Here is a 71,330-nt window from a genome sequence, read left to right on the forward strand (position 1 = left end):
TTAGAATTCTGGGGTTGGGAGTCATGATCAAGAGATTAAACTACTAGACTTAACAAGCAAGAAATCTTAAAGTGCAAGAAACTAAATCAAACAACTAAGGCAAGGTATGAGCAATTTCAAATTAACAAGATAACATCCAATATAATTCTACTCTAGAACTAAGCAAGTAACTATAACTAAAATTAAGCAATTGAAATTTGTAGGATTCAAATATGGAGAATAAAAGTAACTCTTGGCTAGGCATAGGAATTGGGGTCACCATTCTTGTCTAATAACCATATCTTGACAATTATGAGGAACCAAACTCACTAAGTCTACCTCCAAGAGCTTTAAGTACGTAATATTTACTCCTAAGCTTGAGGTACGTCAAGTGGCTTGATCAATCTCAACTCATAAGTCCCAATCCAACTACCAATGGACTTAGTAGTGCATTAGTGTCAATGGGTATCAACTTGACCACTAAGGGTTCTCAAATCACCAAATCAATTAGACCCAATGACTCAAGTTTACTCAATTTCCTTAGCCTAGGCCAAAAGTAGAGAAAAGTACTTTATAATCAAAGGAAACATTTCATCAAACACATGGCATGCATTAATAACAAACATATTCAAATTGCAAATAAATTGGAAATTGAAAATACCCACTAACAATTATCAATGGAAAACTACTCAATTAACATTATTAATCATGTAAAACTTCAATGCATCATTAACAATTCAAGATCCACAAAGTTCACAAGATGAATAGAAAATGGGAAATAACAAGAAAACATAAATCTAACACAAGATCTCAACAAAAGTATACTAGGGAATTTAAATTAATTAAACAAAACTAGAAATCAACAAAACCCAATTCAGAATTCAACAAGGGAAGATCAAATCAAACTAGATCTAGAGAGGAACAAGGGTTTCTCTCTCTAGACTTACAAAAACAAAAAACTAGCCAAAATTATGTCTAAGTGTGTAATGAATGATCCCCGCCTTTCCCCCTAGAGTTCATGGGTCTTTTCCATATAGAATCAGCTTGAAATTGGGCCTGTTGAGCCTCAGAAATTGCCAGTCACGATTTCTTTAATGAGGTCACGTGCTGCTCGTCATGCGTACGCGTCAAGCATGCGTATGCGTCGGTGGAGGATTCACTAATCCACGTGGATGCGTCACTCTTCGCGCGCCATGCCTAGCTCCTTGCACCCACGCGTTCGTGTCGCAGCCGATTTTCCAAAGCTCAATTCTTCATGTTCCTTCAACTTGTGCATGCTTCCTTTCTCTCTTCTAGGTCATTCTTGCTCTAGAAACTCTGAAATCACTCAAAAAACATATCACAGCATCGAATGGTAATGGAAGAGGATCAAAATATGGCATTTTTAAGGTAAAAGAAGCATGTTTTCCATCATGAGGCAATATTAGGAAGAGAACACAAAACCATGCAATTTCTGTGAATAAGTGTGGAAAATATTGACAAAACTCCCGAAATTCTACACAATATAAACCACAAAATTGGGGTTTATCAAACCTTCCCACACTTAAACCAAGAATGTCCTCATGCTAAAAATAAAAAGACCAAAGACCATGGGAGGAAAGGGTTCATGAAGTGCAAATTACCTAAATGAATGCATGCAACTAATGTAAAGCTATCTATCTACTTGGTCAAGGGTAAATATATCCTCCAAGAATACATATGAGCATATAGGGCTAAGGCGACATGTAGTCCATGAATCTACCAATTTGAACATCAAAATGAAGTGCATATAACTTGCGAGATGAACGCTTGTAAAAGCCGGGAATAAGAAGTTGAGCATTGAACCCTCACCAGAAGTGTATCCGCTCTATTCGCTCAAGTGTATAGGGTTCGTCACTCAATCCTGCCTTAGTCATGCTTTCCAAAATTTGTCTTTCATCTAACAATCAACAATTACCCAATGCATGCATACAAGTATCATGAGGTCTTGTTCATAGGTTGTAATGGGACTAGGGTAAAGGTAGGGATGTATATGGTCAAGTGAGCTTGAAATTTGAATCCTTGATTAACCTAAGATCTCACCAAACACATAAAACAACCTATATAATTCTAATACAGTGCCTAGCTACCCATGGTTCCCACCTTTTTACATACTCATGCATTCTCTTTAATTCACATTCCATTATACATTGTTATTGTTGCTTTATTTTGGGGCATTGTTGTCCCCTTTTTATTACTTTCTTTTTCCATATTTTTGTTTCTTTTATTTTTCTATTTCTTTTTCTTTACATTCCTTTTCCTTCATTCTCATATTTTTCTTTGCTTGTTCCCTTTTTGGGGTTTTATGTACAAAAGTGCCAATGCATATGGTTTAATCATTCAATACATGAGTATGTTCCCAATTCCCAAAATTTTCAACTACAAATACAAAGACATACCTTTACATCTACCCAAGTTCCCAAGTACACCCTCCCATTTGAATGATACACACCCTCACTCGCCTAAGCTAATCAAGGATCCAAATCCAGGGACGTTCATTGTTTCTCACTTAGGGGTGTTGATGTGTTCCATTTAAGAACAAAAAGGGTTTATCATGGGCTCAAAACTGGGTAGCAATGGTAGATAAAAGGGTTAAGGCTGTTTGGGAAAAGTGACTATTGAAATGATGGCCTCAATCATGTAAATGCATCCATACACAAAATAATGGATATATAGAATCAGACAAAGCAAGGATTGCAATCATAGAAAGAGAATAATATACACAAGAATGAGAATAAGTGGTTAGAAGATATAACCACACAATAAGGCTCAAAACTTACACGCTTGCGTTCTCAGCTCAAAAACCATGTTCCAAAATATATTCTTCAAGCAAGTTTATCGCAAAAATTTTTTTTCAAAATTCGTAGGGTGCCCTGAAAACACAGTTTCTTGGAAAAGAGGTCATCACCCTAACCAAGCAGTCCTAACAAGAAAAACTAACTAAACATGCAAGGTGTCCTAATTAACAAAACAAAAGAGAATTAAAGTCCATAGATGTTGAAAAGAGGAGATTATTACCCACGGAGATCGGTCAAACGACCTCCCCACACTTAAGAATTAGCACGGTCCTCCGTGCTACTAGCAAGGTGCAAGGGGTGGTCGGGTTTGGAACTTTCACTATCCCGTTCGCGAGTGCTCTCTTCACTTAAGTACGAGATGATGTGGAGATCTCCGGTTCTTCCATATATGGGGTCACAAAACTCAAAAGCTTCTTTATATAAGCAAACCGGCGTTGGTTCCACCGTTCATATCTATCTATCTTCTTATGGAGGTCCTCAAGTCGTTGGTGGGAAGATCCTTGTGATGTAGAAGAAGTGGTAGGGACATCCAAAGAAATAGCTATATAAAGGTTTCCGGTTTCTGTCGGAGGCTTGAGATATTTTCCAGTTGGGACGACGTCGCCCTCTACTGGAATCATCACTTTTCGATCCTTAGTCTCCCGGAGAATACTAGCAATAGCAACTAACTCCGTCACCAAGGTGGGAAAAGGTAGGTTACCCTTGGCATGAACACGACCCATGGCTTGGTGGATGAGGCGAGCAATGTTGACCGGCCGTTTTGCAAGTATGCACCAAACTAGCAAGGCTAGGTCCGTGGTGATCAATGTCTCGTGAGTGCTGGGAAACACGTAATGAGACAATAATTGGGTCCATGCTCGAGCCTCTACAGTCAGATAGCGTGCAAGAATGCCCTTAGGTCGGGGCCGGAGGCTCCCTCGGGTCCAAAATGTATCTGGTTCGGCAATAACCCGGTGGACAGCATCCTAGTCAAAAACAATTTTGAAGTCATCACACTGGCGGAGAGCCTCTTGGTAACCATCAACCTTATCTGGTATGGGTGGGACTCTAAGTACTTTTTGAATAGCTTTCTCGGAAACTGGAACTTGCTTCCAGCGCACAAAAATAGTCTGAAGAGAAGGGGAGTGGTAATTAGTGTAGAACTCCACCACCCACGAGAGATTGGCTTCTTGTGATCTCCTTATGAGAAATCCCCATCCTCGTCGCTCAATGCGAGGTATGACGAACTGAACTATATGACCTGGAGGGGTAAGAAGAGGTTCAGAATGATAATTTCGTGCAATCATGATGGGGAACATGAGCTCGCAATAGCGGTTGGAAAAACTAGTGGAATCTCTCGCAGGGTTGTCCTTCTCTTGGTCATCAATATTAATGATGCTTTGTGCCTTATTGGGGAGAAGCTTTGCCTTGGGTGCGTGGTGCGCTTTGGCAGTAGATCTTTGAGGTGCCCTTTTGGGAGGCGGCTTCTTCGGTGCCTTTTCCTTGTACTTTTTAATGGCCATCTGAAAAAGGTGAGGAAAAAGAGAAGACATTAAACTCAGAGAAACCACACTTGAATTATAACATGCTAGTGAGAAAAGTGCCACAAAAGAAAAGGTATATTGAAAACATGACAGCTGCAACATGCGAGCAAGACAACCACTGAAACACAGAGCAATGCACTAGCATGGGATGCAAGAGTGAGAAAGGCATGAAAGTAAGGCATGAGAAAAATAAACTCAAGAATCATTAATAACCTCAAGTGACATATGCAAGAAGGGTAAAAAGTGCAAGAAAATCAATTACCTAATCTAACTCCAAGACAATAAGGCATGCAAAAGGAATAAAGTGGAGTTAGAGAGGGTTGGAATACAATTCTTGCAATATGACCTAAGGAAGCAAGTCATGGGTATGCACATATGAATGGTAAAGATGAAGTGCAATGAGCTCAATGTACAATAAGAAGGCAAGTGTATTGATAGAAGAGCATCAATTTGGGAGCATATTGTCAAAATTGACTAAAAATGTGATAGGTGCAATTCAACAAATACTTGGTGTGCAACATTCAAACCATAAGCATATTGAATAAATGCAAAAGTGCAATACCCAAAATGATATACCCAACATCAAAATAACATTACATAATCACAAAGGATTTAAAAGATAACAAACTAACCCATCAAAGCAAGAGGTAACTCAAATTCCAACACCCAGAGCAAATGGCAAAGAAAAAGAAGAAAGACAGCAAATAAACAAGAGCAAATTAACAAAGTGTAACTACGAGAAATAAGAGAAAGTAAAAATATGAAATTAAGAAGAAAAGAAATAAGGCAAAGACAAAGAGAAGGAGGAAGAATATGACCTTGAGAAGAGAAAGAGAAGGTAAGGTGCAAGTAAGAAAAGGGAAAGAGAGAAGGGAGAGAAGAGGAGAGAGAAAGTGGGACCGCCGGAAGTGGTGGTCGCCGGTGGGTGAAGTCGCCGGTGCTGGTGGGCGAGAGAAGTGATGAAGTAGGAAAGAAGAAGAAGAGAGGAGGAAGAAAGTGGAAGAGGGGAGTTGAGAACAAAAATTGAAACAGGGCGCGCTTGTGCATTACTTGCGTTTGGGAATCGACGCGCGCGCGCACACCACGCATACGCGTGGAGTGACAAAAAGGAAGAGGGGTGCGCGAGCGCCACTGGTGCACGAAATTACAATCACACTTTTGCAACTCCGCACAACTAACCAGCAAGTGCACTGGGTCGTCCAAGTAATACCTTACGTGAGTAAGGGTCGATCCCACGGAGATTGTCGGCTTGAAGCAAGCTATGGTTATCTTGTAACTCTTAGTCAGGATATCAATAATTCTCAGATTTGATTGTAAAAAGTAAAAGAGCATGAAATAAATACTTGTTTTGCAGTAATGGAGAACAGGTTGAGGTTTTGGAGATGCTCTATCTTCTGAATCTCTGCTTTCCTACTATCTTCTTCTTCATGCACGCAAGGCTCCTTCCATGGCAAGCTGTATGTTGGTGGATCATCGTTGTCAATGGCTACCATCCGTCCTCTCAGTGAAAATGGTCCAAATGCGCTATCACCGCACGGCTAGTCATCTGTCGGTTCTCACTCATGCTGCAATATGATCCATTGATGCTTTTGTGTCTGTCACTATGCCCATCACTTGCGAGTTTGAAGCTCGTCACAATCATCCCTTCCCAGATCCTACTCGGAATACCACAGACAAGGTTTAGACTTTTCGGATCTCAAGAATGGCTGCCTATAATTCTAGCTTATACCACGAAGACTCTGATCTGAATCAAGAGGCTAAGAGATATGCACACAGTCTAAGGTAGAACGGAAGTGGTTGTCAGGCACGCATTCATAGGTGAGAATGATGATGAGTGTCACGGATTATCACATTCATCAAGTTGAAGAACAAGTGTATATCTTAGAGAAGAGACAAGCGTGATTGAATGGAAAACAGTAGTAATTGCATTAATTTATCAAGACACAGCAGAGCTCCTCACCCCCAACCATGGGGTTTAGAGACTCATGCTGTCAGAAATACAATATGAAACATGTAAAGTGTCATGAGGTACAAGATGAATCACTAAAAGTAGTTTTTATAATAAACTAGTGACATAGGGTTACAGAAAATGAGTAAGCTAGAATAGTTAGTGTAAAAATCCACTTCCGGGGCCCACTTGGTGTGTACTTGGGCTGAGCATTGAATCTTTCACATGTAGAGACCTTTCTTGGAGTTAAACGCCAGCTTTTGTGCCAGTTTGGGCGTTTAACTCCAGCTTTCATGCCAGTTCTGGCGTTTTGACGCCAGAAATTCTATGCTGACTTGGAACGCCGGTTTGAGCCATCAAATCTCAGACAAAGTATGAACTATTATATATTGCTGGAAAGCCCAGGATGTCTACTTTCGAACGCAATTGAGAGCGCGCCAATTGGGCTTCTGTAGCTCCATAGAATCCACTTCGAGTGCAGGGAGGTCAGAATCCAACAGCATCTGCAGTCCTTTTTCAGCCTCTGAATCAGATTTTTGCTCAGGTCCCTCAATTTCAGCCAGAAAATACCTAAAATCACAGAAAAACATACAAACTCATAGTGAAGTCCAGAAATGTAATTTTTGAATAAAACTAATGAAAACATAATAAAAACTAACTAAAATATACTAAAAACATACTAAAAACAATGCCAAAAGCGTATAAATTATCTGCTCATCACAACACCAAACTTAAATTGTTGCTTGTCCCCAAGCAAATGAAAATCAAATAGGATAAAAATAAGAGAATATACAATGAATTCCAAAAACATCTATGAAGATCAGTCTTAATTAGATGAGCGGCGCTATTAGCTTTTTGCTCCTGAACTGTTTTGGCATCTCACTTTTTCCTTTGAAGTTCAGAATGATTGGCATCTATAGGAACTCAGAATTCAGATAGTGTTATTGATTCTCCTAGTACATTATGTTGATTCTTGAACACAGTTATTTTATGAGTCTTGGCCGTGACCCTAAGCATTTTGTTTTCCTGTATTACCACCGGATACATAGATGCCACAGACACATAACTGGGTGAACCTTTTCAGATTGTGACTCAGCTTTGCTAGAGTCCCCAATTAGAGGTGTCCAGAGCTCTTAAGCACACTCTTTTTGCTTTGGACCACGACTTTAACTGCTCAATCTCAAGTTTTCACTTGACACCTTCACGCCACAAGCAAATGGTTAGGGACAGCTTGGTTTAGCCGCTTAGGCCAGAATTTTATTCATTCAGGCCCTCCTATCCACTGATGCTCAAAGTCTTGGATTCTTTTTATTTTACCCTTGCCTTTTGGTTTGAAGGGCTATTGGCTTTTTCTGCTTGCTTTTTCTTTTTTTTTCTTTTTTTTTCGCATATATATATATATATTGCAAGCTTTTCACTACTTTTTCTTGCTTCAAGAATCAATTATATGATTTTTTAGATTATCAATAACATTTCTCCTTTTCCATTATTCTTTCAAGAGCCAACAATTTTAACATTCATGGACAACAAATTCAAAAATATGTATTATTCAAGCAATCATTCAGAAAAACAAAAAGTATTGCCACCAGATCAAAATAATTAATCTGTTTTAAAATTTGAAATTCATGTACTTTTTCTTCTTTCGCAATTAAAAACACTTTTTATTTAAGAAAGGTGATGGATTCATAAGACATTCATAGCTTTAAGACATAAACTTTAAATTTTATTAATCATGGAATAAAAATAAGACTAAAAAATAAATATAAGAGTAGACAGAAAAATAAATGACTCTTAAAATAGATTGCTAATAATAAAGGTTATCACAGAGTTAGGACTCAACAACCTTGATTTTGAGAAGTGGATGCTCCTTCAAGGGAGAGCTTCTGGTGCTTCAGCTCCTGTAGCTCGCGCCCCTACTTCTCCTGTTCCTTAAGCAGCTTGCAGAGCATGCAGTTTTGATTCTGCTGTTCTTTCTTAAGTTGATCCATAGCTTCTTGCAACTTGGTGACAGATGCTTCTAGGCGGGTCCAGTAGTCAATTACAGGGATTTCTGGGAGGAACTCCTGCGCCCTCCTTTTGAGGATTTGTCTTGCACTTGTTGTCCTTCCATTGACTTCTTGGTGATTGGGTGTTCGATTGGGATGAATTCATCTACTCCCATCCTCACCCCAGCATCTTTACATAGCAGAGAAATTAAGCTTGGGTATGCCAGTTTGGCTTCAGTGGAGTTCTTGTTTGCAATTGTGTAAATCTCACAAGAAATCAGATGATGAATTTCCACTTTATTTCCCAGCATAATACAATGAATCATCACCGCTCTTTTGACAATGACCTCAGAGCGGTTGCTAGTGGGCAGTATGGAACGCCCAATGAAGTCCAACCAGCCTCTTGCGACTGGTTTGAGATCTCCTCTCTGGGTTGGTTTGGGACACCTTTTGAATTGGTTATCCACTTAGTTCCAGGGAGGCATGTGTCCTCTAAAACTTGGTCCAACCCCTTATCTTCTCTCACCATTCTCCTATTAAAGGATTCTGGATCATCTTGTAGTTGAGGCAATTTGAAGACCTCTCTTATTTTGTCCAGATGGAAGTAAATAATTCTTTCTCTAACCATGGTTCGATAGGTCTGGAAGGCGGTTCCAGTTATTCTCTGCTTATCTGTCAACCACAGATTTGAATAGAATTCCTGAACCATGTTTCTTCCAACCCTTGTTTCAGGATTAGCTAGAATTTCCCATCCTCTTTTCCGAATTTGCTCTTGGATCTCCAGATATTCGTCTTCTTTCAAATCGAATTTAACTTCCGGGATTACTGATCTTAGACCCATTATTTTATGGTAATGGTCTACATGTTCTTTGGTGAAGAACCTCTCTTGATTCTAAAGACTCTTTAGAGTATTCTCTTTCTTGCCTCTTGAATTGGTTTGTTTTCCCTTAGGAGCCATGATTTTGATGAGTTTTAGCTCAGTGATCACGGAAAATTACACCAAACTTAGAGGTTTGCTTGCCCTCAAGCAAAAGAAAGGGAAGGGGAGAGAGATGATGAGAGGCAAATTCGAATGGTGGAGGGGAGGGGATGGCCGAATGTGTATTTATAAGTGGAGGGGGATTTCGAAAATTTTGAAAAAGATATGACATAAAGATATGATTGGTAGAAGAAAATAGAATCATGATATTAAAAAGATGAGATTTTTAAATGAAAAAGATATAAAGAGGTTAAATCTGAAAATTTGTTTATGCATCTAAGAAGTAAAAGATGATATGATGAGTTTGAAAAGATTTGGAAAGAAATTGAAAAGATACTTGAGTTTTTGAAGAAAATTTGGGAAGGATTTGAACGTAATTTGAAAAGAGATTTAGAAAATTGTTGAATTTTTAAAAATTGAGGGTGAATGATGAAAGTTTGAAACATGTTTATACAGAAAATTATCAGTCAAAACATGAAAATTTGAAAAATTTTGAAGTGAAAAACAAAATCCTCTCCCGCTGTCTTTCTGGCATTAAACGCCCAGAATGGTATCCATTCTGGCGTTTAATGCCCATAAGTTGGCCATTGTGGGCGTTTAACGCCCAGCCAGGTACCCTGGCTGGCGTTAAACACCAGAAATTCTTTGTTACTGGGCGTTTTTCTGAACGCCCAGGATGCTGCAATTCTGGCGTTAAACACCCAGAATGGTACCCATTCTGGCGTTTAACGCCCAAAATGGTACCTTTACCGGCGTTAAATGCCCATAATGGTACCCATTCTGGCGTTTAACGCCTAAAATGCTCCTTACTGGCGTTTTCTTGCCAGTGAGCTCCTTTTCTCTGCTTTTTGCACTGAATCCTTCTGTAATTCTGTGAATTCCTTCAATTTTGATGATTAATCTTGAAGAGAATTTATATTAAACTTCTCTAAGTATTAAGTAAAACAAATAACTTGCTAATGGTTGGGTTGCCTCCTAGCAAGCGCTTCTTTATTGTCTTTAGCTGGACCTTGACTGAGCTTTTATTCTAGTCTCAGGTTTGAGCATTCTTGCTCAAAATTGCTTTCAAGATAATGTTTGATTCTCTGTCCATTAACAATGAACTTTTTATCAGAGTCAAAATCCTGAAGCTCAACATATCCATATGGTGATACACTTGTAATCACATATGGTCCCCTCCACCGAGATTTCAATTTCCCGAGGAATAGTCTGAGCCTAGAGTCAAATAGCAGAACCTTCTGTCCTGGTTCAAAGACTCTAGATGATAGTTTCTTATCATGCCACTTTTTTGCTTTCTCCTTATAGATTTTCGCATTTTCAAAAGCATTGAGTCTGAATTCCTCTAGCTCATTCAGCTGAAGCAATCTTTTCTCTCCAGCTAACTTGGCGTCCAGGTTTAGGAATCTGGTTGCCCAATAGGCCTTATGTTCCAGCTCCACGGGCAGATGATAGGCCTTGCCATACACAAGCTGGTATGGAGAGTTTCCTACAGGAGTCTTGAATGCTGTTCTGTATGCCCACAGAGCATCATCCAAGCTTTTTGCTCAATCCTTTCTATGGGCAATTACAGTCCATTCCAGGATTCTTTTTAGTTCTCTATTAGAGACTTCAGCCTGCCCATTTATCTGTGGATGATATGGAGTTGCTACTTTGTGGCTAATTCTATATCGGACCATAGCAGAGTAAAGCTGTTTATTGCAGAAATCAGTGCCCCCGTCACTAATTCGTACTCTGGGGACGCCAAATCTACTGAAAATATGTTTCTGGAGGAATTTCAGTACGGTCTTAGTATCATTAGTGGGTGTGCCAATTGTTTCTACCCATTTAGATACATAGTCTACTGCCACCAGAATGTAAGTATTTGAGTATGATGGTAGGAAGGGACCCATGAAGTCAATACCCCATACATCAAACAACTCAATCTCTAAGATCCCTTATTGAGGCATGGCATAACCATGTGGCAAGTTGCCAGCTCTTTGGTAACTGTCACAATTACGCACAAACTCTCGGGCATCCCTATAGAGAGTAGGCCAGTAGAAGCCACATTGGAGGACCTAAGTAGCTGTTCGCTCACCTCTGAAATGTCCTCCATACTGTGATCCGTGGTAGTGCCATAGGATCTTCTGTGCCTCTTCTCTGGGTATGCATCTACGGATCATTCCGTCTGCACATCTCTTAAAGAGATATGGTTCATCCCACAAGTAGTACTTTGCATCGGAAATTAGTTTTTTCGTCTGCACCCTGCTGTACTCTTTGGGTATGAACCTCATAGATTTATAATTCGCAATGTCTGCAAACCATGGTGCTTCCTAAATGGCGAAGAGTTGCTCATCCGAAAAGGTTTCAGAGATCTCAGTAGGAGGGAGGGACGCCCCTGCTACTGGTTCTATCTAGGACAGGTGATCAGCTACCTGGTTCTCTGTCCCTTTTCTGTCTCTTATTTCTATATCAAACTCTTGCAGAAGCAACACCTATCTTATGAGCCTGGGTTTTGAATCCTGCTTTGTGAGTAGGTATTAAAGAGCAGCATGGTCAGTATACACAATCACTTTTGAACCTACTAAATAGGATCTAAACTTGTCAATGGCATAAATCACTACAAGTAACTCTTTTTATGTGGTTGTGTAATTCTTTTGTGCATCATTTAAAACATGGCTAGCATAGTAAATGATGTGCAGAAGCTTGTTATGCCTCTGTCCCAACATTGCACCAATGGCATGATCATTGGCATCACATATTAGTTCGAATGGTAATGTCCAGTCTAGTGCAGAGATGACTGGTGCTATGACCAGCTTAGCTTTCAGGGTTTCAAACGCTTGTAGACACTCTGTGTCAAACACAAATAGCATGTCAGCAGCTAGCAGATTGCTCAGAGGTTTTGCAATTTTTGAAAAATCCTTTATAAACCTCCTGTAGAATCCTACATGTTCCAGAAAGCTTCTGATTGCCTTTACATTGGCAGGTGGTGATAATTTTTCAATTACCTCTACCTTATCTTGATCCACCTCTATTTCCTTGTTTGAAATTTTATGCCCAAGGACAATTCTTTCAGTCACCATAAAGTGACATTTTTCCCAGTTTAAAACCAGGTTAGTCTCTTGGCACCTTTTCAAAACAAGTGCTAGATGATCAAGACAGGAGCTGAATGAGTCTCCAAATACTGAGAAGTCATCCATGAAGATTTCCAGAAATTTTTCCACCATATCAGAGAAAATAGAGAGCATGCATCTCTGAAAGGTTGCATGTGCATTGCACAGACCAAAAGGCATTCTTCTGTAGGCAAATACTCCAGGATGACATGTGAATGCTATTTTCTCTTGATCCTGAGAATCTACTGCAATTTGGTTGTAGCCTGAATAGCCATCCAAAAAGCAGTAATAGTCATGACCTGCTAGTCTCTCTAGCATTTGGTCTATGAATGGTAAAGGAAAATGATCCTTTCTGGTGGCTGTATTGAGCCTTTTGTAGTCAATACACATACGCCACCCTGTAACTGTTCTTGTAGGAACCAGTTTATTCTTTTCATTGTGAACAACTGTCATGCCTCCCTTCTTGGGGACAACGTGGACAGGGCTCACCCAGGGGCTATCAGAAATAGGATAAATAATCCCAGCCTCTAGTAACTTAGTGACCTCTTTCTGCACAACCTCCTTCATGGCTGGATTTAGCCGCCTCTGTGGTTGAACCACTGGCTTAGCATCATCCTCCAATAGGATCTTGTGTATGCATCTTGCTAGACTAATGCCCTTAAGATCACTTATGGACCACCCAAGAGCTGTCTTGTGTGTCCTCAGCACCTGAATTAGTGCTTTCTCTTCCTGTGGATTTAAAGCAAAGCTTATGATCACCGGAAAAGTGTCACCTTCTCCCAGAAATGCATATTTCAGGGATGGTGGTAGTGGTTTGAGCTCTGGTTTAGGAGGCTTATCCTCTTCCTGAGGAACTCAGAGGTTCTTTTATTTCATCCGGTTCCTCCAGATCAGGCTGAACATCTTTAAAGATGTCCTCTAGCTCTGATTCGAGACTCTCAGTCATATTGATCTCTTCTACCAAGGAGTCAATAATATCAATGCTCATGCAGTCATTTGATGTGTCTGGATGCTGCATATCTTTGACAACATTTAACTTGAACTCATCCTCATTTACTCTCAGGGTCACTTCCCCTTTTTGGACATCAATGAGAGTTCGTCCAATTGCTAGGAAAGGTCTTCCTAGAATGAGAGTTGCACTCTTGTGCTCCTCCATTTCCAACACTACAAAGTCAGTGGAAAAGGCAAATGGCCCAACCTTGACAATCATGTCCTCAATTATGCCTGATGGATATTTAATGGAGCCATCAGCAAGTTGAAGACATATCCGGGTTGGTTTGACTTCTTCAGTCAAGCCAAGCTTTCTGATAGTGGATGCAGGTATTAGGTTGATACTTGCTCCAAGGTCACATAGAGCTATCTTGGTGCAAGCACCCTCTAATGTGCATGGTATCATAAAGCTTCCTGGATCTTGAAGCTTCTCTGGTAAGCTTTTCAGAATGACTGTACTGCATTCTTCAGTGAGAAACACCTTTTCAGTTTCTCTCCAATCCTTCTTATGACTTAAGATATCTTTCATGAAATTAGTATAAGAGGGTATATCTTATGCCTTATCCTGCTCTGCTTGGCGGAGTTTCTGAGGATAAGGCATCTTGGCTTTATATTCTTCAACCTTAGTTGCTGCAGGTTTATTTCCTACAGATGTGGTTGGAGAAGCTATCTTAGAGGGGTTACTATCAGCACTTGCAGGTGTCTGATCCCTCATTGGCGTTTGAACGCCAGGATTGGTTGCTGGATGGGCGTTTAACGCCAGCTTCCCACCCATTTCTAGCATTTGAACGCTAGAACTGGGCAAGGAATAGGCGTTCAACACCAACTTTTCTCCCTTTTCTGGCGTTTGAACGCCAGAAGTGGGCATCGACTGGGCGTTTGACGCCAATCTTTCACCCTTTTCTGGCGTTTGAATGCCAGAATTATTCTTCTCTGGGCTCTTGCTGTCCTCAGAGGGATTTTGGGCAGTGGTTTGGTCATCCTCTGTCAGTTGTTTCTTTCTTGGCTTTCTGCTACTTTGAGCTGATTTATTCAATGTCTTCCCGCTCCTTAATTGGACAGCTTGGCATTCTTCTGTTATCTGTTTAGATAGCTGCTGTCTTGTCTGATTCAATTGTGCTTCCATATTTTTGTTAGCATTTTTAGTATCTTGGAGCATCTCTTTAAATTCTGCTAATTGTTTTGTCACAAGGAGTAATTGCTGATTAAGTTCAACAATCTGTTCTTGAGGATTAGGATCAGTAGTTACTGCCCTAGCCTCTTCTTTTATAGAGGACTCACTGCTTGAGTACAGATGCTAATTTCTAGCAACCGTATCTATGAGTTCTTGAGCTTCTTCAATCATCTTTCTCATGTGTATAGATCCACCAGCTGAGTGGTCTAGAAAAATTTGAGCTCTTTCTGTAAGTCCATAGTAGAAGATGTCTAACTGTACCCACTCTGAAAACATTTTAGAGGGACATTTTGCTTAGCATCCCTCTGTACCTCTCTCATGCATTATAAAGGGATTCATGATCCTCTTTTTTAAAGCCTTGGATGTCCAGCCTCAGCTGTGTCATCCTTTTTGGAGGGTAAAATTGATTTTGAAATTTGTCTGATAACTGTCTCCATGTTTTTATGCTTGTTGTGGGTTGGTTATTTAACCACCTCTTAGCTTGATCTTTTACAGCAAATGGAAACAGTAATAATCTGTAGACATCCTGATCCACTTCTTTATCACGTACTATGTCAGCAATTTGTAAGAACTGTGCCAGAAACTCAGTAGGTTCTTCCTGTGGAAGACCAGAATACTGGCAATTTTGCTGCACCATGATAATGAGCTGAGAATTTAGCTCAAAACTGCTTGCTTTGATGGGAGGTATACAGATGCTACTCCCATATGCAGCTGTAATGGGATTAGCATATGACCCCAGAGTCCTTCTGGACTGTTCATTTCCACTTATGTCCATGATGGAGAAAAGGGAATTGATATGAATTACAAATAAATTATATTTTTAAATTTTATTTTATTATTATTATTATTATTTTTTAAAAAAAGTAACCAAAAAAATAAAACAAAATAAATGGAAGATAAAAATAGAACTTTCGAAAATTAGAAAAAAAATAAAGGCAAATTGAAAACTAAATTAATTAATTGATTAAAAAGATTTTGGAAATTAGCAATCAAAAAGATATGATTGAAAATTATTTTAAAAAGATATGATTGAGAAGATATGATTGCAATTTATTAAAAAAAAGATATGATTGAAAAGATATGATTGAAGAAATTAAAAAGATTTGATTTTTTGAAAAAGATTTGAAAAGATCAATTTTTGAAATTAGAATTTTGACTTGACTAAAAAAAATATATGATTTTGAAAATCTTTGATAATTTAATGCAAAATTTTGAGATTTATGAGTAAAATAAGGAAAAGATATATTTTTTTATTTTTGAATTTTAATGATGAAAGAGAAAAACAACAAAATGACACTAAACTTAGAAATTTTAGATCAAAACAAAGAGAACAAACAAGAAAAATTTGAATGTCAAGATGAACACCAAGAACACTTTGAAGATCAAGATGAACACCAAGAACAAATTTTTGAAAAATTTTTAGGTAAATAAAAGCACAAGGGACACTGATGAGCGGATAATTTATACGCTTTTTGGCATTATTTTTAGTATGTTTTTAGTATATTTTAATTAGTTTTTATTATATTTTTATTAGTTTTTAAATAAAAATTACTCTTCTGGACTTTACTATGAGTTTGTGTGTTTTTCTGTGATTTCAGGTATTTTCTAGCTGAAATTGAGGGACCTGAGCAAAAATCTGATTCAGAGGCTGAAAAAGGACTGCAGATGCTGTTGGATTCTGATATCCCTGCACTCAAAGTAGATTTTCTGGAGCTACAGAAGCCCAATTGGCGCGCTCTCAATTGCGTTGGGAAGTAGACATCCTGGGCTTTCCAGCAATATATAATAGTTTATACTTTGCCCGAGATTTGATGGCCCAAACAGGTGTTCCAAGTCAGCTCAAGAATTCTGGCGTTTAACTCCAAAACTGGCACAAAAGCTGGAGTTAAACGCCCAAAGTGGCACAAAAGCTGGCGTTTAACTCCAAGAAAAGTCTCTACACATGGAAGATTCAATTCTCAGCCCAAGCACACACCAAGTGGGCCCGGAAGAAGATTTCTGCATTAATTACTGATTTCTGTAAACCCTAGGCTACTAGTTTTCTATAAATAGGACCTTTTGCCATTGTATTTACACACTATAAATCTTGGGACGTTTAGTCCTTAGACCTTTGAGGCTAGCCATTCGGCCATGCTTAGACTATTTGTTCTTATGTATTTTCAATGGTGGAGTTTCTACACACCATAGATTAAGGTGTGGAGCTCTGCTGTTCTTCATGAATTAATACAAAGTACTATTGTTTTTCTATTCAACTCAAGTCTATTTCTTCTCCAACATATTCATTCGTTCTTCAACTTGATGAATGTGATGATCCGTGACACTCATCATCATTCTCACCTATGAACATGTGCCTGACAACCACCTCTGTTCTACTAGCAATGGCTTGAATGCGTATCTCTTGGGTTTCTAATCTAAGATTGGAACCTTCGTGGTATAGGCTAGAATTAATGGCAGCCATTCCTGAGATCTGGAAAGTCTAAACCTTGTCTCTGGTATTCCGAGTAGGATCTGGGAAGGGATGACTGTGACGAGCTTCAAACTCGCGATTGTGGGGCGTGTAACAGACGCAAAAGGATCAATGGATCCTATTCCGACATGATCGAGAACCGACAGCTGATTAGCCGATGTTGTGACAGAGCATCAGGACCATTTTCACTGAGAGGACGGGATGTAGCCATTGACAACGGTGATGCCCAACATAAAGCTTTCCATGGAAAGGAGTATGAATGATTGGAAGAAGGCATTAGGAAAGCAGAGGTTCAAGGGGAACAAAGCATCTTCATACGCTTATCTGAAATCCACCAATGAATTACATAAGTATCTCTATCTTTATTTTATATTTATTTTATGTTTATTTTCATCATCTTAAACTCCATAACCATTTGACTCCGCTTGACTGAGATTTACAAGATGACCATAGCTTGCTTCAAGCCGACAATCTCCGTGGGATCGACCCTTACTCACGTAAGGTTTATTACTTGGACGACCCACTGCACTTGCTGGTTAGTTGTGCAAAATTATGACAAAGTGTGATTCACGTTTAAGAGCTCCAAGTCTTTGGTGCCATTGTTGATGATAACAATTTTGTGCACCAAGTTTTTGGCGCCGTTGCCGGGGATTGTTCGAGTTTGGACAACTGACGGTTCATCTTGTTGCTTAGATTAGGTACTTTTCCTTTTTATTTTTCAAAAAAAAAAATTTCAAAAATACAAAAAGATTTTCTATTTTGTTCTTCAGAGTTTTTAAGAATGAATTCTATAGTTTCATGATGATTTGTTGAAATCTGGCTGGCTGAGAAGCCATGTCTAATCTTTTGGACCGAGGTTTCAACTTATCATCACAAGAGCTTGTTGATTTCTATCAATTTTGCTGTTGAAAGCAATGATCTGCTAAAGCTTGGCTGGCCATTGGCCATGTCTAGTGTTTTGGACCGGAGCTTTCATTGAAAGCTTGGCTGGCTAGTAAGCCATGTCTAATTCCTGGACCGGAGTCTTAGACTAGCATTGCATGATTCCTGGAATTCTTATTAAAAGTTTTGATTCTCTTTATTTTCTTTTCTATATAAGTTTCGAAAATCACAAAAAAATTTATAAAACCATAAAAATCAAAAATATTTTATGTTTCTTGTTTGAGTCTAGTATCAATTTTTAAGTTTGGTGTCAATTGCATATTTTTATTCTTCTTGCATTTTTGGAATTTATACATATTGTTCTTCATTGATCTTCAAGTTGTTCTTGATGATTTCATTGCTCTGATCTTCAAATTCTCTTGTTTTTTTATGTTTTGTTGTTTCCTACATGCATTTTTACATTGTTATAGTCCTTAATATACAAACTTTTAAGTTTGGTGTGTTACATGCATTGTTTATTTGATCTTAGTTGCATTTTTATTGATTCCCATCATCAAAAATTCAAAAATATTTTGTAAAACTATGTCTTTTCAAGTCAATAATACAGAAAATTGAAGATTCAGAACATTCAATAGAGGAATCAAACAGAAAAAGCTGGGCGTTCAAAACGCCCAGTGAAGAAGGAAAACTGGCGTTTAAACGCCAGCCAGGGTACCTGGCTGGGCGTTTAACGCCCAAAAAGGTAGAGATTTGGGCGTTAAACGCCAGAATGGGCACCATTCTGGCGTTTAATGCTAGGATGACACTAGAGGGAAGATTTTGTTTTTAATTCACATTTTTTTCAAGTTTTCATAATTTGTCAAAATCAAATCTTTTTCAAATCATATCTTTTCAATCATATCTCTTTCAAAATCAATTTCTTTCCATTTTATATTTATTTTTACTATTTTCAAAAATCCTTGCTATAATTAAAGATTTACTTCAAAATTTTCAAGTTGTTACTTGCCTATTAAGAAAGGATCAAACTTTAAATTTTAGAATCATATCTTTTAATTTCTTGTTAGTCAAGTAATCAACTTTAATTTTAAAAACTTTCTTTTTCTAAATTGATTTTCAATCATATCTTTTCAATCATATCTTCTCAATCACATCTTTTTCAAAATTAATTTTCAATCATATCTTTTTAAATTCTGATTTCAAAATCTTTTTCAAAAATCACTTGATTTCTTTCTCAATCTTAGTTTTCGAAAACCAATTTCCAAATTTTCAAAATCTCTTACTTTAATTTCAAAAATTTCTTCCCCTCTTCTCACATCTTTCTATTTAAGGGACTAAGACTCCTCATCAAGGTGCAATTCAAACTCTGTCCCTCTTGATAAGTTCGAATTCCCTCTTCTCCACCTCCTCCTTCTATTCTTATTTTCCTCTGACACCTCAAGGAATCTCTATACTGTGACATAGAGGATTCCCTACTTTCTTGTTCTCTTCTCTTTCATATGAGCAGGAACAAAGATAAAGGCATACTTGTTCAAGATGATCCTGAACCTGAAAGGACCTCGAAGAGAAAGCTAAGAGAAGCTAAAGAACAATTCTCTTTAGAGGGCCTAACAGAACTTTTCAAAGAAAAAGAAACCATGGCAGCCGAAAACAACAACAATGCCAACAATACAAGGAAGGTGCTTGGTGACTTTACTGCACCTACTCCTGATTTCTATGGGAGAAGCATCTCTATCCCTGCCATTGGAGCAAACAACTTTGAGCTTAAGCCTCAATTAGTTTCTCTAATGCAATAGAATTGCAAGTTTCATGGACTTCCATTGGAAGATCCTCATCAGTTCTTAGCTGAGTTCTTGCAAATCTGTGACACTGTCAAGACCAATGGGGTTGACCCTGAAGTCTACAGACTTATGCTCTTTCCTTTTGCTGTAAGAGACAGAGCTAGAACATGGTTGGATTCACAACCTAAGGAAAGCCTGAACTCTTGGGAAAAGCTAGTCAATGCCTTCTTGGCAAAGTTCTTTCCACCTCAAAAATTGAGTAAGCTTAGAGTGGAAGTCCAAACCTTTAGACAGAAGGATGGTGAGTCCCTCTATGAAGCTTGGGAGAGATACAAGCAATTGATAAGAAGGTGCCCTTCTGACATGCTTTCAGAATGGAGCATCATAAGAATCTTCTATGATGGTCTGTCTGAACTATCCAAGATGTCATTGGATAGCTCTGCTGGAGGATCTCATCATCTGAAGAAGACGCCTGCAGAAGCTCAAGAACTCATTGAAATGGTTGCAAATAACCAATTCATGTACACCTCTGAAAGGAATCCTGTGAATAACGGGACAACTCAGAAGAAAGGAGTTCTTGAGATTGATACTCTAAATGCCATATTGGCTCAGAATAAAATATTGACCCAACAAGTCAATATGATTTCTCAGAGTCTGTCTGAAATGCAAGCAGCAACAGGCAGTACTAAGGAAGCTTCCTCTGAAGAAGAAGCTTATGATCCTGAGAACCCAGCAATGGAAGAGGTGAATTACATGGGAGAACCCTATGGAAACACCTATAATCCTTCATGGAGAAATCATCCAAATCTCTCATGGAAGATCAACAGAGACCTCAACAAGGTTTCAACAACAACAATGGTGGAAGAAATAGGTTTAGCAATAGCAAGCCTTTTCCATCATCTTCTCAGCAATAGACAGAGAATTCTAGGCAAAACCCCTCTGACTTAACAACCATTGTCTCTGATCTAATCAAAACCACTCAAAGTTTCATGACTGAAACAAGGTCCTCCATTAGAAATTTGGAGGCACAATTGGGTCAGCTGAGTAAGAAAATTACTGAACTCCCTCCTAGCACTTTCCCTAGCAATACAGAAGAGAATCCAAAAAGAGAGTGCAAGGCAATAATAACATCTCACATGGCCGAACATGGAGAGGAGGAAGAGGCAGTGATTCCCACTGAGGAAGACCTCAATGGACGCCCACTGACCTCCATGGAGTTCCCTAATGAGGAACCATAGGAATCTAAGGCTCACACTGAGACCATAGAGATTCCATTGAATTTACTTTTGCCATTCATGAGCTCTGATGAGTATTCTTCCTCTGAAGAGGATGAATATGTCACTGAAGAGCAAGTTGCAATGTACCTTGAGCAATCATGAAGCTAAATGCCAAGTTGTTTGGTAATGAGACTTGGGAGAATGAACCTCCATTGCTCATCAAAGAACTAGATGACTTGACTAGGCAGAGATTACCTCAATAGAGACAGGATCCTGGAAAGTTCTCAATCCCTTGTACCATAGGCACCATGACCTTTGAGAAGGCTCTGTGTGACCTAGGGTCAAGCATAAACCTTATGCCTCTCTCTGTAATGGAGAAGCTAGGGATCTTTGAGGTACAAGCTGCAAGAATCTCACTAGAGATGGCAGACAATTAAAAGAAATAGGCTTATGGGCTTGTAGAGGATGTCTTGGTAAAGGTTGAAGACCATTACATCCCTGCTGATTTGATAGTCCTAGAGACTGGGAAGTGTATGGATGAATCCATCATCCTTGGCAGACCCTTCCTAGCCACAGCAAAATCTGTGATTAATGTTGACAGAGGAGAATTAATCATTCAAGTGAATGGAGACTCCCTTGTGTTTAAAGCTCAAGGATATCCCTCTGTCACCATGGAGAGGAAGCACGAAGAGATTCTCTCAATATAGAGTCAAACAGAGCCCCCACAGTCAAACTCTAAGTTTGGTGTTGGGAGGCCACAACCAAACTCTAAGTTTGGTGTTGAACCCCCACATTCAAACTCTAAGTTTGGTGTTGGGAGGTTCCAACATTGCTCTGAACATCTGTGAGGCTCCATGAGATCCCACTGTCAAGCTATTGACATTAAAGAAGCGCTTGTCGGAAGGCAACCCAATCGTTACTATTCTATGATAATCTTCTATTTTCTATTGTTATTTTATGTATTCTATAGGTTGATGATCATGTGAAGTCACAAAAACAATTGAAAATGCAAAAACAAAGTGAAAAACAGAATGAAAAATAGAACACCCTGGAGGAGATAGTTACTGGCGTTTAAACGCCAGTAAAGGTAGCAGGATGGGCGTTAAACGCCCAGTCTAACACCATTCTGGGCGTTTAACGCCAGAAAAGGGAACCAGACTAGCGTTTAACGCCAGGAATGGGCAAGAAGCTGGCGTTAAACACCAGAAATGGGCAGCAGCCTGGCGTTTAATGCCAGGATTGGCAGAAAGGGGCGTTTTGCACGCCACATGGTGCAGGGATGAGAAATCCTTGACACCTCAGCCCCACAGGATCCCCACCTATCCCACCACTCTCTCTCTTCTTCACTCATTCACCAATCACCTCAATACCTCTTCCCCAAATACCCCTCACCTATCAAATCCCACCATTCTCTTCACCACTCATATCCATCCTTCATAAAACCCCACCTACCTCACCATTCAAATTCAAATCACTTTCCCTCCAAAACCCACCCTCTATAGCCGAACCATACACACCCCTCTCACCCCTATATAAAACCATCTTCACTCCTTCATTTTCACACAACCTAAACACCACTTCTCCCTCTTGGCTGAAACACAAAGCCCACTCCATCTCCTCTATTTCTTCTTCTTCTACTCTCTTCTTTTTTCTTTTGCTCAAGGACGAGCAACCTTCAAAGTTTGGTGCGGTAAAAGCTAAAGCTTTTTGTTTTTTCATAACCATTTATGGCACCAAAGGCCGGAGAAACCTCTAGAAAGAGGAAAGGGAAGGCAAAAGCTTCCACCTCCGAGTCATGAGAGATGGAGAGATTCCTCTCAAGGGTGCATCAAGACCACTTCTATGAAGTTGTGGCCAAGAAGAAGGTGATCCCCGAGGTCCCTTTTAAGCTCAAAAAGGGCGAATATCCGGAGATCCGACATGAGATTCGAAGAAGAGGTTGGGAAGTTCTCACCAACCCTATTCAACAAGTCGGAATCTTAATGGTTCAAGAGTTCTATGCCAATGCATGGATCACCAAGAACCATGATCAAAGTGTGAACCCGGATCCTAAGAATTGGCTTACAATGGTCCGAAGGAAATACTTGGATTTTAGTCCGGAAAATGTAAGGTTGGCATTCAACTTGCCTATGAAGCAAGGAGATGCACACCCCTACACTAGAAGGGTCAACTTTGATCAAAGGTTGGACCAAGTCCTCATGGACATATGTGAAGAGGGCGCTCAATGGAAGAGAGATTCAAGAGGGAAGCCGGTTCAACTAAGAAGGCATGACCTCAAGCCCGTGGCTAGGGGATGGTTGGAGTTCATCCAACGCTGAATCATTCCCACTAGCAACCGGTCCGAAGCTACTATAGACCGGGCTATCATGATACATAGCATCATGATTGGAGAGGAAATGGAAGTTCATGAGGTTATATCTCAAGAACTCTACAAGGTGGCGGACAAGTCCTCTTCTTTGGCAAGGTTAGCCTTCCCTCATCTCATTTGTCACCTTTGTAATTCGGTTGGAGTTGACATAGAGGGAGACATTCTCATTGATGAGGACACACCCATCACTAAGAAAGGGATGGAAAAAACAAGAGAACCTCATCAAGAGCTTGAGGAAATTCCTCATCATGAAATCCCTGAGATACCTCAAGAGATGCATCTTCTTCCACAAAACTATTGGGAGCAAATCAACACCTCCCTAGGAGAATTGAGTTCCAACATGGGACAACTAAGGGTGGAGCACCAAGAGCATTCCATCATCCTCCATGAAATTAGAGAAGATCAAAAAACCATGATAGAGGAGCAACAAAGGCAAGGAAGAGACATTGAGGAGCTCAAGCACTCCATAAGATCTTCAAGAGGAAGAACAAGCCGACATCACTAAGGTGGACCCGTTCTTTAATCTCCTTGTTCTTTATTTTCTGTTTTTCAAATTTTTATGCTTTATGTTATTTATGTTTGTGTCTTTATTACATGATCACTAGTGTATAAGTGTCTATGCCTTAAAGATATGAAAATGAATCCATCACCTTTCTTAAATGGAAAATGTTTTTAATTGAAAAAGAAAAAGAAGTGCATGAATTTCGAATTTTAAAACAGTTTAATTATTTTGATGTGGTGGCAATACTATTGTTTTTCTGAATGAATGCTTGAACAGTGCATATTTTTGAATTTGATTGTTTATGAATGTTAAAATTGTTGGCTCTTGAAAGAATGAAAGGAAAAGGAGAAATGTTATCTGATGATCTGAAAAATCATAAAATTGATTCTTGAAACAAGAAAAAGCAGTGAAAAGCTTGCAGAAAAAAAAAAGAGGCGAAGAAAAAAAGAGAGAAAAGAAAAAGAAAGAAAAAGAAAAGCAAGTAGAAAAAGCCAATACCCCTTTAAACCAAAAGGCAAAGGTGATAAAAAGGATCCAAGGCTTTGAGCATCAGTGGATAAGAGGGCCCACAGGAATAAAATCCTGGCCTAAGCGGCTAAACCAAGCTGTCCCTAACCATGTTCTTGTAGCGTGAAGGTGTCAAGTGAAAACTTGAGACTGAGCGGTTAAAGTCGAGGTCCAAAGCAAAAAGAAGAGTGTGCTTAAGAACCCTGGACACCTCTAATTGGGACTCTAGCAAAGCTGAGTCACAATCTGAAAAGGTTCACCCAGTTATGTGTCTGTGGCATTTATGTATCCGGTGGTAATATTGGAAAACAAAGTGCTTAGGGCCACGGCCAAGACTCATAAAGTAGTTGTGTTCAAGAATCAACATACTTAACTAGGAGAGTCAGTAACACTCTTTGGATTCTGAGTTCTTATAGATGTCAATCATTCTGAACTTCAAGGGATAAAGTGAGATGCCAAAACTGTTCAGAAGCAAAAAGCTAAAAGCCCCGCTCATCTAATTAATACTGATCTTCATAGATGTTTTTGGAGTTCATTGTATATTCTCTTCTTTTTTATCCTATTTGATTTTTAGTTGCTTGGGGACAAGCAACAATATAAGTTTGGTGTTGTGATGAGCGGATAATTTATACGCTTTTTGGCATTGTTTTTAGTATGTTTTTAGTATATTTTAATTAGTTTTTATTATATTTTTATTAGTTTTTAAATAAAAATCACTCTTCTGGACTTTACTATGAGTTTGTGTGTTTTTTTGTGATTTCAGGTATTTTCTGGCTGAAATTGAGGGACCTGAGCAAAAATCTGATTCAGAGGCTGAAAAAGGACTGCAGATGCTGTTGGATTCTGACCTTCCTGTACTCAAAGTGGATTTTCTGGAGCTACAAAAGCTTAATTGGCGCGCTCTGAATTGCGTTGGAAAGTAGACATCCTGGGCTTTCCATCAATATATAATAGTCCATACTTTTCCCGAGATTTGATGGCCCAAACAGATGTTCCAATTCAGCTCAAGAATTCTAGTGTTTAACTCCAAAACTGGCACAAAAGCTGGAGTTAAACACCCAAACTGGCACAAAAGCTGGTGTTTAACTCCAAGAAAAGTCTCTACACATGGAAGCTTCAATGCTCAGCCCAAGCACACACCAAGTGGGCCCGGAAGAAGATTTCTGCATTAATTACTGATTTTTGTAAACCCTAGGCTACTAGTTTTTAATAAATAGGACCTTTTGCCATTATATTTACACACTATCAATCTTGGGACGTTTAGTCCTTAGACCTTTGAGGCTGGCCATTTGGCCATGCTTACACTCTTTGTTCTTATGTATTTTCAACGGTGGAGTTTCTACACACCATAGATTAAGGTGTGGAGCTCTGCTGTTCTTCATGAATTAATACAAAGTACTATTGTTTTTATATTCAACTCAAGTCTATTTCTTCTCCAAGATATTCATTCGTTCTTCAACTTGATGAATGTGATGATCCGTGACACTCATCATCATTCTCACCTATGAACATGTGCCTGACAACCACCTCTGTTCTACTAGCAATGGCTTGAATGCGTATCTCTTGGGTTTCTAATCTAAGATTGGAACCTTCGTGGTATAGGCTAGAATTAATGGCAGCCATTCCTGAGATCCGGAAAGTCTAAATCTTGTCTGTGGTATTCCGACTAGGATCTGGAAAGGGATGACTGTGACGAGCTTCAAACTCGCGATTGTAGGGCGTGTGACAGACGCAAAAGGATCAATGGATCCTATTCCGACATGATCGAGAACCGACAGCTGATTAGCCGATGTTGTGACAGAGCATCAGGACCATTTTCACTAAGAGGACGGGATGTTGCCATTGGCAATGGTGATGCCCAACATAAAGCTTGCCATGGAAAGGAGTATGAATGATTGGAAGAAGGAATTAGGAAAGCAGAGGTTCAAGGGGAACAAAGCATCTTCATACGCTTATCTAAAATCCACCAATGAATTGCATAAGTATCTCTATCTTTATTTTATGTTTATTTTATGTTTATTTTCATCATCTTAAACTCCATAACCATTTGAATCCGCCTGACTGAGATTTACAAGATGACCAAAGCTTGCTTCAAGCTGACAATCTCCGTGGGATCGACCCTTACTCACGTAAGGTTTATTACTTGGACGACCCAGTGCACTTGCTGGTTAGTTGTGCAGAATTGTGACAAAGTGTGATTCACGTTTAAGAGCTCCAAGTCTTTGGCACCATTGTTGATTATCACAATTTTGTGCACCAAGTTTTTGGTGCCGTTGCCGGGGATTGTTCGAGTTTGGACAACGACGGTTCATCTTGTTGCTTGGATTAGGTACTTTTCCTTTTTATTTTTCGAAAAAAAATTTTCAAAAATACAAAAAGATTTTCTATTTTGTTCATCAGAGTTTTTAAGAATGAATTCTAGAGTTTCATGATGATTTGTTGAAATCTGGCTGGCTGAGAAGCCATGTCTAATCTTTTGGACCGAGGTTTCAACTTATCATCACAAGAGCTTGTTGATTTCTATCAATTTTGCTGTTGAAAGCAATGATCTGCTAAAGCTTGGCTGGCCATTGGCCATGTCTAGTGTTTTGGACCGGAGCTTTCATTGAAAGCTTGGCTGACTAGTAAGCCATGTCTAATTCCTAGACCGGAGTCTTAGACTAGCATTGCATGATTCCTGGAATTCTTATTAAAAGTTTTGATTCTCTTTATTTTCTTTTCTATATAAGTTTCAAAAATCACAAAAAAATTTATAAAACCATAAAAATCAAAAATATTTTATGTTTCTTGTTTGAGTCTAGTATCAATTTTTAAGTTTGGTGTCAATTGCATGTTTTTATTCTTCTTGCATTTTTCGAATTTATACATATTCTTCTTCATTGATCTTCAAGTTGTTCTTGATGATTTCATTGCTTTGATCTTCAAATTCTCTTGTTTTTTTATGTTTTGATGTTTCCTACATGCATTTTTACATTGTTATAGTCCTTAGTATACAAACTTTTAAGTTTGGTGTCTTACATGCATTGTTTATTTGATCTTAGTTGCATTTTTATTGATTTCCATCATCAAAAACTCAAAAATATTTTTTAAAACTATGTCTTTTCAAGTCAATAATATAGAGAATTGAAGATTCAGAACATTCAGCAGAAGAATCAAACAGAAAAAGCTGGGCGTTCAAAATACCCAGTGAAGAAGGAAAACTGGCGTTTAAACGCTAGCCAGGGTACCTGGCTGGGCGTTTAACACCCAAAAAGGTAGAGATTTGGGCGTTAAACGCTAGAATGGGCACCATTCTGGGCGTTTAACGCCAAGATGACACTAGAGGGAAGATTTTGTTTTTAATTCACATTTTTTTTAAGTTTTCATAATTTTTCAAAATCAAATCTTTTTCAAATCATATCTTTTCAATCATATCTCTTTCAAAATCAATTTCTTTCCATTTTATATTTATTTTTACTATTTTCAAAAATCCTTGCTATAATTAAAGATTTACTTCAAAATTTTCAAGTTGTTACTTGCCTATTAAGAAAGGATCAAACTTTAAATTTTAGAATCATATCTTTTAATTTCTTGTTAGTCAAGTAATCAACTTTAATTTTAAAAAATTTCTTTTTCTAAATTGATTTTCAATCATATCTTTTCAATCATATCTTCTCAATCACATCTTTTTCAAAATTAATTTTCAATCATATCTTTTTAAATTCTGATTTCAAAATCTTTTTCAAAAATCACTTGATTTCTTTCTCAATCTTAGTTTTCGAAACCAATTACCAAATTTTCAAAATCTCTTACTTTAATTTCAAAAATTTCTTCCCCTCTTCTCACATCCTTCTATTTAAGGGACTAAGACTCCTCATCAAGGTGCAATTCAAACTCTGTCCCTCTTGATAAGTTCGAATTCCCTCTTCTCCACCTCCTCCTTCTATTCTTATTTTCCTCTGACACCTCAAAGAATCTCTATACTGTGACATAGAGGATTCCCTACTTTTTTGTTCTCTTCTCTTTCATATGAGCAGGAACAAAGATAAAGGCATACTTGTTCAAGCTGATCCTGAACCTGAAAGGACCTCGAAGAGAAAGCTAAGAGAAGCTAAAGAACAATTCTCTTTAGAGGGCCTAACAGAACTCTTCAAAGAAGAAGAAACCATGGCAGCCAAAAACAACAACAATGCCAACAATACAAGGAAGGTGCTTGGTGACTTTACTGCACCTACTCCTGATTTCTATGGGAGAAGCATCTCTATCCCTGCCATTGGAGCAAACAACTTTGAGCTTAAGCCTCAATTAGTTTCTCTAATGCAATAAAATTGCAAGTTTCATGGACTTCCATTGGAAGATCCTCATCAATTCTTAGCTGAGTTCTTGCAAATCTGTGACATTGTCAAGACCAATGGGGTTGACCCTGAAGTCTACAGACTTATGCTCTTTCCTTTTGCTGTAAGAGACAGAGCTAGAACATGGTTGGATTCACAACCTAAGGAAAGCCTGAACTCTTGGGAAAAGCTAGTCAATGCCTTCTTGGCAAAGTTCTTTCCACCTCAAAAATTGAGTAAGCTTAGAGTGGAAGTCCAAACCTTTAGACAGAAGGATGGTGAGTCCCTCTATGAAGCTTGGGAGAGATACAAGCAATTGATAAGAAGGTGCCCTTCTGACATGCTTTCAGAATGGAGCATCATAAGAATCTTCTATGATGGTCTGTCTGAACTATCCAAGATGTCATTGGATAGCTCTGCTGGAGGATCTCATCATCTGAAGAAGACGCCTGCAGAAGCTCAAGAACTCATTGAAATGGTTGCAAATAACCAATTCATGTACACCTCTGAAAGGAATCCTGTGAATAATGGGACAACTCAGAAGAAAGGAGTTCTTGAGATTGATACTCTGAATGCCATATTGGCTCAGAATAAAATATTGACCCAACAAGTCAATATGATTTCTCAGAGTCTGTCTGAAATGCAAGCAGCAACAGGCAGTACTAAGGAAGCTTCCTCTGAAGAAGAAGCTTATGATCCTGAGAACCCAGCAATGGAAAAGGTGAATTACATGGGAGAACCCTATGGAAACACCTATAATCCTTCATGGAGAAATCATCCAAATCTCTCATGGAAGGATCAATAGAGACCTCAACAAGGTTTCAACAACAATAATGGTGGAAGAAATATGTTTAGCAATAGCAAGCCTTTTCCATCATCTGCTCAGCAACAGACAGAGAATTCTAGGCAAAACCCCTCTGACTTAACAACCATTGTCTCTGATCTAATCAAAACCACTCAAAGTTTCATGACTGAAACAAGGTCCTCCATTAGAAATTTGGAGGCACAATTGGGTCAGCTGAGTAAGAAAATTACTGAACTCCCTCCTAGGATTCTCCCTAGCAATACAGAAGAGAATCCAAAAAGAGAGTGCAAGGCAATAACCACATCTCACATGGCCGAACATGGAGAGGAGGAAGAGGCAGTGATTCCCACTGAGGAAGACCTCAATGGACGCCCACTGACCTCCATGGATTTCCCTAATGAGGAACCATGGGAATCTGAGGCTCACACTGAGACCATAGAGATTCCATTGAATTTACTTTTGCCATTCATGAGCTCTGATGAGTATTCTTCCTCTGAAGAGGATGAATATGTCACTGAAGAGCAAGTTGCTATGTACCTTGGAGCAATCATGAAGCTAAATGCCAAGTTGTTTGGTAATGAGACTTGGGAGAATGAACCTCCATTGCTCATCAAAGAACTGGATGACTTGACTAGGTAGAGATTACCTCAATAGAGATAGGATCCTGGAAAGTTCTCAATCCCTTGTACCATAGGCACCATGACCTTTGAGAAGGCTCTGTGTGACCTAGGGTTAAGCATAAACCTTATGCCTCTCTCTAATGGAGAAGCTGGGGATCATTGAGGTACAAGCTGCAAGAATCTCACTAGAGATGGCAGACAATTCAAAGAAATAGGCTTATGGGCTTGTAGAGGATGTCTTGGTAAAGGTTGAAGACCATTACACCCATGCTGATTTTATAGTCCTAGAGACTGGGAAGTGTATGGATGAATCCATCATCCTTGGCAGACCCTTCCTAGCCACAGCAAAAGCTGTGATTAATGTTGACAGAGGAGAATTGATCATTCAAGTGAATGGAGACTCCATTGTGTTTAAAGCTCAAGGATATCCCTCTGTCACCATGGAGAGGAAGCACGAAGAGCTTCTCTCAATACAGAGTCAAACAGAGCCCCCACAGTCAAACTCTAAGTTTGGTGTTGGGAGGCCACAACCAAACTCTAAGTTTGGTGTTGAACCCCCACATTCAAACTCTAAGTTTGGTGTTGGGAGGTTCCAACATTGCTCTGAACATCTGTGAGGCTCCATGAGAGCCCACTGTCAAGCTTTTGACATTAAAGAAGCGCTTGTTGGGAGGCAACCCAATCGTTACTATTCTATGATAATCTTCTATTTTCTATTGTTATTTTATGTATTCTATAGGTTGATGATCATGTGAAGTCACAAAAACAATTGAAAAAGCAAAAACAAAGTGAAAAACAGAATGAAAAATAGAACACCCTGGAGGAGATAGTTATTGGCGTTTAAAAGCCAGTAAGGGTAGCAGGATGGGCATTAAACGCCCAGTCTGGCACCATTCTGGGTGTTTAACGCCAGAAAAGGGCACCAGACTAGTGTTTAACGCCAGGAATGGGCAAGAAGCTGGCGTTAAACACCAGAAATGGGTAGCAGCCTGGCGTTTAATGCCAGGATTGGCAGAAAGGGGCGTTTTGCACGCCACATGGTGCAGGGATGAGAAATCCTTGACACCTCAGCCCCAAAGGATCCCCACCTACCCCACCACTCTCTCTCTTCTTCACTCATTCACCAATCACCTCAATACCTCTTCCCCAAATACCCCTCACCTATCAAATCCCACCATTCTCTTCACCACTCACATCCATCCTTCATAAAACCCCACCTACCTCACCATTCAAATTCAAATCACTTTCCCTCCAAAACCCACCCTCTATAGCCGAACCATACACACCCCTCTCACCCCTATATAAAACCATCTTCACTCCTTCATTTTCACACAACCTAAACACCACTTCTCCCCCTTGGCCGAAACACAAAGCCCACTCCATCTCCTCTATTTCTTCTTCTTCTACTCTCTTCTTTTTTCTTTTGCTCAAGGACGAGCAACCTTCAAAGTTTGGTGCGGTAAAAGCTAAAGCTTTTTGTTTTTCCATAACCATTTATGGCACCAAAGGCCGGAGAAACCTTTAGAAAGAGGAAAGCGAAGGCAAAAGCTTCCACCTCCGAGTCATGGGAGATGGAGAGATTCCTCTCAAGGGTGCATCAAGACCACTTCTATGAAGTTGTGGCCAAGAAGAAGGTGATCCCCGAGGTCCTTTTTAAGCTCAAAAACGGCGAATATCCGGAGATCCGACATGAGATTCGAAGAAGAGGTTGGGAAGTTCTCACCAACCCTATTCAACAAGTCGGAATCTTAATGGTTCAAGAGTTCTATGCCAATGCATGGATCACCAAGAACCATGATCAAAGTGTGAACCCGGATCCTAAGAATTGGCTTACAATAGTCCGAAGGAAATACTTGGATTTTAGTCCGGAAAATGTAAGGTTGGCATTCAACTTGCCTATGAAGCAAGGAGATGCACACCCCTACACTAGAAGGGTCAACTTTGATCAAAGGTTGGACCAAGTCCTCAGGGACATATGTGAAGAAGGCGCTCAATGGAAGAGAGATTCAAGAGGGAAGCCGGTTCAACTAAGAAGGCATGACCTCAAGCCCGTGGCTAGGGGATGGTTGGAGTTCATCCAACACTCAATCATTCCCACTAGCAACCGGTCCGAAGCTACTATAGATCGGGCTATCATGATACATAGAATCATGATTGGAGAGGAAGTGGAAGTTCATGAGGTTATATCTCAAGAACTCTACAAGGTGGCAGACAAGTCCTCTCCTTTGGCAAGGTTAGCCTTCCCTCATCTCATTTGTCACCTTTGTAATTCGGTTGGAATTGACATGGAGGGAGACATTCTCATTGATGAGGACAAACCCATCACTAAGAAAAGGATGGAAAAAACAAGAGAACCTCATCAAGAGCTTGAGGAAATTCCTCATCATGAAATCCCTGAGATACCTCAAGGGATGCATCTTCTTCCACAAAACTATTAGGAGTAAATCAACACCTCCCTAGGAGAATTGAGTTCCAATATAGGACAACTAAGGGTGGAGCACCAAGAGCATTCCATCATCCTCCATGAAATTAGAGAAGATCAAAGAACCATGAGAGAGGAGCAACAAAGGCAAGGAAGAGACATTGAGGAGCTCAAGCACTCCATAAGATCTTCAAGAGGAAGAACAAGCCGCCATCACTAAGGTGGACCCGTTCTTTAATCTCCTTGTTCTTTATTTTCTGTTTTTCAAATTTTTATGCTTTATGTTATTTTTATTTATGTCTTTATTACATGATCACTAGTGTCTAAGTGTCTATGCCTTAAAGATATGAAAATGAATCCATCACCTTTCTTAAATGGAAAATGTTTTTAATTGAAAAAGAAAAAGAAGTGCATGAATTTCGAATTTTAAAACAGTTTAATTATTTTGATGTGGGGGCAATACTATTGTTTTTCTGAATGAATGCTTGAACAGTGCATATTTTTGAATTTGATTGTTTATGAATGTTAAAATTGTTGGCTCTTGAAAGAATGAAAGGAAAAGGAGAAATGTTATCTGATGATCTGAAAAATCATAAAATTGATTCTTGAAGCAAGAAAAAGCAGTGAAAAGCTTGCAGAAAAAAAAAGGAGGCGAAAAAAAAAAGAGAGAAAAGAAAAAGAAAGAAAAAGAAAAGCAAGCAGAAAAAGCCAATACCCCTTTAAACCAAAAGGCAAGGGTGATAAAAAGGATCCAAGGCTTTGAGCATCAGTGGATAGGAGGGCCCACAGGAATAAAATCCTGGCCTAAGCAGCTAAACCAAGCTGTCCCTAACCATGTGCTTGTGGCGTGAAGGTGTCAAGTGAAAACTTGAGACTGAGCGGTTAAAGTCGAGGTCCAAAGCAAAAAGAAGAATGTGCTTAAGAACCCTGGACACCTCTAATTGGGACTCTAGCAAAGCTGAGTCCCAATCTGAAAAGGTTCACCCAGTTATGTGTCTGTGGCATTTATGTATCCGGTGGTAATACTGGAAAACAAAGTGCTTAGGGCCACGGCCAAGACTCATAAAGTAGCTGTGTTCAAGAATCAACATACTTAACTAGGAGAGTCAGTAATACTATTTGGATTATGAGTTCCTATAGATGTCAATCATTCTGAACTTCAAGGGATAAAGTGAGATGCCAAAACTATTCAGAAGCAAAAAGCTAAAAGCCCCGCTCATCTAATTAATACTGATCTTTATAGATATTTTTGGAATTCATTGTATATTCTCTTCTTTTTTATCCTATTTGATTTTTAGTTGCTTGGGGACAAGAAACAATATAAGTTTGGTGTTGTGATGAGCGGATAATTTATACGCTTTTTGGCATTGTTTTTAGTATGTTTTTAGTATATTTTAATTAGTTTTTATTATATTTTTATTAGTTTTTAAATAAAAATCACTCTTCTGGACTTTACTATGAGTTTGTGTATTTTTCTGTGATTTCAGGTATTTTCTAGCTGAAATTGAGGGACATGAGCAAAAATCTGATTCAGAGGCTGAAAAAGCACTGCAGATGCTGTTGGATTCTGACCTCCCTGCAATCAAGGTGGATTTTCTGGAGCTACAGAAGTCCAATTGGCGTGCTCTCAGTTGCGTTGGAAAGTAAACATCTTGGGCTTTCCAGAAATATATAATAGTCCATACTTTGCCCGAGATTTGATGGCCCAAACAGGCATTCGAAGTCAGCTCAAGAATTCTGGCGTTTAACTCTAAAACTGGCACAAAAGCTGGAGTTAAACGCCCAAACTGGCACAAAAGCTGGCGTTTAACTCCAAGAAAAGCCTCTATACATGGAAGCTTCAATGCTCAGCTGAAGCACACACCAAGTTGGCCCGGAAGAAGATTTCTGCATTAATTACTGATTTTTGTAAACCCTAGGCTACTAGTTTTCTATAAATAGGACCTTTTGCCATTGTATTTACACACTATCAATTTTGGGACGTTTAGTCCTTAGACCTTTGAGGCTGGCCATTCGGCCATGCTTACACTATTTGTTCTTATGTATTTTCAACGGTGGAGTTTCTACACACCATAGATTAAGGTGTGGAGCTCTGCTGTTCTTCATGAATTAATACAAAGTACTATTATTTTTCTATTCAACTCAAGTCTATTTCTTCTCCAAGATATTCATTCGTTCTTCAACTTGATGAATGTGATGATCCGTGACACTCATCATCATTCTCACCTATGAACATGGGCCTGACAACCACCTCTGTTCTACTAGCAATGGCTTGAATGCGTATCTCTTGGGTTTCTAATCTAAGATTGGAACCTTCGTGGTATAGGCTAGAATTAATGGCAGCCATTCCTGAGATCCGGAAAGTCTAAACCTTGTCTGTGGTATTCTGAGTAAGATCTGGGAAGGGATGACTGTGACGAGCTTCAAACTCGCGATTGTGGGGCGTGTGACAGACGCAAAAGGATCAATGGATCCTATTCCGACATGATCGAGAACCGACAGCTGATTAGCCGATGTTGTGAAAGAGCATCAGGACCATTTTCAATGAGAGGACGGGATGTAGCCATTGACAATGGTGATGCCCAACATAAAGCTTGCCATGGAAAGGAGTATGAATGATTGGAAGAAGGCATTAGGAAAGCAGAGGTTCAAGGGGAACAAAGCATCTTCATACGCTTATCTGAAATCCACCAATGAATTACATAAGTATCTCTATCTTTATTTTATGTTTATTTTATGTTTATTTTCATCATCTTAAACTCCATAACCATTTGAATCCACCTGAATGAGATTTACAAGATGACCATAGCTTGCTTCAAGCCGACAATCTCCGTGGGATCGACCCTTACTCACGTAAGGTTTATTACTTGGACGACCCAGTGCACTTGCTGGTTAGTTGTGCGGAATTGTGACAAAGTGTGATTCACGTTTAAGAGCTCCAAGTCTTTGGCGCCATTGTTGATGATCACAATTTCATGCACCAGACACCAAACTTAAAATTTTTAGAAAATCAAACACAAATTTTTGAAAATTTAAAGGAAAACACAAAGAAGACACCAAACTTAGAATTTTTAAAGATCAAGAAAGAACTAAGAACATGCAAATTCGAAAAATTGAAAGAAAATAAAAGCATGCAATTGACACCAAACTTAAAATATGAAACTAAACTCAAACAAAAGACTCAAATTTAGTGACTCTAAACCAACAAATATAAATTATTCCTAATCTAAGCAACAAGATAAACCGTCAGTTGTCCAAACTCGAATAATCCCCTGCAACGGCGCCAAAAACTTGGTGCACGAAATTACAATCACACTTTTGCAACTCTGCACAACTAACCAGCAAGTGCACTAGGTCGTCCAAGTAATACCTTACGTGAGTAAGGGTCGATCCCACGGAGATTGTCGGCTTGAAGCAAGCTATGGTTATCTTGTAACTCTTAGTCAGGATATATCAATAATTCTCAGATTTGATTGTAAAAAGTAAAAGAGCATGAAATAAATACTTGTTTTGGAGTAATGGAGAACAGGTTGAGGTTTTGGAGATGCTCTATCTTCTGAATCTCTGCTTTCCTACTGTCTTCTTCTTCATGCAGGCAAGGCTCCTTCCATGGCAAGCTGTATGTTAGTGGATCACCGTTGTCAATGGCTACCATCCGTCCTCTCAGTGAAAATGGTCCAAATGCGCTGTCACCGCACAGCTAGTCATCTGTCGGTTCTCACTCATGCTGGAATAGGATCCATTGATCCTTTTCCGTCTGTCACTACGCCCAGCACTTGCGAGTTTGAAGCTCGTCACAGTCATCCCTTTGCAGATCCTACTCGGAATACCACAGACAAGGTTTAGACTTTCTGGATCTCAAGAATGGCTGCCTATAATTCTAGCTTATACCACGAAGACTCTTATCTAAATCAGGAGGCTAAGAGATATGTACTCAGTCTAAGGTAGAATGGAAATGGTTGTCAGGCACACGTTCATAGGTAAGAATGATGATGAGTGTCACGGATCATCACATTCATCAAGTTGAAGAACAAGTGTATATCTTAGAGAAGAGACAAGCGTGATTGAATGGAAAACAGTAGTAATTGCATTAATTCATCAAGACACAGCAGAGCTCCTCACCCCCAACCATGGGGTTTAGAGACTCATGCCGTTAGAAATACAATATGAAACATGTAAAGTGTCATGAGGTACAAGATGAATCACTAAAAGTAGTTTTTATAATAAACTAGTGACCTAGGGTTACAGAAAATGAGTAAGCTAGAATAGTTAGAGTAAAAATCCACTTCCGGGGCCCACTTGGTGTGTTCTTAGGCTGAGCATTGAAGCTTTCACATGTAGAGACCTTTCTTAGAGTTAAACGCTAGCTTTTGTGCCAGTTTGTGCGTTTAACTCCAGCTTTCATGCCAGTTCTGGCGTTTTGACGCCATAAATTCTATGCTGACTTGGAACGCCAGTTTGGGCCATCAAATCTTGGGCAAAGTATGGACTATTATATATTGCTGGAAATCCCAGGATGTCTACTTTCCAATGCAATTGAGAGCGTGCCAATTGGGCTTATGTAGCTCCAGAGAATGCACTTCGAGTGCAGGGAGGTCAGAATACAACAGCATCTGCAGTCATTTTTCAGCATCTGAATCAGATTTTGGCTCAGGTCCCTCAATTTCAGCCAGAAAATACCTGAAATCACAGAAAAACACACAAACTCATAGTAAAATCCAGAAATGTAATTTTTGAATAAAAACTAATGAAAAAATAATAAAAACTAACTAAAATATACTAAAAACATACTAAAAATAATGCCAAAAAGCGTATAAATTATCCGCTCATCAGTCACCCACGCGTATGCGTGGGTAGGTAAATAGGTAAGGGACGCGTACGCGTCACAGTGCACGCATGTGTGGAGACAACTGCGCGTTTCGCACAGTGCTTGCGCAATGCTCGCGCAACTCTCGGGTGTCATGTACTTGGGGAACGCATGTAAGGCGACCGACGCGTACGCGTCATGTGCACGCATGCGTGGGTGGGCAAGAGGGCAAAACGACGCGTGAGCGTGCTACATGCGCTCGCATGAGTAGGAGTTGCGCGTTGCGTGCAGTGTTCGCGCAACTCACGGGAAAAATGTACCAAGAGTGACATGTAGAGTGACCGACACGTACGAGTCATGTACACGCACGCGTGGGTAGGCACTTGTGCGTTTCACGCATTGCTAGTGCAATGCTCGCGTAACTCTCGGGAAAAATGTAACCAGAGTTGCAAAAATGCAAGCGACGCGCACGCTCTCAACGCTTACGCGTGGACCCTTTTTTTTTCAACATAGAGAAAGGTATTTTAAGACATTCCTGGTAGGTATTCCAGCTAGATAGTCAAGAAAACAATCGAAAATTCATGCACTACTCAAAATTAAAGCATTTTCTCTGACCTTATCAATTTATCCATACCAAGATTAATGAAATCTACATGAATATCATAACAATTCAACAAAATCAACAAAAGCTAACATTTCTAAGCAACTCAACAACACCAAGAAATCACAAAATTCACAAGAATCTAAAGCTAGAAGCAAGAAAATATACACAAAGAACATCTTACCATGGTGGGGTGTCTCCCACCAAGCACTTTTCTTTAACGTCCTTAAGTTGGACAGTCATTCGCTTAAGCTTCCTCTCCTTTTGGAGCATCCTCCAGTAGGAGCACCTCCACTTCCATTGATGACTTGTAGCCATGGTACTTCTTCACTCTATGTCCATTCACCTTGAAAGTTATATCACTTTGAGGGTCAAATAATTCCACCACTCCTTAGGGCTTTACCTCCTTCACCTTGAAGGGTCCTTCCCATCTTGAACGGAGCTTCCCAGGCATGGATCTGAGCCTCGAGTTATAGAGGAGAACCTCGTCACCTTCTTGAAAATCCTTCTTTTGAATATGGTGATCATGAAATGCCTTAGTCTTTTCCTTGTAGATTCGAGCATTCTTATATGCCTCCATCCTAAGACACTCAAGCGCCTCTAGTTGTAATTTTCTGGCTACACCCGCCTTGCTGAAATCTGTGTTACACTGCTTAACCGTCCAATAGGCCTTATGCTCAATCTCCACCGGAAGGTGGCATGCCTTACCATAGACAATCTGAAAGGGACTCATCCCCAACGGGGTCTTATAAGCCATCCTATATGCCCATAGTCCATCTCCCAACCGAAAGCTCCAATCCTTCCTTTGTGGACTCACCACTTTCTCCAAAATTCGCTTAATCTCCCGGTTGGACACCTCCGCTTGTCCGTTGGTTTGGGGGGTGATAAGCAGTTGCAACCTTGTGCAATACCCCATAGTGCTTGAGTAGTGCCTCTACTTTTCTGTTGCAAAAGTGGGAACCTTGGTTGCTCATGATTGCTCGTGGCGACCCATAGCAGCACACAATATTGTTTCTAATGAAAGAAATCACGGCATTAGCGTCATCAAGGCGGGTAGGTATCGCTTCCACCCACTTTGATACGTATTCAACTACCAACAGAATATATAGATACCCACTTGAGTTGGGAAATGGTCCCATAAAGTCTATGCCCATACATCAAAGATTTCACAGAACAACATTGGTTGTTGAGGCATTTCATCCTTTTGGGATGCATTTCCCGACTTCTAACATTGGTGGCATGACACACAGAATCGGTTAGCATCCTTGAATAAGGTTGGCCACCAGAATCCACAATCCAAAACCTTTTTAGTCATCCGTTGTGGGTCAAAGTGGCCACCACACTCGGATGAATGGCAACTTTCAAGAATGGGTTGGATTTCGGATTCCGGGACACATCTTTGAATTACTTGGTCTACTCTCCTCTTCCACAAGTGAGGGTCATCCCAAATGTAATATTTGGAATCACTCCTCAACTTGTCTCTTTGATGTTTAGAAAAGTTGGGAGGGAAGATCTTAGCAACCAACTAGTTTGCCATAGGTGCAAACCAAGGAAAGCTATCCGAAACAGCATGCAAACTATCCAAAGAGAATGAATCATCAATCAGAAATGGGTCATATTTAAGATTTTTAAGGCGGCTTAAATGATCCGCAACCAAATTTTGGGATCCACTTCAATCCCTAATCTCAATGTCGAACTCTAGCAAGAGCAAGATCCAACGTATGAGCCTAGGTTTCGACTCATTCTTTGTCAACAAATACTTTAAAGCTGCATAATCCATATATACCACTATTTTAGAACCTAGCAAATAAGATCTGAATTTATTTAATGCATGAACAATAGCTAGGAGCTCTTTCTCTGTAGTGGTATAGTTGGATTGTGCCGCATCCAATATTTTTGAGGAATAAGCAATGATATAAGGGAGTTTACCATCGCGCTGTGCAAGCGCGGCACCCACGGCGTGATTTGACGCGTCGCACATTATCTCGAATGGCTGCGTCCAGTTAGGGCCCCTCACAATTGGTGCTGTGGTAAGAGCTCTCCTTAACTCCTCAAATGCATCCGCACAAGCACTATCAAACTCAAAGACCACGTCTTTTTGGAGTAGGCGCGATGATGGCAATGCAATCTTGCTAAAATTTTTGATAAAGCGCCTATAAAATCCTGCATGCCCCAAAAAGGAATGGACCTCCCTCATAGATGAGGGGTGAGATAAACTGGTAATAATATCGACCTTGGCCGGGTCTACAGAAATGCCCTTGTCAGAGACTACGTGTCCTAACACTATACCTTGTCTCACCATGAAGTGACGTTTTTCAAAATTTAGGACAAGGTTAGTGTCAACACACCTAGCTAAGACTTTGGTCAAGTTCTCTAAGCAACTATCAAATGAAGTTCCATATACACTGAAGTCATCCATAAAGACTTTCAGACAGCTCTCCATAAGATCGGAAAAGACACTAGTCATACACCGCTGAAAAGTAGCGGGTGCATTACATAGCCCAAATGGCATTCTTTTGTAAGCAAAGGTGCCAAAGAGACAAGTAAATATGGTCTTTTCTGATCCTCAGGAGCAATGTGAATCTGGAAGTAACCAGTAAAACCATCAAGAAAGCAATACTGGGATTTACCCACAAGCAGGTCCAACATCTAGTCAATGAAGGGCAAAGGGTAGTAGTCCTTCCTTGTAGCGGCATTCAACCTTCTATAATCGATGCACACCCGCCAAGCATTTTGCACTCTTTTGGTGACCACTTCACCATCATCCTTCTTAACTGCAGTGATGCCCGATTTCTTTGCAACAACTTGGACCGGGCTCACCCACTCACTGTCAGAAATCGGATATATGATACCTGCATCAAGTAGCCTTGTGACCTCCTTCTTCACCACATCAAGGATGGTGGGGTTGAGCCTTCTTTGAGGTTGTCTAACCGGCCGAGCTCCCTTTTGGAGAAAGATACGATGCATACACATGCAGGGGTTAATCCCCACAATGTCGGCCAAGCTCCAATCGATTGCTTTCTTGTGCTTCCTTAGGACATCTAGGAGCTTCTCTTCTTCTTGGTTAGAAAGCTCACTAGCAATAATGACCGGAAACCTTTGGTTGTCCTCTAAGAATGCATACTTCAAATGAGATGGAAGAGGCTTCAATTCACTCTTTGCCTCAAATTGAGGTTCCTTTTCATCAAGCTCCTGGAGTTCATTCTCAACAACTTTCTCTTGTTCACCCTCTTGGTCATTCGTCTCTTCAACAATAGGGTAGCACAACTTGTTGTGATCCTCTCTTTGTACCTCCACTACTACCTCATCGATTACATCACATCGGAGAACGGAATGCTCTTCGGATGGGTGTCTCATGGCTTCTTCCAAATTAAACTTGATAGTCTTGTCTCCGACCTCAAAGGAGTATGTGCCGGTGAAGGCATCCAATTTGAACTTAGAGGTCTTCAAGAAGGGTCTACCAAGCAAGACCGAGGAAGAGCTCCTATTATCTGTTGGGGGCATTTCAAGGATGTTGAAATCAAATGGAAACACCAAGTCCTTGATCGCCACAAGTACATCTTCCGCTATTCCCACAACGGTAATCACACTCTTGTCAGCTAAGGCAAATTTGGCCACCGACCTCTTTAATGGAGCTAAATTCAACCGCACAAAGATAGATAATGGCATGATGCTCACACAAGCCCCTAGATCACACATACAGTCATGAAAAGCAACTCCCCCAACACGGCAAGACACCAAACATGGTCTAGGGTCGCTACACTTTTTCGGAATAGGCTTTACTAAGGAAGAAATAGAATTACCCAATGACAATATCTCCAATTCACCTATCCTATCCTTATGTGTGCAAAAGTCCTTTAAAAATTTTGCATACTTCGGAATTTGTTGAATGGCATCAATAAGTGGGATGGTTACCTCAACCTTCTTAAATACTTGAAGCATGTTTAAATCAAACTCCGGAGTCTTCTTGGCCTTCTTTACCATGGAAGGAAATGGGATAGGAATGGATTCATCCACTATAACCTTCCTCTTGGGTTCCTTAAGGCTTACTTCTTCTTCCTCATGCCTTGTGTCTATCTCCTCTTCTTCACTTGGAACTTCAACAACCACTTCTTCCTCATGAATATCTTCCATGACCCTAGGAGGTATCTCCTCCAATGTAGTTCTCGGCCATAGAGTAATGGCGTTGAGGCCGCCCTTTGAGTTTGGAAGGGGTTGGGATGGAAGGTTAGAAGAGCTTGAGGGTTGGTTAGTGTTGTTGTTGGAGGAGGACAAGGCCAACTTTGAAATCATATCGGTGAGATTGGCCAATTGAGCATTCATGGCATTAAATTGAGCCTTGTTGTTCTCATCCTATTTTTCCATAGTAGCTCTAAGTTCATCAACTAGGTTGGTGGAAGAGGAGGAGGATTGGTTGGATTATTGTCTTTGATATGGTGCTTGGTATTTGGTGTAGTTATTTTGGTTTTGATGGGATGCTTGGTTGTGGTGATTTTGGTTGGCTTGATGGTTGTTGTTGTTATGGTGAAATTGGGATGAAGATTGGTGCTTGTTGTTGTAGTGAGAAGAAGACTTGTTCCATCTTTGATTTTGATTGCTCCCTTATGCATTATCCCTCCACCCTTGATTATGATTATTGCCATGAGAGTAATTGTTTTGGCCTTGAGAGGGATAGGGTGGACGCTTGTTATAATTCACATTGGCTACGGCAAGGGTGTACTCCTCTTGAATTTGGTGACATTGATCGGTGTAATGTGTGGTGCTAGAGCACAAACCACAAATTCTAGGAGGACTTTCAAGTTGAGGAATTTGGGGAGGGGCATGGATGGCTTGGATGGAGTAGAATGCCTTTTCTTCTTTGTGCATCTCCGTAAGGATAGTAGTTATATCCCCAAGCACCTTGGTTAAGTTTGTTTCGGAAGGGGGTGCTTCTACCACACCCTTGAGGGGATTGCTTCCTACCCTTACATGTTATATGGCCTCGGCAACATCATTTATCAAGCTCCAAGCTTCTCCCGTCGTCTTGTTTTTGGAAAGGGAACCACCACTAGAGGCGGTGAGCAATCTTCTATCTTCCGCAGAAAGACCTCCGGTGAAGTAACTAATGAGCAAGTGAGTGTCCAATCCATGGTGTGGACAAGATTCCAATAGCCTCTTGAACCTTGTCCAATACTTATACAAACTCTCTTGGTCCTTTTGCATTATACCCGAGATTTCCTTCTGGATGTAGTCGGTCTTCTCTGGCGGAAAGAACTTGTCTAGAAACTCTCTTCTCAAAAAATCCCAATTGGTCACAATCTCATCTGGTTGGGAATAGAATCACGTTTTTTCTTGTCCCTCAAGGGAGAAGGGGAAAGCAAAATCCATAATAGCCACCTCATCGGCTCCATGCCTTCGAGCTGTAGAACAAGCAACTTGAAAATCTCTTAGATGTCAGAAAGGATCTTGACCCAGAAGCCCATGATACTTGGGGAGTAGATTTATCAAGCTATTCTTCAACTCAAAGTTTGGATTAAGGTTGGGATACCTTGCTTGCAAAGGTTGAAGTATGATATCCAGAGCCCCTTGTTCATGCAAGGTGATTCGGCGTGGCTCCACCATGTATTGTTCACCTGTAGGATGCAAAGATGTATTAGTGGTGCCAACAGAAGAGTAGGAAATAGCGGACTCCAAGTCACTCTCGGTTCTGTCTAGTGATTCGGTATGCTCCTCAAGAGAGGCCGAAGTACTAGCCGTATAGTCCAACCGCCGTCTAGCTTGCCGAGTATGTAACAAAGTTCTTTGAATCTCAAGGTCAAGCTCGACTAAGCTAGAGTTTGATTGAGACCGAGTCATCAAACTTGGAAGTCATAGCACATGCACAAAAGAAATCTAAAGTACAACTAAGTATTGAAAGCAAGTAAACTATCTACACTATTAACATATTCACATAACCAATGTCAAGATATACGTTACAACCATTCTCCAGCAACGGCACCAAAAATTTGATAGCTAGAATTATTGTCGGTTTAGAATTTCTCTTAATAGAAATATAACTTCGTTGTAAGCAAAGTTCCAAACCAACTAATAACTCTCGATCAAATTTTAAAGAATTGGTTGTCACAAAGTTCAACCCGAATAAAAGTAAACCAAAGTATTCAAACCTCGGGTCGTCTCACAAGGAATGGGCAAACATGTGCATCAACATTGGTTAGAATTCCGGGGTTGGGTGTCATGATCAAGAGATTAAACTACTAGACTTAACAAGCAAGAAATCTTAAAGTGCAAGAAACTAAATCAAACAACTAAGGCAAGGTATGAGCAATTTCAAGTTAACAAGATAACATCCAATATAATTCTACTCTAGAACTAAGCAAGTGACTATAACTAAAATTAAGCAATTGAAATTTGTGGGGTTCAAATATGAATAATAAAAGCAACTCTTGGCTAGGCATAGGAATTGGGGTCACCATCCTTGTCTAATAACCATATCGTGACAATTATGAGGAACAAAACTCACTAAGTCTACCTCCAAGAGCTTTAAGTATGTAATATTTACTCCTAAGCTTGAGGTACGTCAAGTGGCTTGATCAATCTCAACTCATAAGTCCCAATCCAACTACCAATGGACTTAGTAGTGGATTAGTGTCAATGGGTATCAACTTGACCACTAAGGGTTCTCAAATCACCAAATAAATTAGACCCAATGACTAAAGTTTATCCAATTCCCTTAGCCTAGGCCAAGAGTAGAGAAAACTACTCCATAATCAAAGGAAATATTTCATCAAACACATGGCATGCATTAATAACAGACATATTCAAATTGCAAATAAATTGGAAATTGAAAGTACCCACTAACAATTATCAATAGAAAACTACTCAATTAACACTATTAATTATGGAAAACATCAATGTATCATTAACAATTCAAGATCCACAAAGTTCACAAGATGAATAGAAAATGGGAAATAACAAGAAAACATAAATCTAACACAAGATCTCAACAAAATTATACTAGCGAATTCAAATTAAGTAATCAAAACTGGAAATCAACAAAACCCAATTCAGAATTCAACAAAGGAAGATCAAATCAAACTAGATCTAGAGAGGAACAAGGATTTCTCTCTCTAGAAGAATAAAAACTAAAAACTAGCCGAAATTATGTCTAAGTGTGTAATGAATGATCCCCCCTTTCCCCCTAGAGTTCCTGTGTCTTTTCCATGCAGAATCAACTTGAAATTGGGCCTGTTGAGCCTCAAAAATTGCCAGCCACGATTTTTTTAATGAGGTCATGTGCTGCTCGTCACGCGTACGCGTCATGTACGCATACGCGTCGGTGGAGGATTCGCTAATCCACGCGGATGCGTCACTCTTCGCGTGCCATGCCTAGCTCCTTGCACCCACGCGTGCGCGTGGGGTACGCGTGCGCGTCGCAGCCGATTTTTCAAAGCCCAATTCTGAATGTTCCTTCCATTTGTGCATGCTTCCTTTCTCTCTTCTAGGTCATTCTTGCTCTACAAACTCCGAAATCACTCAACAAACATATCACTGCATCGAATGGTAATGGAAGAGGATCAAAATATGGCATTTTTAAGGAAAAAGAAGCATGTTTTCCATTATGAGGCAATATTAGGAAGAGAACACAAAATCATGGAATTTCTATGAATAAGTATGGAAAATATTGATAAAACCTCCCAAAATCTACACAATATAAACCACAAAATTCGGGTTTATCAACTTGTCGGTGGAAATTTGTTGAGAGACAGATTTTCGTGGATCGAGTTTATGTCGCCGTTGTCGGGGATTGATTTTGCATTGACAATGATTAAATTGGAGGATAACTAGATTGAACACTTTTTTTTGTTGATTAGTTTTATTTTAGTTGTTTATTTTTGTTCTCTGCAATTTAAGTGGTTTTTCCTTGTTTATTTATTCACTAACTGTTTGTGATATTGCCTCATTAAGAATCCCTCATTTATGACAATGGAGATTCCAATTTATTTTGGTGATTATTGTTTGAGACAGAGCTTTTTGCAAGAAAGAAAGGAGCATCCATCATATTTTGGTCAATCAAATTTCATGGGAAACTTTCCACCACCACAGAATGATTCACGTTATTATGTCCATGGTGGGTGGGAGTATCAAGAACATGAAATGGGGTACTTTCAAAGCCATAAAATGGTCCATATTTTGATGAAATTGATCGCTACTCAAGTTGTGGCTGATGACAAGTCATCTTATGCTAGTTTCACAAGTATTTTTTATTTGTTTCATTAGGTTTTATGCACTTTCTTGCACAATAAGTAAGTGGTTGGAGTGGAATTTCATTATTTTTTTATTCAATCAAACATCATTTATTTTATACAAAATCATGAGATTTATGCAAGAATTAAGTGATTATTATGAATGATGCGAATTTTTAAGATTTTGGTGAGACTTTGATTGCTGTTTTGATTGAATACAGGTGAGAAAATGAAGAGAAAGAGGGTCAGTACAGAGCAACATTGCGTTCAAACAAAGAACGCCACGCTCAGTAAGCGACGCACCCGTGTGGAAAAGTGAACGCTGCGCTCACTTTGAGAACGCAACGTTCCCCTGGAAGCAATAACAAGTGCACCTCTGATCCACTTCATACAAGGCCAAAAAGCCCACTCCAAGGACTAAAAGCCAGAATTGGAAAGTGTATAAATAGATAGGAATTTGATTTCATTGGGGAGCTCTCTTTTAATTTCCTTTTAGAATTTTAGAATTGAGATCAGATCTGAGTTTTTCTTTCTGTTTTGTTTTCTCTCTTCTGCAACTTCTACTTTATGTTTTTGGGTCTTTTGACTTCGGATTGAAGAATTCTTCTGAATTCCTTCATCTTGGAGTTCTCATTTATTTTTTCCCTTTGATAGTTTTATAAGTTGGAGATCTGATCATAGTTTACTTTCTGATTTTCTTTCTTCTGCAATTTCTTTTCTGTTTTGTTAAGAGAGCAATTGAGATCTAAATTTTCTTTCTGTTTTAGTTACTCTTCTACAATTGTCAATTTCTCTTTTAGGATTTTAAAGTTGATCTAAGTTTTCATTCTGTTTTGATTCTTCTGCAATGTTACAATTCTGTTTTAGTACTGAAATCCTGATTTGAATTTCTTCATCCGAGAGTTCTTTATTTTACTGCATTTTACATTTTCTATTTCTGTTTTGATTTCCAGCACCCAAATCCCTTTATTCTTCATGCAATTTAAGTTTCCTGTCAATTTAGATTCAGCAATTTAAATTTCTTGCACTTTAAGTTTCTGTAATTTACCTTTCTTGCAATTTAAGTTTCAGCTCTTTTAAATTTCTTGCACTTTAAGTTTCTGCAATTTACTCCTTCTGCACTTTAAGATTCTGTCAATTTACCTCCTGCATTTTATTTTCTTGCAATTTATTAACTGTTACTCGAATTTCACCCCAAATCATCAAATATTCGCTTAACTAAATTCATCACGATACCAAAGTTGCTCAATCCATCAATCCCTGTGGGATTGACCTCACTCCCTGTGGGATCGACCTCACTCCTGTTAGTTATTACTACTTGATGCGACTCGGTACACTTGCCGATGAGTTTTCTGTTGAATCGTTTTTCCCTTATCAAGTTTTTGGCGCTATTGCCAGGGATTGATATAGATTGACAATGATTAAGTAGGGTGATAATCTAGATTAAGCATTTTTCTTTGTTTTTGTCAAGCATACTAACTATTTGAGTTTTCGTTTCAGCTAACCCTAACCTCACTCTAGAAGTAGAGTGAATTGTTTTTGGTTTTTGGTTTTGTGTGTGTTTTATGCCAGGAGGAAAAAGAGGTGGGTCCACCTCCTTTGATTCTGAGCCAGAGAGAACATTTTTGAGATTAAGAAGAGAAGCAAGAGAGAAAGGAGTTGTTGGAGAAGAAGACTCAGAAGAGGAAGACCAAGAGATAGAAGGAAATCCCCCTAATCTACCAGAGGAAGTGGCCAACAATGGTCCACCTCAGAGGAGAGTTCTAGCTTCTTACACATTCCCTAATCCAAGGCACTGTGGGAGTAGCATTCTCACTCCCAATGTTCATGCAAACAATTTTGAGTTGAAGCCTCAACTCATTACTCTGGTGCAGAATAATTGTTCCTATGGAGGAGGTCCACTTGAAGATCCAAACCAGCACTTATCCATCTTTCTAAGAATTTGTGAAACTGTTAAAACCAATGGTGTGCATCTATACATTTACAAGCTGCTGTTATTTCTATTTTCCCTGAGAGACATGGCTTCTCAATGGCTAGAGACATTTCCCAAGGAGAGCATCAACAACTGGGAAGATCTAGTTAGCAAATTCCTAGCCAAGTTCTATCCACCCCAAAGAATTATCAGACTAAAGACAGAGGTACAAACATTTACTCAAATGGATGGAGAGTCACTGTATGATACCTGGGAGAGATACAAAGCCTTAATCAGGAAGTGTCCCCTAGAAATGTTTAGTGAATGGGATAGACTTCAAAACTTCTATGAAGGATTGACACTGAGAGCTCAAGAGGCCATTGACTATTCAGCAGGAGGCTCAGTGCAACTCATGAAGACAGCTGAGGAAGCTCAAAATGTGATAGACACTATGACGAGCAACCAATACTTCTATGATCATCAAAGGCAACGCCAACCAGCTCAAAGGAAGGGTGTATTGGAGCTGGAAGGTGTGGATACCATTTTGGCACAAAATAAAGTGATGCATCAATAGATCCAGCAACAAATGGAGATGATGGCCAAGAGGATTGATGTTCTTCAAATTGCAGCCGTGAACACTGAAAATCAACCACCAACTGGGTGGGGGCAGAATGAAGAAATCTATGAAGAGCAGCAGCAAGAGCAAGTTAACTATATGCACAATCAAGGTGCTGGTCAGAATGAATTTCATGGTGATACTTACAACCCTTCTTGGAGGAACCACCCCAATCTGAGGTGGGGAGACAATCAGAACCAAAACTCATGGCAGAGGAATTCTAACTCAGGTAACTCCCGCATAAACCACTAGAACCATCAGCAGACTAATCAAAATCTATACAGAAAATCACAAAATAACTACCCAATTCTAACTTCTATCCACCCTACAACCCATTAATTAACCAAAACAATTTCCACCAACCATCCTCATCTCACACTCAATCACAATCACCCTAAGAGTCCCAAAGAATCTCCAATCTAGAGACGATGATGGAGAAGATGATGAAACATCAAAAGCTAGCTAACAAAAATCATGAAGCTTTATTAAGAAACCTGGAAAGACAAATAGGCCAATTATCCAAACAACCAGAGAGACCAACCAATACCTTCCCCAGTGACATCATTCTAAACCCCAAAGAGGAATGTAAAGCAATCCAACTGAGGAGTAGAAGAACATTGGAGGATGATAAGGTTGGTAGTAAGAAGAAAGTGGCAATTGAAGAAAAGAACCAGGAAGAGCTCAAGGAGAAGGATGAGGAACCACTAGCTTCAAAGAAGGGAAAGCAGATTATTGAGGAACATTCACAAGAACAGAGTAAAGAAGTGAAGCCTTACACTCCTCCTCTACCATACCATCAAAGATTGCAAAAGGAGCTAAAGGATCAATAGTTCCCCAAATTTTTAGAAGTTTTTAAGAAGCTGGAGATCAACATCCCACTTGCTGAAGCATTGGAGCAGATGCCTCTATATGCTAAGTTCCTCAAAGAGCCCATCAACAAAAAGAGAAGCTAGAATGAAAGGGAAACAGTGTTCTTAACTTAAGAGTGCAGTGCAATAATCCAAGAAGGACTCCCACCAAAGCTCAAAGATCCTGGGAGTTTCTTTCTGCCTAGCACCATTGGCAATATGTCTATTGATAAGGCATTATGTGATTTAGGATCAGGTATCAATTTGATACCCTTATCTATGATGAGAAAGTTGTCTATCGAAGAAGTGAAACCTCTAAGGATGACCTTGCAACTAGCTAATAGATCAATGGTGATCCCTAGGGGAATGGTTGAAAATCTCTTAGTCAAGGTGGGTAAGTTCATTTTCCCAGCAGACTTTGTGATTTTGGATTTGGATGAAGAGGGAGGTGACTCTATCATATTGGGAAGACCTTTCCTAGCCACAGCAAGGGCCATCATTTATGTAGAAAAGGGGAAAATGACTTTGAGAGCACATGATGAGAAGATCATTCTGAATGTCTTTACGGAAATGCAACTACTGTTGAAGAGAACACCTGCATGAGAGTTGAAAAGGAATACTTGAACTGGAAGGAAAAAGCCAAGGAGGCACTTATCAGCTCACCTGTGAAGCGAAAGATAGACAGTGGAGAAGAAACAGAGGGTAAGGAACATGTGAAGGCTGAGAAGAGAAGGCAGGAAGAGATTGAAGATTTGATCATTGGGAAGAAAGTCCCTAACATAAAACCTTCCTCCAAGAAAGAAGGGCCACTGAAGAAAGAAAAAAAGAGCAAGAAAAGGGCTCCAAAAGGGTAGAGAAACAAAAGAATACTAACTGAAGGATTCTCAAAAGGGGACAAAGTAAGATTGATCTACCAGCAGTTGGAGACAGATCCACAAATTGATGATTATTACACTGTCAATAAGATACTCTCATTAGAGCATATGGAGATTGATCATCAACGTACAGGAAGAAGGCTCACAGTGAGAGGGGACAAGCTGAGGCACCATAATCATCAGCCACCCTAACAAGGAACTAATGTCAAGCTAGTGACACTAAAAGAGCGCTCCATGGGAGGCACCCCATGATTTAATTTTCTTGCTGTTATTTTAATTTCAATAATTAATGATTTTTCTGGCATAAATTTGAACTCTCATGGGTAAATTTAATGGCTATATACATCGTGTCGAAGCATATGTCTTATTCCTAAGTTTAGTGTGCCTAAAGGAACTTTAAGATGGCTTTTCAAGCATGATCATTGGTGCGTGGCAGAAGTTAACCAATTTAGATATTTCAATTAAAAGGACAGCGTTGCACGTATAGCTCTTAACCGGCTAAAATCTACCTCACCAATTTAAAAGGGGTTGTCACAAATTTTAGAAATAAAATACTGGGAGTATGAGTCCCAGGTCGTCTCCCAACGAGTTCCAAGAAAGTGTGCTATTTTATTAATCAAAAAATTCCCAGAAGGTTTGAGTTTTGATAATGAATAACTATATTAATTGAGAATTAAAGCAATAAAAATAAACTAAGAATAATTATTGATATTCCAAATAAAAGCCTTGACTGGGGGAATAATTAAATGGAATTTCTATCCTTGTTGGGATCTTTTCAAGTGTAGTGTAAAAAGGGTGTTGTTCTCACTCGGTTATCCCTTACTAAATAAGGAAAAGTATGGTGATTAAGCTAACTCTTACCCTCAAATCCTAGTCCTCTCCCTTGGGGAGGTCTAGTGCTAGTAGGTATGAGTTACTTAACAACGTCCAATTCAACCAAGCACTTGAGCATTCTAACTCAAGTATCTCCTCTTAATCAACCCCATGTCAAGTAGAAATTCTACTCCATTGACATGAAATTAATAATCATAAAAATATGAGAAGACATAATTAAATAAAATAAAATAGAGAATTAAAATTAATTAAAATAAAAATAACTCTATATATTAATAAATTCGAAACGCAACATAATTATCTGAACAGAGTCAATAAGTAACTAATTAAAAATAAGGGAATAAGAAAACAAACTAAAGTAATGTCTTCAACGGAGGTAATGACTCTCAGCATCCAAAAATCCAAGCAAAAGCATAAACTATCAATATAATGCAAATCTAAAAACTCATATCTAAAACTGACGTAATCCTAATGTGATGAATCTGAATGTGTGTGGATGCATTTTGAGTCTCAACATGTTCCCTAGGTTTAGTCTGTGTTTCTGGGCCGAAAACTGGGTCAAAATGCGGCCCGAAATCGCCCCCAGCGTATTCTGTTATTTTTGCAGATCGCACAAGTCATGCGTACGCATCGTCCACGCGTTCGCGTCATTCAGCGATTTTTCTTGTCATGCGTTCGCGTGGTTCACGCGTTCGCGTCATTCGTGCAGACTCCAATCCACGCATTTGCGTCAGGCACGCATTCGCGTTGCTGCGAATTCTCCATTTCGCGCGTTCGCGTGGGCCATGCGCTCGCGTCATTTCTCGCTGGTCATCTCCTTAGTTTCTTGTGTTCCTTCCATTTTTGCAAGCCTCCTCTCCAATTTCCAAGTCATTCATGCCCTATGAAGCCTGAAACACTTAACACATGGATCACGACATCGAATGGGATAAAGGAGAATTAAAATACATAATTAAAAGTCTCTAGGAAGCAAGTTTTCAACCATGGAGTGATTTTGGGAAGGAATTGTAAATACATGATAATCATATGAATAAGTGGGTAAAGATTTGATAAAATCACACAATTAAACACAATATAAATCATAAAATAATGGTTTATCAACCTCCCCACACTTAAACATTAGCATGTCTTCATGCTTAGTTGAAGGAGATAAAGTAAATGAGTAGGAAAATGTAAAACTCATGAATTGCAATGCAACATATATATATATATATATATATATATATATATATATATATATATATGAATGCAACTATATGATCCTTGTCTACTTGGTTAAAAGTAAATAAACTCTTCAAGACAAACATAAATCAAATTCCACTAATTTAATTTATATAGTAAAAATAGGTAACATTGTAGGAAGATAGCTCATGAAAGCAGGGAACATAGAATCAAGCATTGAACCCTCACTGATGGTGTATGTGCACTCCAGTCTCTCAAGTGTATAGGGTAATCACTCTGCTCTTTCTAATCATGCTTTCTAAATTTTGTTCTTCACCTAATCAATCAACAACATTTAACATACCAATGCAAACATCATGAGGTCTTTTCAAGGTAGTAATGGGGCTAAGGTAAGGATGAGGGTATATATATATATATATATATATATATATATATATATATGGCTAAGTGAGCTTATAAATTGAATCTTTAATTAACCTAAGCTTTCACCTAACATACATATACTCTATATAACTTTAGAATCATGCCTAGCTACCCATAATTTTTACTTTTGCATTACATACTCATGCATCAACTTTCTTTTAATTTTTATTGCACATGCATTGATTTTTGAACTTTACTTAACTTAGAATCGGGGTAATTTTGTCCCCTTATTATTATTATTATTATTGTTATTGTTATTGTTATTGTTATTGTTATTGTTATTGTTATTGTTATTGTTATTGTTATTGTTATTGTTATTGTTATTGTTATTGTTATTGTTATTATTATTATTATTATTATTATTATTATTATTATTATTTTAACATGAAAATAAATATAGCTTATCAATGCACATGGATTTTTAATTTTTATAGTTTCACATGAGTAGGTACCCAAATTCCCATTATTTTATCATGACACATTCCCTTATTAACCCTTGTTTCCACAATCTTTCCATACTCAATTAACACACAATTTCTATCTTAAGCTAACCAAAGATTCAATTGGGATATTTAATTGTTTTTCCGCTTAAGGCTAGTGATGTGGTAAAATATAGAACAAATGGGATTAAAAGGCTCAAAATGGCTGACAAAGGTAATTTAAAGGGTAAGCTTATTTGGGATAAGTGAGCTAAACAAATAATGGCCTCAATCATACGCAAGCATATAACATATTAAACATTGGACATATAGGATGAAACAAAATAAGATTACAATCATAGAGAAGTAAACACACAAGAATAAAATATTTATGGTTAAATAATGTAACCATGTATTTAAGCTCAAATCTCACAGGTTGTGTGTTCTTAGCTTTTTAAACTATGTTCCAAATACAACTTCAAACAAATTTAACACAAAAGTTTTGACTTAAATTAGTGAAATTTTTCAAAAAAAAAATAGGGTCTTAGAAGAGACTTATTATTTTCAATCAAGTAGAACATGCATGCAAATAACCTATTTCTATGCAATCTATCATATTCTACAAAAGAAAATTTAACTAAATATCCTATTTTACTGGTGTTTAAGGAAGAGAGTTTACCTCCGGAAGTCAGGTATTGACCGACCTCCCCACACTTAAGGTTTTGCACCGTCCTCGGTGCCATCTGTCAGGAACAAAGGGGGGCTGGTAGTAGCATCTCCACCATCGGGACCGTCATGGCTCCCTGTGCTGGTAAATGAAGTGGAGTCCGGGGTGTCTGGGTCTTTGTAGTTTCCCATAAGTAGCTCCTTAAGGTATGTAAATCGGCGCTTGTTACGACGCTCTCTTAACTTTGCTTTGTGTTCCTGCCGATCCAACCTTTCAAGTATCTGATGGAGCAGTTGGTTTGTTGTAGGTGCTTGTGGTGTTGAAGGAGGAATGTCTTCACCCGGTTCTGTAGGCTGGCTTGTAGTGGCTACTGGCGGTCTGATATATTTCCCGTTAGGGATGTACTGATCATCCCGTGGAAGTAAAGCTTTGGTGTCCCCAGCTCTATAGGAGACTCTGGCTGTCGAGACGAGATCTGAAACCAAGGCGGGAAAAGGTAAGTTGCCCGCAATTTGTACGTGTCCCATTACATTCCGGATGTGTCTTGGTAAGTTTAGGTGCTGGTCTATAAGGATACACCAGAGTAAAACAGCCATGTCTGCAGTGAAGGAGGACTCGTCAGTGCTCGAAAAGACATAATGGGACATGATCTGTGCCCATACTCGAGCCCCCAAGGTAAGTGCTGAAGCCGATATCCCTTTTGGTCGGGATCGATGGTATCCGTAGATCCATCTGCTGCCAGGTTGTGCGATAACTCTGAGAACGGCGTCCCAGTCAAATTGGTATGTCTGGCACTTGAGTGAGGCTTTTGGGAGTGCATCTAATCCTTCTAGAGCAGGGGGAAGATCTAAAGCTTGTTGAATGGCCTCTTCAGTTATGGAGACTTGCTTCTGACGGACAAAGATAGACTGCATGGTTGGCATGTGAAAGTTGGAGTAGAATTCTACTACCCATGAGAGATTAACCTGCTGTGGTTGTCTCCGTAGGAATTCCCATTGTCTTTATTCGATTTGCAGCTCGACAAATTCAGCAATGCGGGTCGGAAGGATGAGAAGGTGCTCACTGTTATAATTCCTTGCTGCCAAGATGGGGAACATCTACTCACAGTAGCGGTTAGTGAACCACGCAGTGTCCTTTGCTGGGAAGGTTTTCTCTTTTTCATCGACCTTGATGATCCTCTTGATTCTTTTTGTTGAGGATTTAACCGCTGTTGAAGATGGCTCTACCACTAATGTCCTTTTTGTTCCTCTCCTTGCTGGTGGGTTGGGAGTAGTTTTCTCCTTGCCTTTCTTGGTGGCCATCCTGAAAAAGAAAAGAGAAAGTAATATGTAAAGCGAAGGGTTCGAGCAAGGGAGCGAATATTATGAGTGGTAATTAATGCACGGTAAGGAAGGATGTCGTTAACACATGGTCTAGACTACATGTGAAAAGTTCATCAAAGGTAATATAGTAAGTGCATGTGATGGTAATTAAATGCAAGATGTTTATTGGCATGCCGGCAAAGGCATGAGCAGCATAGATCAAGCATTCAATGTCCAAGTTAGATTACCACATCATTCAAACTAACAATCTGTTTGTATTGATAATTATATTTTAATCAATAAAATATAAAAGGGGTTTTGTGAAAAACAGGCATTAAAGTAGTAGGATAACATAAAAGTAGTGCATGATGCCATATGGGCTTTTTCACAAACACATAGCATGCATGGTAAATATGTTTTTGAAAATATAAAATAGAACATGTAAGTAACCCTTTAAAAGGTAATATTAATTGTTAAACAAATCCATGATAATCCACAAGCAAAATATAGAAAATAAAGATCGAAATAAATTTCCAACACCAATTAAAAGGAAAAAAATAGAAGAAAGAAAAAGAAAAAGAAAATATAGATAAAGAAAGTAAAAAAAGAAAAAGAAGAAGAAAACGTAATAAAAATAAGAAAAATAATGGAAAATTAAAGAGGGGAAGAAAAAAATAAATACCTTGATAATGGTGGTGAAAAAGAAGAAGTAGAAAGTGAGAAAGAAGTAAGAAGGAAGAAGGGGGAAGAAAGAAATAAGAAAGGATAAGAAAAATTAAGATTTGGGGAAGAAAAGATAAAAGCCCTAACCATGTGCTTGTGGCGTGAAGGTGTCAAGTGAAAACTTGAGACTGAGCGGTTAAAGTCGAGGTCCAAAGCAAAAAGAAGAGTGTGCTTAAGAACCCTGGACACCTCTAATTGGGACTCTAGCAAAGCTGAGTCACAATCTGAAAAGGTTCACCCAGTTATGTGTCTGTGGCATTTATGTATCCGGTGGTAATACTGGAAAAAAAAAGTGCTTGGGGCCACGGCCAAGACTCATAAAGTAGCTGTGTTCAAGAATCAACATACTTAACTAGGAGAGTCAGTAACACTATTTGGATTCTGAGTTCCTATAGATGTCAATCATTCTGAACTTCAAGGGATAAAGTGAGATGCCAAAACTGTTCAGAAGCAAAAAGCTAAAAGCCCCGCTCATCTAATTAATACTGATCTTCATAGATGTTTTTGGAATTCATTGTATATTCTCTTCTTTTTTATCCTATTTGATTTTTAGTTGCTTGGGGACAAGCAACAATATAAGTTTGGTGTTGTGATGAGCGGATAATTTATACGCTTTTTGGCATTGTTTTTAGTATATTTTTAGTATATTTTAATTAGTTTTTATTATATTTTTATTAGTTTTTAAATAAAAATCACTCTTCTAGACTTTACTATGAGTTTCTGTGTTTTTCTGTGATTTCAGGTATTTTCTGGCTGAAATTGAGGGACATGAGCAAAAATCTGATTCAGAGGCTGAAAAAGCACTGCAGATGCTGTTGGATTCTGACCTCCCTGCACTCAAAGTGGATTTTCTGGAGCAACAGAAGCCCAATTGGCGCGCTCTCAGTTGCGTTGGAAAGTAGACATCCTGGGCTTTCCAGAAATATATAATAGTCCATATTTTGCCCGAGATTTGATAGCCCAAACAGGCATTCCAAGTCAGCTCAAGAATTCTGGCGTTTAACTCTAAAACTGGCACAAAAGCTGGAGTTAAACGCCCAAACTGGCACAAAAGCTGGCGTTTAACTCCAAGAAAAGCCTCTATACATGGAAGCTTCAATGCTCAGCCCAAGCACACACCAAGTGGGCCCAGAAGAAGATTTCTACATTAATTACTGATTTCTGTAAACCCTAGGCTACTAGTTTTCTATAAATAGGACCTTTTGCCATTGTATTTACACACTATCAATCTTGGGATGTTTAGTCCTTAGACCTTTGAGGCTGGCCATTCGGCCATGCTTACACTATTTGTTCTTATGTATTTTCAACGGTGGAGTTTCTACACACCATAGATTAAGGTGTGGAGCTCTGCTGTTCTTCATGAATTAATACAAAGTACTATTATTTTTCTATTCAACTCAAGTCTATTTCTTCTCCAAGATATTCATTCATTCTTCAACTTGATGAATGTGATGATCCGTGACACTCATCATCATTCTCACCTATGAACATGGGCCTGACAACCACCTCTGTTCTACTAGCAATGGCTTGAATGCGTATCTCTTGGGTTTCTAATCTAAGATTGGAACCTTCGTGGTATAGGCTAGAATTAATGGCAGCCATTCCTGAGATTCGGAAAGTCTAAACCTTGTCTGTGGTATTCTGAGTAGGATCTGGGAAGGGATGACTGTGACGAGCTTCAAACTCGCGATTGTGGGGCGTGTGACAGACGCAAAAGGATCAATGGATCCTATTCCGACATGATCGAGAACCGACAGCTGATTAGCCGATGTTGTGACAGAGCATCAGGACCATTTTCACTGAGAGGACGGGATGTAGCCATTGACAATGGTGATGCCCAACATAAAGCTTGCCATGGAAAGGAGTATGAATGATTGGAAGAAGGCATTAGGAAAGCAGAGGTTCAAGGGGAACAAAGCATCTTCATACGCTTATCTGAAATCCACCAATGAATTACATAAGTATCTCTATCTTTATTTTATGTTTATTTTATGTTTATTTTCATCATCTTAAACTCCATAACCATTTGAATCCACCTGACTGAGATTTACAAGATGACCATAGCTTGCTTTAAGCCGACAATCTCCGTGAGATCGACCCTTACTCACGTAAGGTTTATTACTTGGATGACCCAGTGCACTTGCTGGTTAGTTGTGCAGAATTGTGACAAAGTGTGATTCACGTTTAAGAGCTCCAAGTCTTTGGCGCCATTGTTGATGATCACAATTTCGTGCACCAGACACCAAACTTAAAATTTTTAGAAAATCAAACACAAATTTTCGAAAATTTAAAGGAAAACACAAAGAAGACACCAAACTTAGAATTTTTAAAGATCAAGAAAGAACTAAGAACATGCAAATTTGAAAAATTGAAAGAAAATAAAAGCATGCAATTGACACCAAACTTAAAATATGAAACTAAACTCAAACAAAAGACTCAAATTTAGTGACTCTAAACCAACAAAAATAAATTATTCCTAATCTAAGCAACAAGATAAACCGTCAGTTGTCCAAACTCGAACAATCCCCGGCAACGGCGCTAAAAACTTGGTGCACGAAATTACAATCACACTTTTGCAACTCCGCACAACTAACCAGCAAGTGCACTGGGTCGTCCAAGTAATACCTTACGTGAGTAAGGGTCGATCCCACGGAGATTGTCGGCTTGAAGCAAGCTATGGTTATCTTGTAACTCTTAGTCAGGATATCAATAATTCTCAGATTTGATTGTAAAAAGTAAAAGAGCATGAAATAAATACTTGTTTTGGAGTAATGCAGAACAGGTTGAGGTTTTGGAGATGCTCTATCTTCTGAATCTCTGCTTTCCTACTGTCTTCTTCTTCATGCACGCAAGGCTCCTTCCATGGCAAGCTGTATGTTACTGGATCACCGTTGTCAATGGCTACCATCCGTTCTCTCAGTGAAAATGGTCCAAATGCGCTGTCACCGCACAGCTAGTCATCTGTCAATTCTCACTCATGCTGGAATAGGATCCATTGATCCTTTTCCGTGTGTCACTACGCCCAGCACTTGCGAGTTTGAAGCTCGTCACAGTCATCCCTTTGCAAATCCTACTCGGAATACCATAGACAAGGTTTAGACTTTCTGGATCTCAAGAATGGCTGCCTATAATTCTAGCTTATACCACGAAGACTCTTATCTAAATCAGGAGGCTAAGAGATATGTACTCAGTCTAAGGTAGAATGGAAATGGTTGTCAGGCACACGTTCAAAGGTGAGAATGATGATGAGTGTCACGGATCATAACATTCATCAAGTTGAAGAACAAGTGTATATCTTAGAGAAGAGACAAGCGTGATTGAATGGAAAACAGTAGTAATTGCATTAATTCATCAAGACACAGCAGAGCTCCTCACCCCCAACCATGGGGTTTAGAGACTCATGCCATTAATATGAAACATTTAAAGTGTCATGAGGTACAAGATGAATCACTAAAAGTAGTTTTTATAATAAACTAGTGACCTAGGGTTACAGAAAATGAGTAAGCTAGAATAGTTAGAGTAAAAATCCACTTCCGGGGCCCACTTGGTGTGTTCTTGGGCTGAGCATTGAAGCTTTCACGTGTAGAGACCTTTCTTAGAGTTAAACGCCAACTTTTGTGCCAGTTTGGGCGTTTAACTCCAGCTTTCATCCCAGTTCTGGCGTTTTGACGCCAGAAATTCTATGCTGACTTGGAACGCCAGTTTGGGCCATCAAATCTTCGGCAAAGTATGGACTATTATATATTGCTGGAAATCCCAGGATGTCTACTTTCCAACGCAATTGAGAGCGTGCCAATTGGGCTTATGTAGCTCCAGAGAATGCACTTCGAGTGCAGGGAGGTCAGAATACAACAGCATATGCAGTCCTTTTTCAGCATCTGAATCAGATTTTTGCTCAGGTCCCTCAATTTCAGCCAGAAAATACCTGAAATCACAGAAAAACACACAAACTCATAGTAAAATCCAGAAATGTAATTTTTGAATAAAAACTAATGAAAAAATAATAAAAACTAACTAAAATATACTAAAAACATACTAAAAATAATGCCAAAAAGCGTATAAATTATCCGCTCATCAGTCACCCACGCGTATGCGTGGGTAGGTAAATAGGTAAGGGACGCGTACGCGTCACAGTGCACGCACGTGTGGAGACAACTGCGCGTTTCGCACAGTGCTTGCGCAATGCTCGCGCAACTCTCGGGTGTCATGTACTTGGGGAACGCATGTAAGGCGACCGACGCGTACGCGTCATGTGCACGCATGCGTGGGTGGGCAAGAGGGCAAAACGACGCGTGAGCGTGCTACATGCGCTCGCATGAGTAGGAGTTGCGCGTTGCGTGCAGTGTTCGCGCAACTCACGGGAAAAATGTACCAAGAGTGACATGTAGAGTGACCGACACGTACGAGTCATGTACACGCACGCGTGGGTAGGCACTTGTGCGTTTCACGCATTGCTAGTGCAATGCTCGCGTAACTCTCGGGAAAAATGTAACCAGAGTTGCAAAAATGCAAGCGACGCGCACGCATCCTGAACGCTTACGCGTGGACCCTTTTTTTTTTCAACATAGAGAAAGGTATTTTAAGACATTCCTGGTAGGTATTCCAGCTAGATAGTCAAGAAAACAATCAAAAATTCATGCACTACTCAAAATTAAAGCATTTTCTCTGACCTTATCAATTTATCCATACCAAGATTAATGAAATCTACATGAATATCATAACAATTCAACAAAATCAACAAAAGCTAGCATTTCTAAGCAACTCAACAACACCAAGAAATCACAAAATTCACAAGAATCTAAAGCTAGAAGCAAGAAAATATACACAAAGAACATCTTACCATGGTGGGGTGTCTCCCACCAAGCACTTTTCTTTAACGTCCTTAAGTTGGACAGTCATTCGCTTAAGCTTCCTCTCCTTTTGGAGCATCCTCCAGTAGGAGCACCTCCACTTCCATTGATGACTTGTAGCCATGGTACTTCTTCACTCTATGTCCATTCACCTTGAAAGTTATATCACTTTGAGGGTCAAATAATTCCACCACTCCTTAGGGCTTTACCTCCTTCACCTTGAAGGGTCCTTCCCATCTTGAACGGAGCTTCCCAGGCATGAATCTGAGCCTCGAGTTATAGAGGAGAACCTCGTCACCTTCTTGAAAATCCTTCTTTTGAATATGGTGATCATGAAATGCCTTAGTCTTTTCCTTGTAGATTCGAGCATTCTTATATGCCTCCATCCTAAGACACTCAAGCTCCTCTAGTTGTAATTTTCTGGCTATACCCGCCTTGCTGAAATCTGTGTTACACTGCTTAACCGTCCAATAGGCCTTATGCTCAATCTCCACCGGAAGGTGGCATGCCTTACCATAGACAATCTGAAAGGGACTCATCCCCAACGGGGTCTTATAAGCCTTTCTATATGCCCATAGTCCATCTCCCAACCGAAAGCTCCAATCCTTCCTTTGTGGACTCACCACTTTCTCCAAAATTCGCTTAATCTCCCGGTTGGACACCTCTGCTTGTCCGTTGGTTTGGGGGGTGATAAGCAATTGCAACCTTGTGCAATACCCCATAGTGCTTGAGTAGTGCCTCTACTTTTCTGTTGCAAAAGTGGGAACCTTGGTTGCTCATGATTGCTCGTGGCGACCCGTAGCAGCACACAATATTGTTTCTAATGAAAGAAATCATGGTATTAGCGTCATCAAGGCGGGTAGTTATCGCTTCCACCCACTTTGATACGTAGTCAACAGCCAACAGAATATATAGATACCCACTTGAGTTGGGAAATGGTCCCATAAAGTCTATTCCCATACATCAAAGATTTCACAGAACAACATTGGTTGTTGAGGCATTTCATCCTTTTGGGATGCATTTCCCGACTTCTAACATTGGTGGCATGATACACAGAATCGGTTAGCATCCTTGAATAAGGTTGGCCACCAGAATCCACAATCCAAAACCTTTTTAGTCGTTCGTTGTGGGTCAAAGTGGCCACCACACTTGGATGAATGGCAAGTTTCAAGAATGGGTTGGATTTCGGATTCCGGGACACATCTTTGAATTACTTGGTCTACTCTCTCTTCCACAAGTGAGGGTCATCCCAAATGTAATATTTGGAATCACTCCTCAACTTGTCTCTTTGATGTTTAGAAAAGTTGGGAGGGAAGATCTTAGCAACCAACTAGTTCGCCATAGGTGCAAACCAAGGAAAGCTATCCGAAACAGCGTGCAAACTATCCAAAGGGAATGAGTCATCAATCAGAAATGGGTCATATTTAAGATTTTTAAGGCGGCTTAAATGATCCGCAACCAAATTTTGGGACCCACTTCAATCCCTAATCTCAATGTCGAACTCTTGCAAGAGCAAGATCCAACGTATGAGCCTAGGTTTCGACTCATTCTTTGTCAACAAATACTTTAAAGCTGCATAATCCATATATACCACTATTTTAGAACCTAGCAAATAAGATCTGAATTTATTTAATGCATGAACAATAGCTAGGAGCTCTTTCTCTGTAGTGGTATAGTTGGATTGTGCCGCATCCAATATTTTTGAGGAATAAGCAATGATATAAGGGAGTTTACCATCGCACTGTGCAAGCGCGGCACCCACGGCGTGATTTGACGCGTCGCACATTATCTCGAATGGCTGCGTCCAGTTAGGGCCCCTCACAATTGGTGCTGTGGTAAGAGCTCTCCTTAACTCCTCAAATGCATCCGCACAAGCACTATCAAACTCAAAGACCACGTCTTTTTGGAGTAGGCGCGATGATGGCAATGCAATCTTGCTAAAATTTTTGATAAAGCGCCTATAAAATCCTGCATGCCCCAAAAAGGAATGGACCTTCCTCACAGATGAGGGGTGAGATAAACTGGTAATAATATCGACCTTGGCCGGGTCTACAGAAATGCCCTTGTCAGAGACTAAGTGTCCTAACACTATACCTTGTCTCACCATGAAGTGACGTTTTTCAAAATTTAGGACAAGGTTAGTGTCAACACACCTAGCTAAGACTTTGGTCAAGTTCTCTAAGAAACTATCAAATGAACTTCCATATACACTGAAGTCATCCATAAAGACTTTCAGACAGCTCTCCATAAGATCGGAAAAGACACTAGTCATACACCGCTGAAAAGTAGCGGGTGCATTATATAGCCCAAATGGCATTCTTTTGTAAGCAAAAGTGCCAAAGAGACAAGTAAATATGGTCTTTTCTGATCCTCAGGAGCAATGTGAATCTGGAAGTAACTAGTAAAACCATCAAGAAAGCAATACTGGGATTACCCATAAGCAGGTCCAACATCTGGTCAATGAGGGGCAAAGGGTAGTAGTCCTTCCTTGTAGCGGCATTCAACCTTCTATAATCGATGCACACCCGCCAAGCATTTTGCACTCTTTTGGTGACCACTTCACCATCATCCTTCTTAACCGCAGTGATGCCCGATTTCTTTGCAACAACTTGGACCGGGCTCACCCACTCACTGTCAGAAATCGGATATATGATACCTGCATCAAGTAGCCTTGTGACCTCCTTCTTCACCACATCAAGGATGGTGGGGTTGAGCCTTCTTTGAGGTTGTCTAACCGGCCGAGCTCCCTTTTGGAGAAAGATACGATGCACACACATGCGGGGGTCAATCCCCACAATGTCGGCCAAGCTCCAATCGATTGCTTTCTTGTGCTTCCTTAGGACATCTAGGAGCTTCTCTTCTTCTTGGTTAGAAAGCTCACTAGCAATAATGACCGGAAACCTTTGGTTGTCCTCTAAGAATGCATACTTCAAATGAGATGGAAGAGGCTTCAATTCACTCTTTGCCTCAAATTGAGGTTCCTTTTCATCAAGCTCCTGGAGTTCATTCTCAACAACTTTCTCTTGTTCACCCTCTTGGTCATTCGTCTCTTCAACAATAGGGTAGCACAACTTGTTGTGATCCTCTCTTTGTACCTCCACTACTACCTCATCGATTACATCACATCGGAGAACGGAATGCTCTTCGGGTGGGTGTCTCATGGCTTCTTCCAAATTAAACTTGATAGTCTTGTCTCCGACCTCAAAGGAGTATGTGCCGGTGAAGGCATCCAATTTGAACTTAGAGGTCTTCAAGAAGGGTCTACCAAGCAAGACTGAGGAAGAGCTCCTATTATCTATTGGGGGCATTTCAAGGATGTTGAAATCAAATGGAAACACCAAGTCCTTGATCGCCACAAGTACATCTTCCACTATTCCCACAACAGTAATCACACTCTTGTCAGCTAAGGCAAATTTGGCCACCGACCTCTTTAATGGAGCTAAATTCAACCGCACAAAGATAGTTAATGGCATGATGCTCACGCAAGCCCCTAGATCACACATACAGTCATGAAAAGCAACTCCCCCAACACGGCAAGACACCAAACATGGTCTAGGGTCGCTACACTTTTTCGGAATAGGCTTTACTAAGGAAGAAATAGAATTACCCAATGACAATATCTCCAACTCACCTATCCTATCCTTATGTGTGCAAAAGTCCTTTAAAAATTTTGCATACTTCGGAATTTGTTGAATGGCATCAATAAGTGGGATGGTTACCTCAACCTTCTTAAATACTTGAAGCATGTTTAAATGAAACTCCGGAGTCTTCTTGGCCTTCTTTACCATGGAAGGAAATGGGATAGGAATGGATTCATCCACTATAACCTTCCTCTTGGGTTCCTTAAGGCTTACTTCTTCTTCCTCATGCCTTGTGTCTATCTCCTCTTCTTCACTTGGAACTTTAACAACCACTTCTTCCTCATGAATATCTTCTATGACCCTAGGAGGTATCTCCTTCAATGTAGTTCCTGGCCATAGAGTAATGGCGTTGAGGCCGCCCTTTGAGTTTGGAAGGGGTTGGGATGGAAGGTTAGAAGAGCTTGAGGGTTGGTTAGTGTTGTTGTTGGAGGAGGACAAGGCCAACTTTGAAATCATATCGGTGAGATTGGCCAATTGAGCACTCATGGCATTAAATTGAGCCTTGTTGTTCTCATCCTATTTTTCCATAGTAGCTCTAAGTTCATCAACTAGGTTGGTGGAAGAGGAGGAGGATTGGTTGGATTATTGTCTTTGATATGGTGCTTGGTATTTGGTGTAGTTATTTTGGTTTTGATGGGATGCTTGATTGTGGTGATTTTGGTTGGCTTGATGGTTGTTGTTGTTGTTATGGTGGAATTAGGATGAAGATTGGTGGTTGTTGTTGTAGTGAGAAGAAGACTTGTTCCATCTTTGATTTTGATTGCTCCCTTGTGCATTATCCCTCCACCCTTGATTATGATTATTGCCATGAGAGTAATTGTTTTGGCCTTGAGAGGGATAGGGTGGACGCTTGTTATAATTCACATTGGCTACGGCAAGGGTGTACTCCTCTTGAATTTGGTGACATTGATCGGTGTAATGTGTGGTGCTAGAGCACAAACCACAAATTCTAGGAGGACTTTCAAGTTGAGGAATTTGGGGAGGGGCATGGATGGCTTGGATGGAGTAGAATGCCTTTTCTTCTTTGTGCATCTCCGTAAGGATAGTAGTTATATCCCCAAGCACCTTGGTTAAGTTTGTTTCGGAAGGGGGTGCTTCTACCACACCCTTGAGGGGATTGCTTCCTACCCTTACATGTTATATAGCCTCGGCAACATCATTTATCAAGCTCCAAGCTTCTCCCGCCGTCTTGTTTTTGGAAAGGGAACCACCAATAGAGGCGGTGAGCAATCTTCTATCTTCCGCACAAAGACCTCCGGTGAAGTAACTAATGAGCAAGTGAGTGTCCAATCCATGGTGTGGACAAGATTCCAATAGCCTCTTGAACCTTGTCCAATACTCATACAAACTCTCTTGGTCCTTTTGCATTATACCCGAGATTTCCTTCTGGATGTAGTCGGTCTTCTCTGGCGGAAAGAACTTGTCTAGAAACTCTCTTCTCAAAAAATCCCAATTGGTCACAATCTCATCTGGTTGGGAATAGAATCACGTTTTTGCTTGTCCCTCAAGGGAGAAGGGGAAAGCAAAAACCATAATAGCCACCTCATCGGCTCCATGCCTTCGAGCCGTAGAACAAGCAACTTGAAAATCTCTTAGATGTCAGAAGGGATCTTGACCCAGAAGCCCATGATACTTGGGGAGTAGATTTATCAAGCTATTCTTCAACTCAAAGTTTGGATTAAGGTTGGGATACCTTGCTTGCAAAGGTTGAAGTATGATATCCGGAGCCCCTTGTTCATGCAAGGTGATTCGGCATGGCTCCGCCATGTATTGTTCACCTATAGGATGCAAAGATGTATTAGTGGTGCCAACAGAAGAATAGGAAGTAGCGGACTCCAAGTCACTCTCGGTTCTGTCTAGTGAATCGGTATGCTCCTCAAGAGAGGCTGAAGTACTAGCCGTATAGTCCAACCGCCGTCTAGCTTGCCGAGTATGTAACAAAGTTCTTTGAATCTCAAGGTCAAGCTCGACTAAGCTAGAGTTTGATTGAGACCGAGTCATCAAACTTGGAAGTCATAGCACATGCGCAAAAGAAATCTAAAGTACAACTAAGTATTGAAAGCAAGTAAACTATCTACACTATTCACATATTCACATAACCAATGTCAAGATATACGTTGCAACCATTCTCCAGCAACGGCACCAAAAATTTGATAGCTAGAATTATTATCGGTTTAGAATTTCTCTTAATAGAAATATAACTTCGTTGTAAGCAAAGTTCCAAACCAACTAATAACTCTCGATCAAATTTTAAAGAATTGGTTGTCACAAAGTTCAACCCCAATAAAAGTAAACCAAAGTATTCAAACCTCGGGTCGTCTCACAAGGAATGGGCAAACATGTGCATCAACATTGGTTAGAATTCCGGGGTTGGGAGTCATGATCAAGAGATTAAACTACTAGACTTAACAAGCAAGAAATCTTAAAGTGCAAGAAACTAAATCAAACAACTAAGGCAAGGTATGAACAATTTCAAGTTAACAAGATAACATCCAATATAATTCTACTCTAGAACTAAGCAAGTGACTATAACTAAAATTAAGCAATTGAAATTTGTGGGGTTCAAATATGAATAATAAAAGCAACTCTTGGCTAGGCATAGGAATTGGGGTCACCATCCTTGTCTAATAACCATATCGTGACAATTATAAGGAACAAAACTCACTAAGTCTACCTCCAAGAGCTTTAAGTACGTAATATTTACTCCTAAGCTTGAGGTACGTCAAGTGGCTTGATCAATCTCAACTCATAAGTCCCAATCCAACTACCAATGGACTTAGTAGTGGATTAGTGTCAATGGGTATCAACTTGACTACTAAGGGTTCTCAAATCACCAAATAAATTAGACCCAATGACTCAAGTTTATCCAATTCCCTTAGCCTAGGCCAAGAGTAGAGAAAACTACTCCATAATCAAAGGAAATATTTCATCAAACACATGGCATGCATTAATAACAGACATATTTAAATTGCAAATAAATTGGAAATTGAAAGTACCCACTAACAATTATCAATAGAAAACTACTCAATTAACACTATTAATTATGGAAAACATCAATGTATCATTAACAATTCAAGATCCACAAAGTTCACAAGATGAATAGAAAATGGGAAATAACAAGAAAACATAAATCTAACACAAGATCTCAACAAAATTATACTAGGGAATTCAAATTAAGTAATCAAAACTGAAAATCAATAAAACCCAATTCAGAATTCAACAAAGGAAGATCAAATCAAACTAGATCTAGAGAGGAACAAGGATTTCTCTCTCTATAAGAATAAAAACTAAAAACTAGCCGAAATTATGTCTAAGTGTGTAATGAATGATCCCCCCCTTTCCCCCTAGAGTTCCTGTGTCTTTTCCATGCAGAATCAACTTGAAATTGGTCCTGTTGAGCCTCAAAAATTGCCAGCCACGATTTCTTTAATGAGGTCATGTGCTGCTTGTCACGCGTACGCGTCATGTACGCATACGCGTCGGTGGAGGATTCGCTAATCCATGCGGATGCGTCACTCTTCGCGTGCCATGCCTAGCTCCTTGCACCCACGCGTGCGCGTGGGGTGCGCGTGTGCGTGGGGTGCGCGTGCGCGTCGCAGCCGATTTTCCAAAGCCCAATTCTTCATGTTCCTTCCATTTGTGCATGCTTTCTTTCTCTCTTCTAGGTCATTCTTGCTCTACAAACTCCGAAATCACTCAACAAACATATCACTGCATCGAATGGTAATGGAAGAGGATCAAAATATGGCATTTTTAAGGAAAAAGAAGCATGTTTTCCATCATGAGGCAATATTAGGAAGAGAACACAAAATCATGGAATTTCTATGAATAAGTGTGGAAAATATTGACAAAACCTCCCAAAATCTACACAATATAAACCACAAAATTCGGGTTTATCAACTTGTCGGTGGAAATTTGTTGAGAGACAGATTTTCGTGCATCGAGTTTATGTCACCATTGTCGGGGATTGATTTTGCATTGACAATGATTAAATTGGAGGATAACTAGATTGAACACTTTTTTTTGTTGATTAGTTTTATTTTAGTTGTTTATTTTTGTTCTCTGCAATTTAAGTGGTTTTTCCTTGTTTATTTATTCACTAACTATTTGTGATATTGCCTCATTAAGAATCCCTCATTTATGACAATGGAGATTCCAATTTATTTTGGTGAATATTGTTTGAGACAGAGCTTTTTGCAAGAAAGAAAGGAGCATCCATCATATTTTGGTCAATCAAATTTCATGGGAAACTTTCCACCACCACAGAATGATTCACGTTATTATGTCCATGGTGGGTGGGAGTATCAAAAACATGAAATGGGGTACTTTCAAAGCCATAAAATGGTCCATATTTTGATGAAATTGATCACTACTCAAGTTGTGGCTGATGACAAGTCATCTTATGCTAGTTTCACAAGTATTTTTTATTTGTTTCATTAGGTTTTATGCACTTTCTTGCACAATAAGTAAGTGGTTGGAGTGGAATTTCATTATTTTTTTTATTCAATCAAACATCATTTATTTTATACAAAATCATGAGATTTATGCAAGAATTAAGTGATTATTATGAATGATGCGAATTTTTAAGATTTTGGTGAGACTTTGATTGCTGTTTTGATTGAATACAGGTGAGAAAATGAAGAGAAAGAGGGTCAGTACAGAGCAACGTTGCGTTCAAACAAAGAACGCCACGCTCAGTAAGTGACGCGCCCGTGTGGAAAAGTGAACGCTGCGCTCACTTTGAGAACGCAATGTTCCCCTGGAAGCAATAACAAGTGCATCTCTGACCCACTTCATACAAGGCCAAAAAGCCCACTCCAAGGACTAAAAGCCAGAATTGGAAAGTGTATAAATAGATAGGAATTTGATTTCATTGGGGAGCTCTCTTTTAATTTCCTTTTAGAATTTTAGAATTGAGATCAGATCTGAGTTTTTCTTTCTGTTTTGTTTTCTCTCTTCTGCAACATCTACTTTATGTTTTTGGGTCTTTTGACTTTGGATTGAAGAATTCTTCTGAATTCCTTCATCTTGGAGATCTCATTTATTTTTTCCCTTTGATAGTTTTATAAGTTGGAGATCTGATCATAGTTTACTTTCTGATTTTCTTTCTTCTGCAATTTCTTTTCTGTTTTGTTAAGAGAGCAATTGAATGCTGATTTGAATTTCTTCATCCGAGAGTTCTTTATTTTACTGCATTTTACATTTTCTATTTCTGTTTTGATTTCCATCACCCAAATCCCTTTATTCTTCATGCAATTTAAGTTTCCTGTCAATTTAGATTCAGCAATTTAAATTTCTTGCACTTTAAGTTTCTGTAATTTACCTTTCTTGCAATTTAAGTTTCAGCTCTTTTAAATTTCTTGCACTTTAAGTTTCTGCAATTTACTCCTTCTGTACTTTAAGATTCTGTCAATTTACCTCCTGCATTTTATTTTCTTGCAATTTATTAACTGTTACTCGAATTTCACCCCAAATCATCAAATATTCGCTTAACTAAATTCATCACGATACCAAAGTTGCTCAATCCATCAATCCCTGTGGGATTGACCTCACTCCCTGTGGGATCGACCTCACTCCTGTTAGTTATTACTACTTGATGCGACTCGGTACACTTGCCGATGAGTTTTCTGTTGAATTGTTTTTCCTTTATCAAGTTTTTGGCGCTATTGCCAGGGATTGATATAGATTGACAATGATTAAGTAGGGTGATAATCTAGATTAATCATTTTTCTTTGTTTTTGTCAAGCATACTAACTATTTGAGTTTTCGTTTCAGCTAACCCTAACCTCACTCTAGAAGTAGAGTGAATTGTTTTTGGTTTTTGGTTTTGTGTGTGTTTTATGCCAGGAGGAAAAAGAGGTGGGTCCACCTCCTTTAATTCTGAGCCAGAGAGAACATTTTTGAGATTGAGAAGAGAAGCAAGAGAGAAAGGAGTTGTTGGAGAAGAAGACTCAGAAGAGGAAGACCAAGAGATAGAAGGAAATCCCCCTAATCTACCAGAGGAAGTGGCCAACAATGGTCCACCTCAGAGGAGAGTTCTAGCTTCTTACACATTCCCTAATCCAAGACACTGTGGGAGTAGCATTCTCACTCCCAATGTTCACGCAAACAATTTTGAGTTGAAGCCTCAACTCATTACTCTGGTGCAGAATAATTGTTCCTATGGAGGAGGTCCACTTGAAGATCCAAACCAGCACTTATCCATCTTTCTAAGGATTTGTGAAACTGTTAAAACCAATGGTGTGCATCTATACATTTACAAGCTGTTGTTATTTTTATTTTCCCTGAGAGACATGGCTTCTCAATGGCTAGAGACATTTCCCAAGGAGAGCATCAACAACTGGGAAGATCTAGTTAGCAAATTCCTAGCCAAGTTCTATCCACCCCAAAGAATTATCAGACTAAAGACAGAGGTACAAACATTTACTCAAATGGATGGAGAGTCACTGTATGATACCTGGGAGAGATACAAAGCCTTAATCAGGAAGTGTCCCCTAGAAATGTTTAGTGAATGGGATAGACTTCAAAACTTCTATGAAGGATTGACACTGAGAGCTCAAGAGGCCCTTGACTATTCAGCAGGAGGCTCAGTGCAACTCATGAAGACAGCTGAGGAAGCTCAAAATGTGATAGACACTGTGACGAGCAACCAATACTTCTATGATCATCAAAGGCAACGCCAACCAGCTCAAAGGAAGGGTGTATTGGAGCTGGAAGGTGTGGATACCATTTTGGCACAAAATAAAGTGATGCATCAATAGATCCAGCAACAAATGGAGATGATGGCCAAGAGGATTGATGGTCTTCAAATTGCAGCCGTGAACACTGAAAATCAACCACCAACTGGGTGGGGGCAGAATGAAGAAATCTATGAAGAGCAGCAGCAAGAGCAAGTTAACTATATGCACAATCAAGGTGCTGGTCAGAATGAATTTCATGGTGATACTTACAACCCTTCTTGGAGGAACCACCCCAATCTGAGGTGGGGAGACAATCAGAACCAAAACTCATGGCAGAGGAATTCCAACTCAGGTAACTCCCGCAT

At 39.5% G+C, this 71,330-nt stretch overlaps 1 protein-coding gene and 2 non-coding genes across 3 annotated transcripts; 1 reads left to right on the plus strand and 2 right to left on the minus strand.

The window, feature by feature from the left end:
• Positions 1-19,871: 19,871 nt before the first annotated feature.
• LOC148544877 (small nucleolar RNA R71) lies at positions 19,872-19,979 on the minus strand. Its single transcript, XR_015900243.1, has one exon. It is a non-coding gene; the product is annotated as a small nucleolar RNA R71 (small nucleolar RNA).
• Positions 19,980-28,755: 8,776 nt separating this feature from the next.
• Positions 28,756-28,863, minus strand: LOC148544878 (small nucleolar RNA R71). The gene has a single exon (XR_015900244.1). It is a non-coding gene; the product is annotated as a small nucleolar RNA R71 (small nucleolar RNA).
• A 20,726-nt stretch (positions 28,864-49,589) lies between these two features.
• On the plus strand, positions 49,590-49,973 carry LOC148544879 (uncharacterized). The gene has a single exon (XM_088499005.1). It carries the CDS (start codon positions 49,590-49,592, stop codon positions 49,971-49,973), a length of 384 nt encoding a protein of 127 aa, XP_088355131.1.
• Positions 49,974-71,330: the final 21,357 nt, after the last annotated feature.

Source organism: Arachis ipaensis, chromosome B9 (genome assembly GCF_059453495.1).
Source record: "Arachis ipaensis isolate K30076 ecotype BB chromosome B9, ASM5945349v1, whole genome shotgun sequence".
Classification (NCBI taxonomy): domain Eukaryota; kingdom Viridiplantae; phylum Streptophyta; class Magnoliopsida; order Fabales; family Fabaceae; genus Arachis; species Arachis ipaensis.

Excerpts from the sequence above, each read along its gene's own strand:
- LOC148544879 (XM_088499005.1), top strand. The coding sequence starts at position 49,590 with ATGTCTATTGATAAGGCATTATGTGATTTAGGATCAGGTATCAATTTG.